At 32.6% G+C, this 72,089-nt stretch overlaps 6 protein-coding genes across 6 annotated transcripts; 1 reads left to right on the top strand and 5 right to left on the bottom strand.

Annotated features, from left to right (window-relative positions):
- Window positions 1–6,026: 6,026 nt before the first annotated feature.
- LOC114760452 (sucrose synthase 7-like) lies at window positions 6,027–11,706 on the bottom strand. Its single transcript, XM_028949708.1, has 15 exons — window positions 11,540–11,706; window positions 10,662–10,794; window positions 10,392–10,546; window positions 10,067–10,256; window positions 9,861–9,979; window positions 9,207–9,423; window positions 8,994–9,089; window positions 8,729–8,902; window positions 8,530–8,646; window positions 8,270–8,436; window positions 7,946–8,170; window positions 7,132–7,698; window positions 6,736–6,874; window positions 6,489–6,658; window positions 6,027–6,324 (listed from the first exon to the last, which is right to left on the bottom strand). The coding sequence occupies exons 1-15, from the start codon at window positions 11,644–11,646 to the stop codon at window positions 6,153–6,155; spliced, it is 2,748 nt and encodes a 915-aa protein (XP_028805541.1). The 5' UTR covers window positions 11,647–11,706; the 3' UTR covers window positions 6,027–6,152.
- Window positions 11,707–14,075: 2,369 nt separating this feature from the next.
- Window positions 14,076–21,247, bottom strand: LOC114760458 (protein argonaute 1-like). The gene is given in 24 exon segments (XM_028949712.1): window positions 14,076–14,584; window positions 14,706–14,737; window positions 14,875–14,969; window positions 15,054–15,127; window positions 15,215–15,350; window positions 15,446–15,509; window positions 15,599–15,661; window positions 15,794–15,936; window positions 16,017–16,276; window positions 16,362–16,521; window positions 16,601–16,723; window positions 16,964–17,035; window positions 17,125–17,232; window positions 17,695–17,811; window positions 17,881–18,019; window positions 18,118–18,224; window positions 18,417–18,526; window positions 18,816–18,949; window positions 19,054–19,203; window positions 19,303–19,523; window positions 19,608–20,094; window positions 20,096–20,270; window positions 21,087–21,151; window positions 21,224–21,247. Coding segments are annotated over 22 exon segments (3,174 nt in total). The 5' UTR covers window positions 20,263–20,270; window positions 21,087–21,151; window positions 21,224–21,247; the 3' UTR covers window positions 14,076–14,372.
- Window positions 21,248–33,743: 12,496 nt separating this feature from the next.
- Window positions 33,744–37,070, bottom strand: LOC114760459 (pentatricopeptide repeat-containing protein At3g16610-like). Its single transcript, XM_028949713.1, has one exon. It carries the CDS (start codon window positions 36,780–36,782, stop codon window positions 34,275–34,277), a length of 2,508 nt encoding a protein of 835 aa, XP_028805546.1. The 5' UTR covers window positions 36,783–37,070; the 3' UTR covers window positions 33,744–34,274.
- Window positions 37,071–40,776: 3,706 nt separating this feature from the next.
- On the top strand, window positions 40,777–44,396 carry LOC114760466 (NAC domain-containing protein 86-like). Its single transcript, XM_028949722.1, has 3 exons — window positions 40,777–40,966; window positions 41,382–41,659; window positions 43,677–44,396. The coding sequence occupies exons 1-3, from the start codon at window positions 40,810–40,812 to the stop codon at window positions 43,956–43,958; spliced, it is 717 nt and encodes a 238-aa protein (XP_028805555.1). The 5' UTR covers window positions 40,777–40,809; the 3' UTR covers window positions 43,959–44,396.
- A 247-nt stretch (window positions 44,397–44,643) lies between these two features.
- Window positions 44,644–48,030, bottom strand: LOC114760456 (uncharacterized). The gene is made up of 7 exons (XM_028949710.1): window positions 47,819–48,030; window positions 47,620–47,718; window positions 47,175–47,505; window positions 46,422–46,556; window positions 45,999–46,084; window positions 45,194–45,299; window positions 44,644–45,097 (listed from the first exon to the last, which is right to left on the bottom strand). The coding sequence occupies exons 1-7, from the start codon at window positions 48,028–48,030 to the stop codon at window positions 45,020–45,022; spliced, it is 1,047 nt and encodes a 348-aa protein (XP_028805543.1). The 3' UTR covers window positions 44,644–45,019.
- A 20,078-nt stretch (window positions 48,031–68,108) lies between these two features.
- On the bottom strand, window positions 68,109–69,407 carry LOC114760455 (ABC transporter E family member 2-like). The gene is made up of 5 exons (XM_028949709.1): window positions 69,210–69,407; window positions 69,042–69,131; window positions 68,607–68,648; window positions 68,373–68,519; window positions 68,109–68,222 (listed from the first exon to the last, which is right to left on the bottom strand). The coding sequence occupies exons 1-5, from the start codon at window positions 69,405–69,407 to the stop codon at window positions 68,109–68,111; spliced, it is 591 nt and encodes a 196-aa protein (XP_028805542.1).
- Between the last annotated feature and the right edge of the window lie 2,682 nt (window positions 69,408–72,089).

Here is a 72,089-nt window from a genome sequence, read left to right as displayed (position 1 = left end):
GCCACTGTCAACAGGCCCACAACCTGTTTAGTTAACAATGGGTCAACTTACTGGTAGATATTTAAACATTCCTAGTGGCTGTTTGGGATATTTTTTAAAAAGATAATATTTACATCAATTTTTCATATTTATTATGTTAAGAAGTTTTCCAATCATGTGTCCTATTTTTTTTAAAATAATACTCCTCCGGTCCTTAATATAAGACTTATTTAACTAATTTGACTAGATTAAGGAAGTTAGGTAAGTGAAAATTCTTTATATCCATTATGTTAAGAGTAACATTTAATTATAAATCTATGTGAAACAAAAAGAAGCACTTAGCCATGTGTAAGTGAAAGTTTTAACATAATGGATATAAAGAATTTGATCTAAGTTTTTTTCTTTTAAATTTGTTTTAATGTTTTGAGTCAATTTTTCTTATTTATCTCATACAATATAAAGTTACGTAAAACAAGGCTTTCATACTGGCATTGGAATTTAAACTCACAAATTTGTATTATGAGCCAACATCTTATCAGTTGAACTAATTTTTATTGCCTATAATTTATTTTATCATTAATCTATAAATAATGATTATAATATTTTACAATTATAAAATAGTATAGTTTTATGTTTTTAAGGGATAATACAGTTATTAATTCAGTTCCTATAAAAATGGGAAATGCCCTACCTTTGAGTGCAGTTTGAACTATTGATTTACGTAATTGGAACTAACCAATTAGGTTTACGGTGAAACCTAAAAATCGATCACTGATCCAATTTGAGTACCTCTACAGGATAGACCTCAACAGAAAACTAGCCTCCCCTCCAAAAGTGGGGTTTTTTGGAGGGGAGATGAGAGATGATATTTTAATTCCTTATATGCCCTTTTGATTTGTTAACTTCTAATTAGTCATAAACATTTCTACATAAGAGAGTTCTTTTGAGCATCTAATAAGAGGTTATTAAGATAATTATCTCCAAAATTAGTAAGCATTTGTAAACTTTTTTTCTCTTCTTCTAATTCTAAGAGTCCGTTGGTATTTTCTTTCACCTTCAAGGTCTTTTCTCTGATTGAAATCTATCACTTGTGAGTTTTTGTCTTGATATTCTATAAGTGTGTGACTGTATCTTGTAAATCAAAATTAGTGAATTGTATTATATATATATAGTTATATCTTAACAAAATAAAAAGTGAGAAAATTCATTTAAATTTTATGAGGCTAAAATAGTCAATTTTTTATTAGAACAAAATAAGGTATTATTAAAATTACTCCCTCCCCTCCCCTCCAATCAATCCAAACAGGAGATCATTAAAATCCCTCCCCTCCCTTCCCCCTCCCTCCCCTCCCCTTTGTAGCTACCCTCCCCTTTCCTCCCCTCCCCTTCCCTTGATTAAAATCCCTCCCCTCCCCTTCCCTCCGTCGAGCCAAACATTTTCTAAACAAAGGATAGAGGATATAATTATAGAGATGTTGGGTAGTTTTATTTAAATTTTTTTAAGAAGAATTATAAATAAGGGGATTCAGTTAAATTTTATCCCCAAAAAAAAGGGATTCAGCTAAAGGCAATTTAATATTTTTAAATTTATATTTTGATACTTATTTTTCTAAATAATTATAATTTTTAGGATCTTCTTTCATAAATATCATTTCATCCATCTTTTTCTTAAATAATAAACATTATACACTCACATTACACTCACAAAACCTGCTTAAATATTAATTTCTTAATATAATATTTTTATATTATTTTATTTTATATTAAATTGTTATATTTTTTATATTATATTTTTACATATATAAAATTATTTTGCTATATTTTTTATTTTAAAAGATAAAAATATTATATTAAGGGATTGAAATTTAAACATAGTTAATTGCACAGTTACTATGTAAATTCATTGAGTCAGTATTTTTCATTAATGAAATCAAATATGTTGAGATTATGGGATAAAAAATACATTTTATAAATTTTAATGACAAAGAAGAAAAACTAATACTCAAATTTATTTAATTTATTATAATACATACAAAATGAGATGGGTTGAAATGCTATTTATAACTTGAATTCTCTAACCCTACTAATTAAATACATAATATTTTAGAAATCATGAAATTAAATGAAAAGATACAAGGAAAATAAAAATCTAAAAAACTAATCATAAAAAAAAAAGTCAAAAGAAATATTGCAGAATCATCTCACTAATCATCAAATATTCCTGATGGTCTTCAAATCCTTCAGAATCTCCCATTACTAAGGGTCCATTGGACAGCATTAATAGAAGACATACTGAGATACTAATTATTTTGCCCAATGCCTCTTGGTTTAATTTTTTTGTTTCATTAAACATAAAAAAATTCCATTGAAAAGAATAAATACTCCTTCCATATTAAAATATAAACTAAACTTTATCCATTTACGTTTATCAAGAAGCTAGTTAAAATCAATTTGAAATAATAAATATGTAAGCCATATATATTTTTTTAGATATGCCCTTATTAATGAAGAAAATAAGTAAAAGATGTAATAAATGAATAAAAAAGAAAAGAAAATATATGAGGATAAAATTTTAAAAAAACTCATTAAATACTTAGACAAAAGTGAATGTTATCTTATAAGAAAGCCAAGCTTCTATAACAAAGTTTAGCTTATATTTTGAATTAGATGGAGTATTATTTTGTTTCAGAATCATTTTAACGAAATACTATCATGTAAAGGGGCCCAATAGTTTTTATGTATTATTTTATTTTTTTAAAAAAACTGTCCTTTTATTAAAAAAAACAAAAAGACAAGCAGCTTGACTTTAATTAAAAAAATTCCAACATAAAAAATATTCAACAGATTAAAGTATTAAACTTAATTTAGCTGCCTAATCTAGTACTAACGCTTGGATCAAAGGATGCTGCAATACATTCTGAAGCAGTTAGGCGCTAACAGATTTTTTGTTGATGTCTTCTGTTTGTTTAATTTTCCCATGCTATAATTTTTCAAGAGCCGTTTGACAAACTCAGAGCCAAACCACGGTATGCTTCATTCAGCAAGGCGAATTCTCAGTTGTTTGATGTTTTTCTTAGGCCGATAAAGCCATCTTATTTAATAATTTAAACTAAATTTACATGTTTTTTTGTCTTGTCAAGAACATATGTCGGTGTATCCGCCTGATGCTTCGTATCATCTCAGATATGCGTAAATTTTTCACAGGTTTACTTGCCAAACCTGCATAAGTAGAATCGTGATTCGGTTTGAGTTCCAAATCAACTCGTAAAAAGGAAGAAATCGTGCAAAACTATAAATGTTTTTATGGGAAATATTAGGTTATTTATTGTCAAGTAGCTTGTAATGCAAGGACAACTTATGTATAGTTAGTGAGCATGTCAAATATTCCTCCGATCCTTAATATAGGTTCTTGAGTTAGTTTTAGTTCTAAATATAAGATTCATTTCTCATATTTATCAGTTTTCTCTAAATTACACCTATGGATATTTCCTCAACCATAATCAGATAGAAGAGGAGGATGGGTATTAAGAAAGATGATTATGGTGTTTTAAGAAAAACGCATCACTTTTCTTATGATTAACTAACTTACCTAACTTTCTTAATCTAATCAAATTAGTTAAATAGATCTTATATTAAGGATCAGAGGAGTAGTGTGTCAACAAATTGCTGAGCAGTAAAACGGCAAATATATAAATAAAGATCGTCTTCATTTGTAAGATAAGATTTGAGGTTCATTATTTTGTAACTTTGAGCTAGTGTTTTTTATTTGTTAAAGGATTAAGTACAGAATCGACGAGATTATTGTTATACTTAATTTCCCACTACTCTCCGTTATACGAAACATCACAAGAATTTGAGAGCTTTCTAGTAGAGTTCGAATTGTCAATTTTTTCTCTTGCCTTGATTTATTTTTCTCCCACGGTTTTCATTTTTATGTTTGGTACCTAGAACATTCAATTCGATGTGTTTCCTTTCACAAAAAAGAGTTGCGAAGGCTTAGACTCTGCGGATTAAGGGGGAGAATTAGTACTTAAAAGAAACTGTTTTCACGTCAATTTTATATATCGTAAAACTACTTCTAAAAAAAAATAAATTAGTCTTATATAAGTTCGTATCAACACTTGAATGGTTCATATTTGATTTTACAGAATATTTTTTTATTGTAGTTTTACATTATTCATATCAAAATTTAGCCATTTAAATTTAATTAATTATTTTTTAATTTATGATTTAACATTTTGATGATAGTTTTAGGTATAAGGTGCTTAAATACGAGCGCCCAGCATTTGATTTTTTTTTTTGTTTTTATATGTTTTGAAAGTTTATTTTTATAGAATTTCTATTCTAAATTGTTATTCGCAGTTAAGTTTGATTGTTAAAGATATCAGTTAAACTGTATAATTTAACAATCAAATCTAAAAATGGATAACAATCAAGGTATTTTATAGATAAAAACCAAAAAAAAAAACTGAGGTACTTAGTACTCTTTTATAGATACTTTCAAGGTATGTAAATATCTTATCTCATAATTTTATAAAAGATTAAATTTGAAAGAGAAGAAAAGAGGATGGGAAGGGAATATATGAGAGGTTGCTATTGGTGTTACTCAAGCAAAGGAAGGCTTAGGATGCATAAATGTTGGTCCCACCTATTCTGTTAAGCAAAAGGCTAAAATAAGCCATATGTGCAAATTATATCCTACTTTTTCTTCATTTTTAATACACCTCCGGTCCTAAATGTAAGACCCTTATACTAGAGTGTGTATAAGGGTCTTACATTTAGGACCGGAAGAGTACCTGAAAATAAGGAAATGCTTGCTGGGCTACTCTTTGAAAGATCATGTATCAATTTATTCTAGCTTGAGGGGTTTAACACATCCATTGGAGTTAGTAACAAAAATAAATCAAAAGGAAATTTTTCTGCAAAAATGAAAAGAAACTTAGCTGTTGAGGACTTAAATGTTCAAAACAAAAGTCAAGACATTGGACATCAGTCATCACTTGCTGACTTTCGGTGGCGAAAAGAAGAGTAACTGATTTAATTCACCAAAAAAAAGAAAAGAAAAAGAAATAACCGATTTCCTGTAAATTGAAGAACTCGCTTTTCGTTTAAAATTATAGAGTATTTTTTTAAACTATGCCTTGTATGTTTTTTTTTATTATAAAGAGACAACGTATTAAACAATGCGTTATATAAAGGTTTTTTTAAAATTTAATTACTAATGTTTTTTAAAAATATCCTTAATAAATATTAAAATTAAAAATAAATCATTCTCATATTTCTCACATGAGATATTATATTCATATTTGGACGTAACGTAATGTATATATGTGTTGGTTTGCGAGCATTTCTATAATTTAATTTCAATAATATGAGTTTGATGTACTAGATATACACACACTCGATCCATTTTTTCTTCTTAGTTTTTTTTTTAAAAACTTTTTTTAAAAGAAGAATCTGGACCATAAGCTTGCAATTTAAAATAAAAATGTTATTAAATTTTTATTTTAAATCATCTAGGGTTTGAAATACAAATCCCCTTTATATCTCACTCTTGATAACCAAGCCGAGATATACCTCACCCTTGATTTATTGCTAATGATACTTTACCCTACCACCCTTACAAAGATAATTAATGTAAAATTCACACAATAAATCTCTCTCTAAGAGCAAGACAGAGTATATTAAAGATAGGAGAATCCTTACATTAAGTTTTTCAATTACACACAGACATGTGTCTTATTTTTTTCATATAAATTTAATAATAATATTTTAAAGATAGGATATGCTTTGCATGTGAGTAGAGAACTTAACATAATAAATATAAGAAATTTGACCTTAAGTATTATCATTAAAGGTCTTATCATTTGATAGCACAATGAATAGTGATTCTCGAAGATAAGAGTAGAAAATAGTTAAAACTCACTGCAGCAGTTTAGATAGTTCAAGCTTTGTAAAACAAGTTTAGATAGTGGGATTATGCTTTGAAGTGTCTTAGTTTTTTTTTTTTTTTTTTTTAAAGGAGGGTGCATCTACTTTTAATGATGTGTTCAACCTAGACAGTGAATTTCTTATTTACCACTGAAATAATATACAATATGACTATCTTTCAGGATAACAAATAATTATTCTTTTTTTCTATATGATAAATAAAAGTATATATACAGCAATGTTCATTCCCTCTGGCTCTCTGATCTCTCTTTCCATATGAATAAGATGTCCATGTTCTTAAGGAAGTAAGCAATGGTGAGCAAGACAGCAAGTAGAAACACCCACCAACGATATCCATAGCCTGCACCTCCACTTTCCTCAGACTCAACCAATCTCTGATCTAAACCAGCATCCCTGCGAAAATAAACCAATCTTAAATTTCCTACAATCTTCATATTCACTTTAACCTTTGCATCAAAAGATTTGGTATTAAGTTTTAAAATATCCAAAAGTTATGTTCTTGTTGAACAAACTTGCAGCAAACACTTTGAAAGGAAAAGGCTAAAGAGAATACTTGCCTTGGAGCAAGCTGAGATGCAACAGTTGGAGGTAATGCTGGTGTTTGTTTTTGAGGCGGTTCAAATGGTGTTCTGGGTCGTGATACCGGTTTTGTTGGCTTTTGGATTGAAGTTTTCCCCGTTAGTATAGCTTCTACAGGCTCTTCAACAGGGACAGGAATATTTCTTGCCTGCAATGAAACAATTATTAAATTTGATGTGAAGAAAAGAATCAAAAGAGGGGCCTTCCAATTTCCGAATAACTCACCAAGTTCCTGAATTGGAGACTATGCAGCATGTGGATGTATCTTTCCTTCGCTAACTTCTGTTTCTTGTTCAACCCTCTCCAAAACCCATAAACTGATCCCATGTCCAACACTTTCTTAGCATAAATCTTCCATGTGTAGCTGCAAGTCATATAGAATAAATGAAGTTTGAGAATTTAACCCATCAAGTTTATTGAACTTATCTAGATCTTTTGTTTTCAACAAATTCATGAAATTAAAGTTTCTAATCAGGGCTTCTTATCTGATGCAAAATGAATCTGTGTCATGTGATAGTTAATGAGTCATCATTGAAAGTTTTTTAATGAATGAAAGATTAGATTGAAAAAAAAGAAAGTAAAAGTGCACATATGAAATTAAAGACAAACGTGAAGTTTTACCATTCATTGATACGTTGAAGACCAGCCATTGACATGTTGTCCCAATAATTAGAATCATTCTGGCATCTCTCAAAGAAGTCAGCAATCTTGTTGCTTGATTCATCTCCATCGAATGGGTTAATATGAAAACCAGAGATTCCATCAACAATAATTTCTGCAGGGCCTCCTTGATTTGTTGCAAAAGTGGGCAATCCACAGTTCATTGCTTCAATAACTGTGAGTCCAAAGGCTTCATACAATGCTGGTTGCACAAAAGCTCCCTTTGTATCTGCAATGCATCGGTAGAGCTCTCCATTGCGATGGCGATCGGTTTGTGCCGCTATCCACCTGAACTGACCTTTGAGTTGGTATTTCTCCATCAAGGAATGCATCTTCCTGATCTCTGCCATTTCTTCTCTGTCTTTGGATTTGGATGGGTTGAAGAATCCTCCAACAACCACAAGATTTACCAAATTCCTGAGCTTCTTGTTCTTCCCATACCACTCAACTAAGCCAGTGAGGTTTTTCACTGTATCTAGCCTGGCCATTGAGAAAATGATTGGCTTCTTCCTGTCTTCCAAAAACCCTCTGTTGCAGACACGTTCAAGTTTGAAAGAGGTCATTATGATAACATATGTATATATATAGTGATAAATTCTTATGTAAATCTGATGTTTAAACCAAATTAATCACCAAAAAACAAAAACATGCCAAAGGGGAAACTATTAAAACAGTCAATGACATGCGTGTGGGTGTTGTTACTGTTAGCTTTGTCTACCTAAAAATTATTCTGCAGTGATAAAAAGTGCGAGCACAAAACATGTAGGAGACTCACGTGTGTTCTTCATTGTTTTGCTTGCTGTAAAGTAGCTCCTCAATGGCAGGATACAATGAGGTTAATCGCTTTTGTTTTTCAGTGTAAGGGAAGTAGACAGATTGATCAGCTCCTGGTGCAGCAATATTGAACTTTGGATCGAAAACACTGATGCCAGAGACTACTCGAGAAAGGCCAGGCATGGTAAATGCAGTGTGGCTTTCATACTGTCCAGGCTTATCCTTACTGATGGTATAACAAAAAAAGAAATAATTAAGTTCATTTCCCAGTAATTTCATGTTTTTAACCATAGTCCATAGACAAAATTCAAAAATAAAGACCTACCTTCCAGCAATTTCTTGATAAGTGCTTGTTATGATGAAATCAGCAGCATTCATAGAGATCATATCAGCGGTGAACTGACATGAGAAATGATACTTTGCATCAAACTGCTTCCATTTGGCATCTGAATCCTCATATTTCGTCTTCTCCAAAGCATGAGCTATAGTTGCCTTCATTCATTGTAAAATCAAAAGCTTCAGTTCAGAGTGATGCTTAGACCTATTATTATCTCGCCAAAAATCAGGCAAGGTGATTATTACAACCTGAGTGACTCCAAGTTTAGTAGCCATTAAAGATGAAACCAAGTTTCCATCAGTATAATTTCCAATGATGAGATCAGGCTTCCCTTCCAAAATATCTATAACCTTTTCAGTAGCATCCTGTTAAAGGAAAAAAGACGAAGTAAATAACATGCTTTATTGTTTCCTTTTATTATGAAAAAGGAATGAAAACCATGCATGCCTGAGCAAATCTCTCTAGGTAAGGGTAGATATCAAAACGAGAAACCCATTGACGAAGAATCCCTTTCTCTGTCCAAAAAGGAACCCTAAGAATCTGAGAATACTTGGTGTTGGCAATAGGTTCCAATTCTTGGTTGCACTTAGTCCCTCGTGCATCCGGTATAAGGCGTGTAACCTGTGAATAGAACACAAAAAACTCTTGAAAAAGGAGGAATCTATAGGTAGCAATGAGAGAAGAAACAGAAGAACAAAATGATTTAGCCTACCACAAGAATCTGAGGCTTCACACTAAGGCCTTGCAGCTTTATTTTATTGAGTAACTCTTCCTCAAAGGCCTTTACTTGATCAAGTATATAAACCACCTATCAGAAATTGCAGCACCAACAAAAAGAAAAGATCATTCAGTTAGAAAGTGCATTGAATCTCTCAAATATACTTCAGATTGTGTAATGAAAAAGAGAGGGAAGAGAGTTTCATACTTGGCCTCCTGTGTCTGGAAGTCCAAGGACATCAGCTTGGCCAAAATATCCGTGAACTGAGAAAATGACTATGTTGAACATGTTTGGCAGTCTGCTGAAAAATGATTGCAGTTTCTCGTAGTCCGGAGCTTCCAGTACCTCGGAAAGCATTTTCATTGTCTCATTAACCCTTTTTGCAGTATCTCCCCATCCTCTTACGAATCCCCATTCCTTCAACCTGTTGACAGCAATCGAGATCGCAAGGATGGGATTAGTTCATTCATCTGCATTTGGTTTCTAAGAGTATTACTTTTGGGGAAAAAAGATCTGAAAGAATATTACTTTTGGGATCAAAATCAATTATATTTATAGTTCATAAATCCTTCATTCATGCGAGATTTTTCAAAGCTGGTTTTCCATTTTATCATGCTGAAGCTTACTTTTCTTTTCCTATGAGAAGAAAAAAACAGAGATGTGCTAAAATTTAGAAGCGTTGGTTTTAATGTGATGGTGAAGAGTTAACAGCAAAGGGTCACAATTCATAAATTCTAAGGTGTAAACACACATCATCTACAATATATATTGCTTTCTTTTATCTCAAGTCAATTTTTCCCCAGATAGCTAGGTTTCTATTGCATCAAAATGGAGGTAGGAAAGAGGAAGATGGGTATTGACCTGGCCTCAAAATTCTGGTATGGAGTGTCTTTGGGGAGTGCAGACAGATAAACACCAGCAACCTTCAATGCAATCTGAAGCTTGTCTACGGTATTCAAAGTGTCATTGATCATAAGATTCTGTAGAACCATATTTAAAAAATAAAATCAGCCACTGTTTATCTCTGATATCCATATCTACAAAAACTTGTTCTTGCCTGCATTTACCTCTCCATGATGGTTTAGGGCTAACAAGTAATCAAGCAATTTTGAACTTTCTGTGCTCTCACTCAGCTTTGAGCTCAAGAACTTTGTAGTGAAATCCAAACCTTTTCCAATGGAAGAAGAAAGAGCCATGCGAGGAGTAGAGAAGTCAATAGCCTCAAAATCTATTTCCAAGGAATTCTCATCGGTTGCCCTGAAAATGTATTCCATTTTCAATATTTTTTGAAGACAACTATTTCAACTCAAAAGACTATTCCTTCAAATTAACATCTATGAATAATTTCTATCTTTTAACCCAAAAGAGGGAATAACTATTTCATAACATTACCATTTCTCATCAAACACCATTTCCTTGAACTTCAAGTATTCTGAAATTTGAAGGGCATCTACTTGCAAGTCATCTCCATTCACTTTGACGAATTCCCAGTAGCCAGGATTAGGTCTAACAGCAAAAGCAACATAGGGTGGAACAACAGCTGCCTCCTGCAAATGTTTTCAATTTCATGTCGTCAAACTAGGTTTACTTCATTTGATGTATTAATTTGGCCGAGTGCCTTAAAAGAGACAGGGAAAAAAAAATGTTGCCATGAAACTGAACCTGAGTGGTACTGAGGATGAAACCAAATAAGCCATGTAAGAGCTTGTTCCTCTCAGTTACATCTTCAATTGATATCTCCATGTCCTCCATTATGTGTTTCCTTTTCATCATCCTTTTCCCACTTCCAAGAAACCTGTTTCATAGAAAGAAATTATGAGCCAAAAATTTTTTTGCCAACAAATTAAGAGCCAAAATGGTATAAAGAAAGGTCACCAAAACTTTTATCTTTTGGTCTCAGTAAGTGTATTTTCAATTCAGTACTCTTCACGAAACAACTAAATTCTTTGTACAAGGGGTTTGCTTGTTTATTTAATGAACATATGAGAATTTTTTCATACAAGTCATGTAATTAAATCCAATCTCAGCCTAATTTTACATGTAAAAACCCAACTTAACAGATGTTTAGATGTATATAATTTGTGGAGGGGAAGTATTGTGTTACATGAATTTAATTGTTTCCACAGTACAAGGAAAATCATGATGAGGTTCCAAAAAAATTATAATCACGGAAAAATTCCACTGACAAGTGATCAGCATGGAGTTTTTTTTTTTTTTTTTGGGTAATAGCTTTTTATTATTTTTGCACTAAAAGCTGTCATTGCATGCTGCTTTCTCAATTTTTATGAAATATTTCGGTAATTACATTTTTTTCCCTAGGATCTGATAGTGATTTTCCCCGAAAAGAATCAACTCTTTTGGAATTTGGAGGCGCAAAGCAAGCAGGTAGAAAGTCAATTTCTAGTATATTATAAATAACTGTTTTTTTATTGGGAGTATAAAAAAATTTGTAAAGAATGAAAGGAAAAGTAAACCTATTTGTCCGAGGTCAAGTTACAATAAAAAAAAAAAAAAAAAGGAAAGAAAGTTAAAGGAGATACCTGGCAAAGCAGGTCTTCATGTGGTATCGACTCTGCCTCAAAGCATCAGGCATGCTATCTGCAATTGAATCAGATCTCTTCAACGCAGAGTTGGCTGTTGAGGCCATTTTCAGAGGAAGAAGAAGAAGCAATGAGGTATAATAAGGAGAAAGACAAGATGAAGAGAAGTGATTGGAGAAAGTAGTTTATGGATTGTGTTATTTATAGTGATTGGTTTGAATGAGCAGAAGGAAAGAAAGAAAAAAAGAAAGAAAAGGTCAAAGCAAAGAAAAGAATATAACGTAGGAGAAAGAAAGTCCCTTGTGGGTTCAGTCTTTGAAAGTGGAGGGAAAGAATGTTAAGGAAGATGGAGTTTTGGTTTTGGGGTTATATTATTGTTCTTTTCTTTATTCCTCTATCTCCCATGCATCTTCTTTCATATTATTTAGGTTGTGGCAATTACAGAAAATATATTTTGGATTTAGCTTTACACTCTATCTTTATGGCTCTCTTCTTCTTCTTCTTCTTTTTGTAAAAAGTCTCTTTTTGGCAAATTTAACCTGTAATGGATTTTGATCAATTGTAGTGACGTAATGTATATGCTTCATATATCTGCTTGTCACCTTATTACTTGTACAAAAAGCGTAACATTGTATCAGGCAACTGAGACAAAACTTCGGGGGATAAAAGCTAAACATTTCCTGTGTAAGTTTATATCATGTTTTGATTTGATGACTTAACTTTAAAAAGTAAATATTTTTTCATTTAATCCTAAAATCATTAGGCTTAAATGATTTTTTTTGTAACAATCATGATTATTGTTAAAATTAAATTTAATATGTTAGTATCTGAAAATATTTTATCAACATTTAAGACCTCAATGTTATCATCTTTTGTTAACATGTTAAATGATAAAAAATATACTTTTTTAAAGTTAATAGATCAAATTAATACCTTTCATAAAATTGAAGGGTTAAATATATACTTTAGTCTAAAGTTTTTAAAAGGCTTATTGTAGCTTATAAAATCGCAAGTAAAACAGAATCATCAAATCCAATTAGTCTCCACTCATTAGTCGATCCAGCAAGTTATGAATTAAGCAAACTATTTTATTTTAAGCAGAGAAATAAAGATTAAAATATTATAATAATGATGAAATAGAAACTTGAACTCTTAAACCCGGGGGTGTGGTTGAGCGGTGAGGCTCATCCTTTTTTAACCAAGTGTTAAGAGTTCGATCCTCATTTTGGGTATAAAAAAGCTTTAAAACCCCGGGCCAGCTGTCTCACCCATCGAGGTGCCTACAAGTTAGCGAAGGGATTAGTCACTGGATCCGCTGATAGATATCCTAATGTTTCATTAAAAAAGAAAAAAACTTCAAATCTTAAAAAGTAAACCTGAGGAATTCACTTTGTCCCTTTTGGGCTCAACCAAATTGCAAATAGGTTATTCTTTCAACTCAAAATTTCACACTACCTCCATTTTTTAATACAAGAACTTGTTTAATTTTAAAATGATTAATATGCAAGTCTTTATCGTTTCAATTGGTCTAGGCTCCTATAATTTTTTTTATTTTTATCAAGTTCTTATAAATTTTTTTTTATCAAATCCTTTTTACCTTATTTTTAATTAGATGCTTGTAGTTTTTATTATTTATTCTATAAATAATAATATTCTATAAATCATAAATTATTACAATAATCTTATGTTAATATTCTTTTAAATTTTTAGTTAAGCATATAGATTATTTATTTTTCAATTCTAATTTTTATAATTCTAAAATTCAAATTATAATAATAAAATTTTCTAAAATTAGAATATAATTATAAATAATTTATATTTAATTATAATTGATTATTATAATTAATTATTAATTACTAAAATGATTCTATTAATTATTTTGTCCAATTATATAATTATTAATTTAAAAATAAAATTAATTTTAAAGAATAAAGTTAATAAATAAATTTTTTAAAATTATAAAGAACCTAATTAAAAAATAAGTGAAACTATCAAGATTTGATAGAGACAAAAAAATAAAAAGACCTAATTAAAAACAAATGAAAGTTTAAACACCTGATAAAAGGAAAAAATTTTATAAGACCTGATTAAAAATCAAATAAAACTATAAAGACTATAAGATTAATTATCTTTTTAATTTTTATTTTGATCCTAAATATAAAATTTCAATCTACTTTGATTAATATAAATATTTTTTAAAAAAACCATATATTTATCACAAATAACTAATTTAACTAATTTTATTAATCTATTTAGATTAGCCTACTAACTTTTTATATTAAGAACCACAAATAACATATTCTAATGTTTTAAACGTACAATACAGGCCGTACAATTTTTTAGCATCTAATATTAACAAAGATGACAAGTGATATTATCCATAAAATTACTTTATCCAATTTACGCGTTTTGTTGCGTATACAACGCGTGTAAATTTAGCACCTATTGATTCAATTTATTACCATAACAATTGATGTATGATTAAAGCGAAACTTAATTTAGCCCTATATATATATATCCCACAGCAACAAGCCAATTAATTAAAACAACTGAAACTACTAAATGGAGCTGAAATGTGAGCAGAAATAGAAACTTTCAATAAGATTCATAAAAACACGACAATTTCAATTGTATGACCGAGATACCTAGAACCCAATAAGAAGGGCCTGCAATATCAACGGATGCTACTTCAAGCGAACCGTGTCCCCACTACCATCGTCTGAAACAGTGACAAACTTGACCATTTCCAGGGTTAAGAGGGATTCGCACCATCGAAGTCTTTCATGAACTCCAAATTATGGCCATACAAACTTGAAAACAAGCATCACATGGCTTAACAATAAAACATAACCCTCTTCACATTCTCTTTAAGAGCAGGAAGAGGCCTGACCACAGCACTTGCACCAGGTGCACGAGTGCTACGTCCTGGACCAAAACCCCCTCCACGTCCAGCAGCAGCACTCATTGACTCGCTATCCGATGTAGCTGGTTCCATATAAAATCGAGCTCGGAATGCGGCCAAGTGTGCATAGTATGCAGGAGGCACTGCAATGTGTATTTAACCGGGGGGGAAAAAAATTAGAACAAGCAACTTATAATGAGCACTATACATGGAACCATCAACTATTTCCATTTATATGTTTCATGTTAAGAAAGACCCACTCACCGATTGAAACGGATCGCGTGCATCTTGCATAGCTGCAGAGTTTTAGATTAAATTAAAAAAAAAAAAATCACAATCAGCAACTAAATAGCTTTAAAGTTGCAAGTAAAATTGAAGATCATAATGATAGCGAGGTGAAGCAAAGCTGCAAATCAACAAGATCACAGCTTACGTGTAGCAGAGGTTGTTAGTCAGTGTCTGAAGTGCATCGGCAGTAAAATTGTTTTCATCCCATAATACATGGTAATGGGCAGGTCGGCTTGTACCCTGTGACAATTAGAAGTTAGAACATTTGAAAATTCTACCACAGGCTACAAAATAACATATCAAAGGGTAAGACAAAAGATTCACCTGTATCCCAGCATGGCTGCAGAGATAGAAGTCAAACTCAGTGGGATGACAAATTTTGGAGTCTACAACCGTACCTGCCAGATTTCCAGTGTCAGTTCAGCATCAGATAAAGGAAACCAGACAACACAGTGATGCATATTATTCCAAAATATAAAACCCACCAGGCAATATATTCCCACTACGGTCAATTGAATGCCGATCATGATGGTTGTTAGCAAACAGCCTCGTGTGATGGCGCTTTTGAACCACCACAAAAGTGACAGGAGGCTGATAGTTAGGTTCTAATGATGCACATGCCTAAGGTAAGAATCAGATAAGATGAATTAATAAGAATCAGAAATTATGCACATGCCTGGGGGAGAATTTTCATGACAAAAGAAAATAAATAATACCTTGCGGATAGCATCAAGCTCAAAAAGCAAGACTTGGTAAAATTGTCCTTCACTCACACCATCCCTGTAAATAAAACACTCATCAGAGCAAAAATAAAACAAAAGAAGCACCATGACTTGTGGCTAGTCTTTTAAAACATAAAAGCAACGTGCCTGTAAAATATGATGCGTTGTGGCTTCTGCCCTGTGGCTCTCCGAAAAGATATGAGAAGATCCCTTTAAAAAATTAAACAAACAACAACTTATTGAACATTAAACAATATGCACTAAAATTAACAAAATTTCATACAAATGAACAAAGAATGGAGAGGCAACACATGCATAAATGCATAGGGTCAGAGACATTACTTGATCATTCCACCAGTTACTGTCCCCCTCGCTGGATCTTGCCACTGCTTGAAAAGGTCTTGGATGAGCTCCTGCCTGTGTGCTTGAGCACAAACCAAACCAGAATACTTGGTAATTTCAGGCCAATCTTGAGAAGCCACAACCTAACATTCAACCAAGGTGATATTAGTTAAAATGCATAATCAGATAAAGACTAGGCTGATCAAGCTTAATTTCAACATACAGCTGCTATAGATGGACTAGAATCCTCCCCAGGGTGTGGGTGAGTAACATCAGCTCCAAATATAATTGTGGGTCGGTCACTAACTAAAGGAATGCGTCTTGAAAGTGCATCGACAAGCACTGTGTTCCTTCCACCAACCTTCACGTTGATTTTTAAAGCAACATTTGCAAGGTACTGCTTGTTCATTTTAAAGACATGTTTTGTTAAACAGCACTGGGAAACAACCCCAAGCTCCGTCTCACAAATACGTTTCAGATCACCTGAATAGCATGTCATGAATCCACGAATATGCTTAATATATAACAATAAAATATGAGATGCAAAACACAGTGCAAATGTCAATACCATAAAGAGAGCCATTGTTATCAGGCAGAATAACAATAAGCAGATCAAGCTCCTTATCCTTCAATTTTGCCTTGGCGTCATGATAGCGGGATTTCAGAACCTTCTCAACCTGGTCATGGCGGCCACTGATCACAGGAACTACTGGCTCTGGATTAAATGCCTAGATACATTCAATAAGAGAGAACATTTTAAGCAAAGGTGAAAGAAAGATTAAAAATAAACATAACAATCGCCCTTACCATGCCAGATATATAACACATCTGTGCCAGTTCATAACAAAAGCCACCGGCCACACTCTCTTGAACATTCCTTGAAAAATTTATGCAGATCCAGTTGTTAACAGTCCCCCCATTGACCATTTTCTGAAATAGTTAGAAAGTCATATACATGGGTGCATAGAGAAAAGTTACTTTACATCTATAAGCATATGCCACCATAGAATGATAGAAAAAACGTACATTCAGCCCCTTCCCTCCTGACCCCCACCCATATGCTACCCCACAACAAATCCGCCAAAATCAGAAAAACCTTTAAAAAGACAAATCCAAAGAGGATAACTGAAGAGATGTCTAGAACATGGTATAGTAAACTGATTAAACTACCTTATTCATCATATTCCATTGGCCAACTTGAGGGAGACAATCTTTTTCTCTTCCTGTATCATGATACTTCAGCTGCAGAAAGTGAAAGAATGTTTTCATTAAAAGGAACAAAAATCATCATTGCATAGACGATGATAATTACTAATATCAAAAAGAAATACCCAAGGTGCAGGAAGAATGCGAGCTTCAACTTGTGCAAGTTTCTCACTGATTTTGATCCCAAACTCTCTAGCATAAGGATCTTCACGGTATGCATTGTGATGAACCGTCTGAACACAGGCAACACAGAATATATTGTAAAGGGCATAAATAAAAAAACAATTATCTTCACACCAACCGTATGCATTTACCAGTGCAATGTGGACTATAAATGTACTGCCAATGTACTCTGGATTCTGAAGACCCATACCATGAAATAAAGCTTAATGGAAGAAGCAATCAATATGCACCTCAGCATTAAGACTTTGGCAGATCAAAGGGATGCAATGCAGGCATCAAAGTTCACATAATGAATTGAGCCAACAGCCACATAAGACGAGCAGCCAAACTGGCTTCAACAACTACAATATAAACTAAGGACCAAATGGTGGACAAAAAAAATATAAAGAAAAACACAAATAAACAAAATATCCAATTTGAACTTCACAGCGACCAACATTCTCCTGAATGATTTGCATCACCAAACAAAAGACACATCCACCTACACAATAATTAAGCAATAGAAGGCATACCTGCATGATATCACGCTCCCTATCAAGAGGTCGCTGACAGGTGACTTTAAGCAGAGCAGTAATCTGCCTCTCATTCAACCTCTTTGAGTACCGTTGACCTTCCACAATCTTGCAAACCTATATCCAGGGCAAACAATTAGCATGCGCTCTGCAATTTACACAAATTCATAATTCACAAATGTTTACCTCCATTGGCAAATAGTTTGGTCTATTTGTATTTCCCACTTGCAAGCAAGGCCACTGAGTATGTTGAATGACAAATCCGTACGTCTCATAAAAGTACTCCACAACAGATTTCACAGTCCCCCTCTCATCAACAGGGAATCTACAATCATTGACAACCAAAAACAAAAAGAACATCAACAGAAGTTTCTCTAAGATGGGAGCAAACACGAGCGCACATAAAATAGTATTATTACTTACGTCAGCTCTCTAGTTGCCTGTGATGTCAGGCCAGAAATGCGATATTTTCTTCTCATGTTTCCACGGTGTGTTACTTCAACTTTGACACCACGAAGTGCTTTTTTGATCTATAATTCAGAAAATTTAAAAACAAATGCCAATTTCTTATCATGCATACTAGAAGACTGTTTGCAAGTTGAATAAACCAAAAAATTGCCAGGATGAAGTCACAGAAGAGGACTGATTTGGAGATTCACTAGTCCCACCATACTATACAATTGTATAAAATGAGTGGATGAAGGATATGTCTGAAGCCAAACCTTTACACGGTCAGCATCGGATAATGGACGGGTGGTGACATCCCTGTTCAGCAGCTGAGTTACAAAATCAATTACTGGCAAGGGTTCAATAAACGCTGTTGACGACATATCTGCAAACCCACAAATGAACATGAAATTTTTACTTTTCCTTGCAAATGACTTGCCAGAAAACTTCGAAGTATTTCCTTTGAACTAGTATTGAATGCCTTATACTTGTAATCTACCAAGTCAAACCACTTAATGATAAAATCAACAAATTTTGTAATGTTCCAATCAACTGAATAATTTTCATGCGATAAAAAAAATTCAAAAATACAGAGGGAATAATGGGTTAACTGAAAAGTAATATAAATATGACATAAAACATTAACACTAGGATACTAGCATTACGTAACATACCAATGTTGAGAGATAACCCCATCTGAGTTGGACGAATACTTTGGTAAAACCCACGCCAGCTCTCCAAACCCTCACCTAATGGTTGCCTCCTACCTATATCAGGTGAATAGAAAGATCTTCCGACAGGACAATACCTACACTACCAAAATCCAGTTAACAATACAAAAAACCAAATACACAACAGGACAATCAAGAGATCAAAATATACAGAAACCAGGAAAAAACCCATATCCAGTACCTAGTGGTTGGTAGTTCACGAAGAACAATGTCAAGAACCTGAAGAGCTTCCTGAGGTGCATCTGTTTGTCTTCCTTGCAAAAACATTCCCAAGTGATGAAGGTCAGCTCGGGCAGCTAATTTTATCACAACTTTGAAATCCCTCACTCTCCTGCATTGAAATACAAAGCAGCCCCAAAAAAAAATTATAATATGAACAGTGAATTAGAAAAAAAAATTAATAAAACCTGAGTAATAAACATGAGTAAACCTTTGAGCTCCTGCTCCTGCTCCTGCTCCATCCTCTTCATCAATGAGAGTGATTCTAAACTCATTTGAAACAAAAGGAAGAGGACCAGCAGTGTACAGGCTCTTGCGACCATCATATGCAGGTAGTCTCATGCCTAGATGAGACTCACGATACAGCCTAACCAGCTCCTCCATAACAGCACGGTTTACACCTCTGGATGGCACTTCTGGAGTTATGGTTACCTACTCCCAAGAAGAGCAGCATATCAGAAACTGCAAATACAAAGCATATGAAATTTATGCCAATCAAAAGAAATCAGAACTTACATCATACTGGTGAAGATCTTTGTTTGGTAACTCAGCAAAGAAATGGTTAGCTTTGACTATACATCTTGTGCCAAAGCTACCCTTTCCAGGCCGAAGGGGAAACCTCACTGATTTACTTGAGGCTGGTGGGGCAGAAGAAGCTTCTGGTTGAATGGTTAACTGCTTCATTTGCTGTTGCAACTGTGTTGTCTCAGAAAGCTGTGAAACAGAACTGGCCTCAGATGTAACAGCCTGAGGAGTCACCCCAGCTTGATATGAAGCTGAGGTTGCTTGGTGCAGCTCGGGAACTTCTGGTCGGGATGGGACACCATATGAAGGCCCTCCAGCACGTCCGCTTCCGCCCGCACCACCCCGACCACCACTAAATCCACCACGACCCCCCTGTTGAAAAGATCCTCCCCTCCCTCTGCCTTGATAATCAGGGGGGCCACCATACTGCTGTTGGGGTAACCCACGACCACGTCCTCCACCATAACCCCCCCCCTCCTTGAGGATACCAGCCTCTACCTCCTTGGGGTCCACCAGCTGACTGCTGTGAGCCGCTGTGAGCACTCCTTTCTGGAGGGCGCTGAGAACCTCTTCCGCTTCCCCCACTTTCGTGAGTCTCAGAGCTTTCACCTCCGCTAGGACCTTCAGTTCTCTTCTTTCTCACCATGATGAAGACTGGCTGTAGAAAAAAGAATCAAGAACTTGTTGGAACCATCAGGAGACACAGTACACAACTGAAGTTCAAATACACTAAAAAAAAAAAAAAAAATCAGTTCTCAGGTCCGAATACTTTAAAACTTAAATAATAAGATACCAATTTCATTTGAAGGAACACAGAAAAGAAAAGGAATCAGTAAAGACTAAAGAAAAAACTTGTAGTTTATTAATATTAAATTAATCCAAAAACTAAATAACTGATTCTCAAGACACGTTGCAGAGGTAGCAACAGGCATTATATGAAAAACTCCCGAACAGAAACACCTGTCACTAAAACTGAAATCTGCAGAAAAAATTACTCAACCATCTAAAAAGTAAACAGCATACATACATGTTCTATACCAGCATTTACCTAAATGATAAAAATTCAAAATAGATAAAATACAAAAACATCTATAATTCTATGGAGAGAGGAAACCTCTCTACGAACAAAACTCCAGAATAAAACAAAATGAAAGTCACTGAAAACACGTACATCCACGAAGTCCTACTATCTTAATCCAGGAGCAGAAATGGTAAAAGACTAAGTAAAACCTCAATAACCCAAAACCTAACATAGATCGGATGCCCAAACACTCAAAACCACATCAAGTAGAGTCCAGAGTAGTAGATCTGCACTGAGAACATCGACAGGCACAACAATAACTCAAGCCCACTCAGAAAGGTGAAAAGACGGACATCCCACCTTCAAACGGTACAAACATTACCACAATGAAGTCCTAAATCATCAGAAGCTAACCAACAACAGAACCCTAAAAATCCAGTGTGCTTTACCTGCAAAATCCGCTTCTTCTGAAGAGCAACCGGTGATCGTTCGGTGTCTCAAAGCCCTGGAAAACCTATCAGTGTATTAGATTAGAGTATTAGAGTATAATACAAAGAACGACGAAACCGCACTACAAACCGCGCACCTCTCACTCCGCTTCGCTTTCCAGCTAAACAGAGAAACCGTAGGAGGAAGCAATTGAGAACCTTGCTGAGTTATCCTTCTTATAAAAACTCCAAGGGTAGGTCTTCGAAAATGACCAGTCTGTCCCTACATGCTTGCCGTCGGAGACGTGGGACCCACCAAAGTTGAGCCCCGGCACTACCACGTGGATGATGACGTGGTCACTTGGAGGGTTTTGAATGGCTTACATTCCCACGTGGACCATGACGTGGATTGCCGGGACACATTGTGTTGGTGGGCCCACTAACTTTGTCGGGTACAACGAGGGGTCGAGCCACATGATTGGCCCACGACGGGTCATGAATTCTCGATTGTGCCACAAAAGCCGACTGGGTTGGCGTTCACAACACGCGCTTCGACGGAACAATATATTGTACTCGCTTTGTCTATGGGGCACGTGTCCATTTGCCTAACCGTAACCGCGAGTTCCACGCTTCGCGTGTCCTGCTGGGTTGTTTTCCAGCGTTTCTTACAAAAGAGGTCAAATGAATTAATCATTGTTAAGCAATATTTAATGGAAATCATTAACGTTATTGATAAAAAAATAATTACTCCCTCTAATGATATTATTATAAGACTTCTTCTGTAAAATTGTGCCAATCAACAAAATCTATTAAATAGAGTACAGTTTAAAATTTTAATTTCTCTCAAAATACATATAAATTTTTAATAGTGTCCTTCAATGAATATAATAGCCTCAACCCAAACTCACACTTAATATAACATCATTGTGGACAAATTTGAAATATTTTTTTTTTGGTAAAAGAAATAAGTTTATTAATGAGACTTTGTTTTTTGCAGAACATTTTACATTTTGAAACATCTGAAAACTCTAAAAAGTGTCTTATAATTTGAAAGTGCCAAATTTCTCTACATATGACTTTTTATTAATTTTACAAGTTAGCTAAGATGACCTTATATTTAGGTTTAAAGGGAGTATTAACCTCAACTGATTATATTTATTAGTTGTATTTTTTATTTGAATCAAAGAAGTTTTGGAATTTAAGTTTGTTGATAAAACTTCACGTGCATGTTGTTTTTTTAAATTTTTATTATTTTTAATTCAATAATGCTGTTCGTGAAAGTATTTTTGTGGATGCCCGATACCTTTGTTTTTTCATATTTCTTACTTGTTACTCCTCTGGTTCTTAGTATAGGACCTAATTGTTGAGTTGGTTTTTGTCCTAAATATAAGATTTATTTCTTATATTTATCAGTTTTCTCTAAATTACCCTTATCGATACTCTCTCAACGATAGTCAAGTAGAATGGGAAGAGGGGGTATTAAGAAATATGGTTATGGTGTTTTAGGAAAAACTTGTCATATTTCTTATAATTAACTAACTTACCTAACTTTTTTAATTTAATCAAATTAGTTAAATGAGTCATATATTAAGAATCAAAGGAGTATAATTTTTTAAGACTTGTGATTCATCTTCCCCACAATGATTCATAGGATTCATATCTCTTTAATAATTCATTATTTCTTTTTCTTTTTAAGCTATGTAGATGTTATAATCCTAGTCGATACACCGTCAAGTACTAAATGTAAAGAAATAGTCCATTTCAACATACCCAATCCTGCTGATGAAGTAAACCCTTTTTGAATGATAAGAGAATGGCATAACGCAGGAAAATAGGACAGCTTTACTTGGAGTCTCATGCTTGTTACAAATATTAGAATTGTAGAGATTTTCACATCACAATGACAGTACATATGCATAACTAATAACTAATGTTTAGTAAGTGGTTAGAAATGCGATTATTATTATTTTTGGATGGAGTAAAATTAGCTGTAAGGGTGTGTTTATTCTTTGATTTTTCCACGCTCCATATTCAATTGGAGACTAGTCTCTACTATCAATGATGAATACTCAAAATCTCACCGAAAACAAATCTTATTTCATCTAATCTAATAGTTATTAGATAGGCTAATCAACTTATTAAAAAAAAAAAAAGATGAATTGGGTGATATAAACTTTTTACTCCGGAGCATGCACGCAAATCAAGCATGAACAAGGGAGAGAAAGATTGAGATAACGAGGAGCAGTGCAAAAAAATTAATCCTAATTTACATCATCTACATCTAGCCTCAAAAAAACATCTCAGAATTTATGCCATTTTGACAAGTTTTACTTCCAATACAAATAAACTATATTTTACCGCATTTATTAAATGAAGGGTCACATATTTATTATATTTCAATTTTATAATAAGAGAGAGAGGCGATCAGGTTACAACAACAAATTTTCAAGGTTTTATTTGTAATTGTAATATATATGTTTTGTTCTTTTGGAGTCAAATATTTAATGAGACTTTTTGCATTATTAAATAATATAAACTAAATTAGAATATATTTAAATTTGTTATTTAATATAGAAATATATATGATAAAATCCAATGTGTTTAAATCTAAATCATACTTTTTTATTAATTAATTGATATTGGAGAGATTATGATATTTCTATTACAATTAATTAATGAGTATTATGAAATATTTAATATATATTATTTCTTAAAATGATCAAAGAGTGCCTCCTCCAATTATTTTACATCCTAGTCACTGAGTTTTAGGTTTTCAATCCGTCCTTTAATCTATTCTCTCTCTTCCCCTTTAGGCTTTAACCCGACCTAGGGCTTGTACTTTTGGTTTAATATTAAATTAAAATAACTTGATCCGATAATTTGGTTTTTTTTTAAAGAGTGGATATTTTCTCATAATATAGTGCCTCAAAGACAATAATAACAAAAATCTTTGTTCAGGAAAAAAAAAATTCATGGTTCTTTGTAAATTGTGAATTGCGAATGAGGCCGAACTTAAATGTTTCATTTGGAATTAATACAATCAATTATTGAATTATTTTTTGGTTTTCTTTTTTTTTTTGCCAACAATTATTTTTTGGATTTCTTACGCGTCGTACTTGACACCGTGATATGATGTTGATCAAAATTGAAGAAAAACAAAGGAGCAACGGATAAAATTAGGGGGAAATGGTAGAGTTTTTAATCATTATTTGTTTTTATATGATCATATATTAAGTTAGATTTGAGCATTCAAAAGTATCTCCCCTACATTCTATACTGTTTAATTTATATGTAATAAGAATATTATATGTCAAAAAACATACAATAGGAAATTGTATAATATGTTAAAAAAAACTCTAATAAATACAAAATTAATCTGCAACGATTGTAACAATCAAGTAATCAACGTGCTAGGGTTAATCCAAATGAAATAGGAAACAACACTATATGGCAAATAGAAAATATTTTTTAATTACAGGGTAAGATTATGAGAAGGCAACATGCAAAAGATCCCTAAACCATCGAGGCAGGGGTACATATTTTATTTATTACTATATTAAATTTTGAATATTTGTACTCGTCCGGTTTTAAATATAATACCTCTTTTGAGTATTATATCTAGATTTTCCAGATATTTAGTTATTTTAATTTAAATAAAATATTTTAACCCTATGTTTAGTATGAACAAAATAGAGGGAAATGTGGAGGGAAGGAAAAAATTTTAATAAACTTGATTTAAAATTTTTTTAAAAATAGGATTAAAAGCTTTGAATTAAGACTCTTTTATCTTACAACTTTTTCTTTATTATAATTTTAAAACCTTACTTTTTTAATTTTCTAAATCTAGCTTATTAAAATTTTTCTTTTCCCTTCTTTTCTATTTTCCTCATACCAAAAAGACCCCAGATGTGACTTGCTGGTTAGTTCTGCTTAACCCTTGTCTGGTTATTTATCTACTTGATATTATTCATGGTGTATTGAATTGTGCAAGAGAGAGAACATATGGTGAGGAGAAATAATTATTTAAAAAATGAGATAATAAACATATTAAGTATTAAAATAAGTAATTGATAAGAGCAAAATAGACAACTAGCCAAGAAATTTTGAAACATCATGCAAATATTTCTTATATGTAGGGACGGTAAAAGTAATAATTATTTCTTATAAAAAAAAAAGGGAAATTATAGGATTGTTATATGCTGGTTATTGATTTTTTTTTTTGTCATTGAAAATCCTAATATTCAAAATCCAACGGTTCACTTAAAATCCATTTGAAATAACTTATAAATAATTTTTTAATAATAATTTATAAAATACGAGATAAGTATGTGAGATAAATTTTATCTTGATTTATATAAAAACTCCAAAGGGAGCTTTTATAGGTAAGCTAATAAAATCCTAATTATTATAAATCAATAATAACATTAATCAAATCAAATCACATTAATTGCATTCACACATCAAAATAAAACTTTCACAGGTCTCGTGTTTTCAGGTTTCATTTAGAACCCTAATATCCCAAGTCAACTATATGTTCCATGTCAAGTAATTCTATACAACTGCACGTATAAATGAGAATATTCTATTTCCTCTGAATACATACAAGTACACACATAAGAAATCACGCATAGCTTGAATTCAAATTAAAAAGTATTGAATTATTTTTTACTTGATTGTAACACAAATTTATTAAAATGGTGAAATATTGCAGTTTATGATGCAAATAAATGACGTGTCCAATCCACCTTACTGAAAAAATTAACAAGGAAAAACAGTGCGGTGTCTTCAATGACTTCTCACATTCTAAACTTTGGGCCTTTCATCATCTTCTTGTTTTTTACTTGTTATTATTGGTTGTGGTATTAATTATATTACCTCCGATCATTAATATAAGATATTATTTGATTTTTATTTTGATCATAAATATAAGATCCCAATTCATTTTGTCTTTCATATTTATTTGATTTTTTCCAAGATAGTCCTTCTAATAATTTTAGTTTTAGCCAACATACTTGATTAGTAAGGATATTTTAAGAAATATAACACTTATTTATTACAAATAACTAACTTAACTTCTTTCTTTAATCCCCTCAAATTAGTCAACTAGCTCTTATAATTAGAACCGGAGGTAGTACGTAGAATCTTCTATTGCATGTTTTCATATACTCCCTCCATTTCTTATTATAAGAGACGGATAGCCGAATTACGTTGATAAAAAAAAAGTTAAAATTAATTAAGAACAATCAATGCGTAAAAAGTATAATTTTTTTCTTACAAAAATGCCCTCATTAATAAGGGGAGAGAGTATGAGAGAGAACAATTAAATTATTAAAAGAAAGAGAAGTGCAAGGAAGAGAGAGTGTGAGTTGGAGACAATAAATATGGGTAAAATAAGAAATCAACACAAAAAAGTAAAGACAACTTATAAGTGTCTCTTATATATAGAAACATGCTATAAACATCAAATCTCTCTTATAATAAGGAACAGAGGAAGTATATTGGTAATGTTTGCCTTTTCCGCTTAGTATGAATAAAATTGTCTTGGTAAAAAAAAATATTTAGAACAACAAATTTTGCAAATCTTAAAGATAGGGCAATATTCCTTGATTTTTCAGCGGACACCGTTGAGGGCAAGCTGTTCTGGTAACAGTGCGATCTGCCAAACTTGAGCCTAGCTTGACATGTTTCTGTATGTGCGCATTTAAATTGTATAAAATGAAAAAAAAAAAAATCAAAGATATTTTGGAACTTTTGGATGTTCAACCGAGGAACAAATAAAAAATACGTTGATTGTTCATACCTCTTGAACATGTCAAAGATAAGTTGAAAATATTTGGAAATTCGGTTGGAAGGAGAATTTAAAAAGAAAGCTAATTTTTTCAGTACTAACCCATGTGAAGGATGGCTATAAAAATAATTAATATAATCTTCAGTTCTTCAAATTTATTTCCATTCTTGTTTGGGTTTTTCAAAGAGTAAAATAGTACAGATTTTTATTAAATTATAAAAATTAATATTTTGGATAAAAAAATCTGAGGGACCAAAAATTGTTGAAAATAAATTATTTTCAATCAAATATCTTATTTTTCTCTAAAAGAAGTTCTTACAATCAACCGTCCTTAAATGTAATTAGAAGTTCTAAAAGATACTCGAATGTCATTTTCTAACACCCTCCTGTGCCTAGCATAATCAATAACACAATGCCGCAAAATCCCACCAACCAAGTTGCAACTGAATTTAATGTCAATAAATATAATAACAAGCCTTCGGATTATGTGTAAAATATAAATAATACTCGTATCACTCATTTTTCATGCTTTTAGTAATATACGAGGCATATGCTGGTAAAAAAAAAAAATACACACACACACGAGACATATATTTAGTTAACTCCCTCCAGATTACTATTTAAATTAATTAAGTTATTTATTTATAATATATATTGATTTTTAAAATAATTTTTTAATAATTTGTATTGAAACTGTTTTTTGATAAAAACTCTCTCAATAAGAATAACTTTTTAAAAAATATTATGAATTTAAAAAAGCCCTATATTTGAGATCAGAAGAATATCAAATAATAAACTATTACATTAATGTCAAGTTTATAAAATAGATACTGCTGAAGAAACTCATAGTATGAATCAACCAAGTTGTAAGAATAAGAATATATTTATCTGATTCTAAACATAATTTATTACAAAATGATTCTTATATTTAAGACTGAATGAGTAATTATAAATAAAAAAATCATTAAAAAAAGTCTTATATCACATCAACGCAGTTTTTTATGACCATTATCAAAATGTTTTTGTTTTCTGCCAAGATTCATCAAAAACTTTAAGGGGGTGTTTGGCAAAACCAAAACCATGGTTTCAGAAGCACTTTTCTGTAAAACGAGATAATCTCCTCCACATATTTACTTCGTAATCCGTAAAAGCACTTCTGAAACCATGGTTTGGTTTCTATCCAAACACCCCCTAAATGGGATTGAAATTTCATCAATTTAACATGTGAAGGATAAAGATATTGAAATTATCTTGCTCACACTTATTTGAGTTTATAATATGCATAATAGTCCATTTATAGGGTGTTTGGTAACAATTAAAAGCATTTTAAAAAGTATTTTTATATAAATCCAAACAAAACTCCTATTATATACTTCCTTCAAAATCTGCAAAATCATTTTTTTAAAAAAAAAAAACTGCTTATAAGCATTTTTATAAAAATTGAGACAGAACATTTTTAATATACTTACTTTATAATCTGTAAATTACTATGCTTATATACCATCCCAAACTAGATATGAAGATTTTGTTTGGATAATTTTAAGAATATTCGAAGTGACTTTGGTGGATGACAACATAATCTTATCTATACAGCTTCAGATTTACAAACATTCCACTGTACATTTCTTAGTTGTAATCGATCTCCATCGGTAACTTGTTATGTTCTGTGAGAGGTTTATTCAATGATAGACTGTGCATTTGAATAATATTTATATCTTTTATACAATATATATTTTGTCCTTAATTATTTAAAATAATTTTAAAAATTAATATATTTGATTATTAAAAAAATTTATACTCGTATAATGTTGCCGTATAGGTATAGCGGTTCTAAAAAGACAGATAAAGAAGGGCTATGCCTAAAAACATGGATAAGGGAAGGAATGGTGATAGTGACAAGTAACGGTAACAAAATTCAGAGGCTGCTGGACCCCCACCTGGTCCTTTCACACGTGGCAAGTGGTAGGCCCCGCTTTTTCCTTTCTCTGATCTCCCTTGCGCTCCTTTGAGTCTCTTTTTATATTATTCCTGCTGTTCTTAATATAAGATCCATTTAATTAATTTAATTAGATTAAGAAAATTAAGTAAGTTAGATAAGTTAGTTAATTATAAAAAAATATGACATGTTTTTCCTAAAATATCATAATCATCTTTCTTAATACCTCTTATTCCTCTTTTATTTGATTATGGTTAAAGAAGTATCCATAAGAGTAATTTAGAAAAATTGATAAATATGAGAAATAGGTCTTATATTTAGAACCAAAACCAACTCAAGAATTGAGTCCTATATTAAGGATCGAAGGAGTAATTTTTAAAAATTAAAAAAATTTATGAAATTATTTATTTATAACAAATAAGTGTTAATTTTTATAAAATACGTAATATAATTATATGTATTGGAGCTCTTTTTTATGTAAATCTCCTTAATATGATGAGGATATTGTGGCGAACAATTATAAATTTTAAAGAGAAAATATATCAATGTTTTATATTTAAAATTAAAGCACATCCCCTGTCTATCTGTCATATTTAGCACTGTAGGGAGTTATTTTTTTAAAATCATCTCTATTGATTGCTCATATTTTATTAAGAGATTAATTTTAGTGCAAACAATTAAATAATTATTTTAATAAAATCAATATACATTTTTTAAAATAACTAATTTAATTAATTTTGTTAATCTTTTAAAATTAATTACATTTAGCAAAAAATTTTAATTTTGGTACCTGTGTTTTTTTTCTCTCTCTGTTAAATACTTTAATTTTGCTCCATCAGCACGGTTAGATCCTATAATTTTGCTTTGTTCCCACTATTAGCTTCTCTACCAGAATTAACGGTGTTAACAGTACAAAATTAAAGCATTTAATTAAGATAAAAACACACAGATATCAAATTAAAAATTGAGAGAAAGCACATCTACCTACAAAATAATTTTATCCACAAATAATATCATCTTCAAAAACATTTTAACCATTATTTCACTTTTTAAGAGAGCCATGCATGTCATATAATTATAAAAATCATAATCTATACTTTTTTTCTCTTTAAAAAATAGTCTTAAAAACTGATTTGTTAACTTATAAGATAAGCCTATAGTTGGGTTCTCAAGTGACCTCAATGGAGAAAGTCCTACCAGTGAAATAGATGCTAAGTGGCTTGTGACTTGGGAATATACCTTATATCATCATATAATGCTCTCACAATTGGGGCGCAACAGATGTACCATAATCCACTGTCCTTTTCATATTATTTATATTATATTTTTCATGCGTTTGATTTTTTCCTCTTTAAAAAATATTTTATTTAAAGCTAATGGGTTTTTTAAATGATAGTTAAGATTTTAATAATATAAAAATCCTATATAATATGCAAGATTTGGTAACGGATTAGGTGATTATTGTATTTGGTAGCTGGGTAAGTCCACTAGAAGGGCCATGAAGGTTACACCAATTTGGCCCGCCGTGGTTTCTGTCTATTTTAAAAATATGGACCAAAACCTACTCTTAATTTATGCAAACAAATAATATTTTCGAATTTGAATTTGACATATTTCTTAATTTTTGTGAGATGCATTTGAGAGAATCGAATGAGAAAAATTGCTGAAAAATCCTCCATTGTAAAACTTCTTTCCCAAAAATACTTAAAGACTCGAGTCCTTAAATGGATGCAACTCATTTTTTGCGAAATCAATTATCCTTTATATATGTGCAGTCTATTTTAACTATACACAAAACATTTAGATATGTTATGCACAGTTAAAAAAGTTTCCCACTTTATTTTAGTTTTAAAACTGCAAAATAATTACAATTATAAAATCATAAAAAAGTTCTTGCTCATGAAGCTGAGTCAAACATGTTATCAACATGATCACTAAAATATATAATATAGACCTAAACTTAAATATTTAAATCAATCCGTATATTTTTAATTGATTTTTTTTTTGACCAGGCATATATATTTAATTGATTTGAAGCAAAGGCTATCTCGTAGAGCACATATTGCCTAAAAAGTACGAGCACTTCTCAGCACAGGACCATATGAGACTGAGAATAGCCACATGAAAGTGACAGGGATGAGATGAATCATCAGATCCCTCAGAACACTTCTTCGCGGGACCACAGGAAAATACAGCAGCTACAATGGCATTACACAAAATTAGACCACCCTTCCCGCTAAGGCACCTTTAGCAGAAAGCTCAAAGCTGCCTTCTTTTTACTACTTCTGATATTTTTGACCTGTATATAAATCAATGAATTTCAATAATACATATGAAATTCTATCAATTCAGTTTAGTAAAAAGAATTAATTCCTCATAACTTGACAAATCAAAATTCGAATCCCTACTAGTAGAGATACTCATTTTTAACGCTTGACAGTATTTCGAATAGAGATAGAAAAATATCAAAGAGAATACCTCATAATGTTATTGAACACGGCCTTTTCATTAATCAATTATTTAATTATTTGGTTATTAATAGAGAATAATGATGATTTGATCGTCTGCATCCAACTGCAATTAAGACTTGTTATTATTGTTGTATGTATCCTTTAAATCCCATATAACAGAGATTATTTCATTCCAGCACAACCTTATAAAGCTTCATATAAATTTTTTTTTGGTCCATTTTCTTAATGGGTAGACATATGCAGAAACTTTGTTAGGCTTTAGGAAAAGCACAAAAGAAGGAGGGCAGCTAATAAAGTTATGGCGCTTGATTCAGAAAATGGTAGTCACTAGTAGTAACTTTTCTTATCCACTCCCACACAATTCTTTTAATAGATAGTGACCTGAACAGTGGATAAAAATAATGCACCACATTCTTCAGGCTTCCAATCATGCACAATGAGAATCAACTTAAAAAGTCTATTATGGAAAAACCAATAAGCATTCTTTGCTTGATTGATTTGTTCATCAATTTCCTCCACAAATAGGATTCCCCTCACCCTTCATTTGTGGCCTTTTTTGTGCACCTGTGATAAGGGAAAATCCCAAATCAGTCCAATTTCTGGTAGCAAAAAATTTAGAATTAGTTTTCTGAAAGGAAATATCTACTACCATTTTTTCTTTTTTTGTAATATAAGATGTGAACTCTTTGATTTTTGTAACTCTGGTATCATACGGTTGATTTGATTCTTTTAATATAATTTCCCATGTATCATAGTTCTATAAAAGAATGGGAAAATTGCAAAAAAAAGACTTTAGAAGTAGAAAAATTACAAAATAGGAACCCATTACAATATTAATATGGATTTGATAATAACTGATAAGGAAATGATAACAATTTTTATGAACGAATTCCTGTATGTGATTTTTCAATTTTTAAGGTCTTTTTTTGTGATTTTTTCTAAAAAAATTCTATAAGAAACGAATAAAGAATGAATCAATAAATCGCTTCATATATAATTGACTTCTTTTAGGAAAGTTCCTTCACATGTCTCATTGAAGAATTCTGCCACAACCTACTACGGAAATAAGTTATGCTGCCTTGTCAAATAATACTAAAAAGGTACACAAGAAAGCTAGCCAATAGCTGTTTAGCTACTTTGGTCTTTATTTAAAGAGAAAATTAATAATTTGGTTTCCTATATTTTACTCTCTAATTTAGTCTTAGAGTTTAAAGATTTTCAGTTCACTCGCAATAAATTCATTTTTTTGACATTAATCCCTTTAATTTAGAATGTTTGTGATTGAATCCCTTTTTCGGCCAACGGGCTCTGACGTCATTAATCAACATTGCGAAGGTATAAAAACCGTATCATCGCATGGATTTTGAATGCCTAATGCAACTTTTGGTACATCCCCTCTACGTCCTCTCACTATGTCAGAATCATTGAACCCCTCTTTAACTTTTACAGGTTGGTTCATTTGAAACGTCCCGCTAAGGTCTTATACATTATACAAAAGAATTTTGGGCTGTTTAGAAATTATAAAGCTCTCAGTAGTACTGATACATGGACATTCAATATTGTTTTCAGTTTTTTATCAAGTATTTCCTGCAATATATCATGTGATAAGCATGAAGTCTCATCTCAATGATCATACTATATCTTTCTTTTTTTTAAAAAAAAAATACAGACTTCATGTTAAAGGCATTTGTAATTTTTATAATGTAGATCACCAAGAGCATTATAATGGTAAGGAAGTTGAGTGATAACTGGGTGCTCCCATACAAAGGTCCAGCAACAGCACACATTATATGCAAATTATTTATTATTTTATTTTTATTCACTAAAACTCATCCAAAACTTCTTACCAAGAGTTATCCCATAACAGTTGTGGTTGCAGTCAACTCTTGATTTGTCCTCTTGGATAACAACAAGGCTCACAATTATTCACACAATGACAAGAGGCAAAGTGGAAGAGGGGAATCATCTGCCTGCTTCCTGGCCATGGCCCTTGATTACAGGCATAACATAAAATTTACAGATAATAAACTGTCCCATTAATTTGTGCTGAGAAAAAAACATGCTTACTTAAATCTCTAAGGTCCCCGGGACAATTTTAGACAAGCAAATGAATCATACATTATACAACAATTCAGTTATTGTTGATATCATCAGGTTTAGAAACCCGTGCTGGTCATAAAGAGATTCTTGTATGATGAATGATATAAATCAAGTATCTGCACAAAGTCTATAAGTGAGTTCAAACACATCCGAGAGAAGAGAGAAATAGGTCAATCTAGGAGTTGCAGACAAATTGAAACAAATAGAATGCAGACAGATAGACCCAAGGATAGCCAAAAAATTCATCAGTCCATCACCAGGGCACCAGCTGTTTCTCATCTATATGACATTGGTCAAGTGCAGCAGATTACGTTGGGAAAGAACTGAGAGAAAATAAGCCCCTTTGGTTTGAAAAGATGGGTGTGTACTACAGAGGATTTTGCGTTAAGAGTGGATGTTGACAGAAATTTTTTTGTAAAGATTTGATTCTACCAATTGTAGGAGCGCTGAAAGCAGCCTGCTGCTGCAGGTGTCGTTTCTATATCTTTGCCAGAGGCCACTGGTGTTCCCACAATGCTTTCTCTAATATTGAGTTCCTCTCTACTTCTAGGGTGCTAGAGGTAAATCAAGCCTACTTGACAAAATTGCTAACACTGGCGCATCTTTTATCCCCCTTGGAGTTGACACACATGCCTCTATATGCATGTAGATAGAGAGTTGCGTTTCGTGCACAAATGAGAACTAGAAACCCATTGGTTTCAAAATGCTTCTCACATTTACATCTTATATGCTTCTTCTGTAAGGTAAGACAAATATTTTCACATTTTTTACTGTGGGGATAGCTGCAATAAATAGAACATACCACACAAATGTTGAAGGAAAGAACATTATCTCGTTTCAAGCAGCAAGGGGATCAAACAAAAGGATAGGTGCGTGGCAAGGTGTGGTTCTATGACTTCTACTTTTCCCGTTTCTTACCAGAAATCTTGACAGTTGCAGATTCCACTCTTAAAATGATGAAATCTACTTGTGTCTCTAACTATTATTTCCCTCTCTGTTATAAGGGTTATAAATTTTATTGCAGTGTGGCAGTCAACACAAATTCGGAGATTCTTTGTAACTACTATAGGCTTCCTTGGGTTAATATTAAGAATTCCAAATGCAATGGCTATTTTTTCGCTGTGAGAAAGGAGATTCTGCTCCTTTTCCTCTTCTTCAACATCATGAAGGGAAGAACTATAATCTGCGCGGTATCCCAATTTTTTCATCTGCACCAGAAGTTCCTCTAACTTTCTATTAATGGATACTGATTGTGGATGGGATTGATCTCCACCAATAAATCCATGGATTACTCCAGAGACCTCAACCCAACTGCATCCTGGACTTTTCTTGTAACCTTGATCCCTTTGTATGATTCTAATGTGTGCTGCATCATCCCATCTCCCTACAGATGAATATATGTTTGACATAAGGACAAAATTTCCAGTACATTCAGGTCCCAGCAACTGGATCTTCTTTGATATTTCTTCACCCATTTCAATATTTTTGTGGATCCTACATGCTGCAAGCAATGCACCCCATACACGAACATCAGGTTCAAATGGCATCCTTTGAATGAAAGTGTATGCCTCATCCAAATATCCTGCTCGAGCCAGAAGGTCAACCATGCATATATAATGCGCCAACCTTGGCTTGATGTTGAAGTCTTGGATCATAGCGTTAAACCAATATTTTCCTTCCATGACACGTCCTGAATGACTGCACGCAGATAATACAGCAAGGAGGGTCACATCATCTGGCTTTAATCCTGACGCCTTTAATTCATGGAATAGTGAAAGTGCTTCTGTGCCTAGCCCATGAATGCCATAACCAATTATCATTGTATTCCATGATACAATATCCCGCCTTGGCATCCTGTCAAATACTTCCCTACTAGTATAAATATTTCCACACTTCGAGTACATGTCAATAATGGCATTACAAATGGAGATATCTACTGTGAATCCGCAGACAATTGAGTAGCCATGGCAGCAGGTCCCATGTTGTAGCGCAGCTAAATGTGAACAAGCTGGAAGTAGGCATACCATAGTTGCCACATCGGGGGCAATGCCAGATAACTGCATCTGGCGAAAAATAAGTAAAGCCTTCTCTGCAGAACCATTTTGCACACACCCAGATATAATAGCACTGTAAGAAACCTTATCCTTTGAGGTCATTTCATTAAAAAACCTAATTGCATCATCCAAAATCCCACATTTTCCATACATAGAAAGCAGTGAGTTCCCAACAGTTGTATCTATATCAAACCCTGATTTGATTGTATAACAATGCAAATGTCCTCCCTTAACCAAATCAGTGAGATTTGCGCAAGCTCGTACTATGCTTGCAAGCGTAACAGGTGTAGGGTTCATCCTAGGTTTTAATACCATCTCATCATAAAGTGCCATTGCCTCCTTCATGGAATCACATATAACATATCCTCCAATCATAGCACTCCAGCATATCTCATTCTTTTCACTTGTCATGTCGAAGATTTTCCTTGCATAGGATATGTTATGACACTTAGAATACATATCCAGAAGTCCAGTTGCAACAACCACATTACCACTGAAGATCTTCCTAACAGAGTAACCATGGATAGCCTTCCCTTGGCGTAATGCATTAACTTGTCCAACTGTCGGTAGAGCTGCAACAATAGTCGAAGAGTTTGGACTTATTCCCCTTTGCTGCATTTGGACAACTATTTGTATCATTTCATCATAAAGTCCATGAAGTGAGAACCCCGCAACTAGAGCATTCCATGCAACAATATCCCTGTGGGACATGCTATTAAACAATCTTTGCGCTTCAAACAAATCCCCACACTTGGCATATAGGTCAACCAAAGCGGTTGATATATAAATGTCCGATTCAAGACCATGTTTCTCTGCATGCTCATGTATTTCTCTCCCAATCTCTAGTGCTTGTAGGCTTGAACAGGCTTTGATAACGAAAGGGAACGTGAATTTGGATGGTCTAACTCCCCGTTTCAGCATCTCATAGTACAAATCAATAGCCTTTTCAAATGGTCCATTCCAGGCGTAAGCTCTGATTATCATGTTCCATAAAATGACACTTGGCTTTGGAATTTTGTCAAACACTTGACGAGCAAGTTCAATCTCATTACATCTAACATACAGATGGGTTAATTTTCCCAGGATCGTGAAATCCTTGATAAAGCCATTGTGTTTAAGGATGCGTTCATGTATTTTCTTCCCTTCGGACAAAGACTTGGATTGAATACAGGCTTCAAGTTGCGCCACATAATTAGAAGAACAAAGCTCCTCTGAGACAAAGTTCGATCCTTGGATGGCTGTTAGGCCACTCCATTGGTCAGGCAACGAATTGGATCTCTTGGGCTGAATAGAAAAACTACTTAATCCTCGACTAGCAGCGACTGGAAGCAAAGCCTGGTACCGTTTGGAACATGTTCGCCAAGGCATTGTTACCCAAGTTGAGACTTTTATGGATTTCCAGTTCTTATTACTATTTATTGCTTCAAAGAGTTAAACTTAGAATTATCAATTACGAAAGACCAGAGCGAAACAAATCCAGAGAGAGCTGCACAGAAAGCAAAGGAGAAATACTCAGACCAACTCGCACAGTCGTGTGCAAACGCACTACACTTGAAAGAAGACTTCCTATAAGCACAAAGTGGGAAGGAAGCAAAGGTTGCTTGTAGTTGCAGGGCTTGACATAGATGGCTTGCCATTGCTTGTGGTAATCAGAAACGTTCAAGTGGTCGCCGGCGACGCCACTGGGAATTTCGCCGAGGGCATGAACCCGAGCTGGTCTCTTTCCAGGCTCGCGCCATTTTCAGAAGAAATGTTTTGGGCTTTTGACCCAAATAAAACCCACAGGAACATTTGCATAAAAAAAAAAAAAACTCTTTTTGCCAACCATAAAAAAATAAAACTACTTGTGAGTTGAAATTTTGTATATAAAAAAATTAAATTCAAAGAATAACATAATAATCCCATTTAGAAACCGATAATATTTTAGTTTGGATTAGGGGAGGCTATTGAATAGCATATGGTTATCTACAAAATATTTCTAAATCTATTAAAATAAAATTAAAGAAGAGTCTAACTTAATTGCAAACTAATAACCCATGCATATATAGAGTGTCCATAAACTAAAAATAATTATGACTAATTAAAAATCGTGACAAGCATCGATTTAATCTTACTCAACCTATTTTCATTTTCATATGGCAGCTAAGATTGATAAATTTAAATTGAGTCCAGCACTTCCCTCCATAAAGTAGTCAATCATAGTAAGGAATTTAAATTTGAAATTATTTTTATATATTATTTTATTCAATTAAAATTTTTACCCTTAATCATGAACTGATACAGTCTTTGGAATTATTTTATTTTATCGAGGGCATAATGGGCACAGTGATAAGTTTTCAGAATCAATTTATTTTTTCAGAGGAATCTTATGGATTATAAAAATCTTCATACATGTCACAAAATGGTGTAAAAGAGCAAATAAGGACATAAGGCATACCAATCAAAGTACTTGTTTAGATTCTCTCACCTTCATTCTTTTAGCACAAATCAAAATAAATCCAAATGCAAAATCGCCAGACTAAAATAGAAGTGCTATGTGGTATGATGAGTCTGATCACCCTTAAATGCCTTGCCACAACAATTAAAATTAAGTTGATAAACTCTCCAAACCAGGTACTATCTCTGAGAGTTACTAAATCAATTTGAGTAAATTAAAAAAAATAGTTAAGTCAGATTTGTAATAAATATAAGTTAATTTTTTTAAAAAATATCCTTTTTAATTATGACCAGACGGCAATCCCTTGATATGTATAATTAACAAGGATATTTTAGATAATAGATTACCAATTTGAAAGATAAAATGGATTGAGGTCAAATTCAATCTCCAAACAACTATTCTAATAAGAACGGATGAAGTTAGTATTAAGTTAGAACAATACAAGATCTGCAAATACTCCTAAAGGAATGGCCATTGAAAAGTGTATAAACGAGGCACTCTTCTTTTGAAACACAAGTGTGATGAGAAATAGTACAATGGAGGGGAAAATGAGATCTTGAAAGACAAGGTTAAAGGAAGAAGGAACTATATGGTTCAGAAAAAGAGGAGGTTGTAAGAATAATCCAAATAGGAAAGCGAAACAAGAGTAGTGATAAAAGTGAAGCGATGCAGCATATTTAGGGATTATTGCTGAGTAATGATTGCGTAGAAAGTTCATCTCATAAAAGCAAAAGTCACCACTCATCTCATCACAAAATTTAAAAAGAAAAAGAAGAGTGAGAGAGAGAAACCAAAAGAAAAGTTACTCCAATTCAATGTGTATTTCCAAGGTTTCACTTCACCTTCACGGTTTTCCCTTTGCATTTCTTCAACATATAATTTTCTTTTCTTCATTGAAGTTTTATATGCATCTCCATCATACTAATCCAGAAAATAATCTTTTCTAACTGTTGTTGGGTTTAGTTTATTTTCAAGTAATTTTGCGCTATATAAGATGAATAAGTTGTCTTATAAAGTGCAAAAATATTCTTTTTAGGACGTTTTCAAACCAAAATTGTGTTTTATATAAATTCTTATTTGAGAATATTACATCTTATTTTAAATATAAGGTGTAGTTTGTAGTCAACTGTACTCCCCCGTCCTAAGTATAAGAATCTTATATTTAGGACAGGAGGAGTATTACAAACTAGAGGCAGTATATATTTTTTAATCAATAGATATTAGTTCTAATATGAAAAGTTATAGTCGCCGGAACATGAAGTTTTGAGTTTGAGTTCGTATAAACTCGGGAAGAAAAAAAAAGTCTTTGAGAGTTAATTTTAGTCAATTCACCCTAGAACAAATGACATAGTATCATATATGAGTTGATTTTATTTTATTACTTTCTTGAGTATATAAACGTTAATGTAATATTACGCAATGCTAACAAAATGTAATAGTAAATTGTAAAATTTTAGCCGTTTAATTAAAAAAAATGATAAACCATAAGGCTGACATTAAATGAAAAAGAATTAGCCTTCTAAAAATATTGATGTTATGTTGGTCAAAAAAATATTGATAGGAAAAGTAACAGGGGTCAAGGAGAAGTTGGACTAATTGGGAACTTTCTTTCTTTCGCTGTTTGGGTTGGTTATTTAGCTTTGGAGTGAATTAGGACTTTGATACTTACTCATGTGCTGTCATTTCCCAATTTGGTAACTTGATTCCAACATCTATGATCCCACACCGAATCTTGAAAGCTCATTTTTGGATTAGTGTTTTGTCCATTCTGATTATCCCAATCTTGTTTTTGCTTTAATAAAATTTTGGAGCAGCAGCAACAAATGATATTAGTAAAACTAATGCCAGCTCAAAAGAAGCCTGGGTTTTGTGACATTGTTTGAAAATTAGTAGTTAAAAAGAATTCAGTCTAATAAAAATGACTAATATTTTATAACCTGACGAATTAAGGTTTACATTCTCATTAGATGAGATGCTATGATTGTTTTTAATAGAAAGATATTTGCGAGCTAGAAAAAAAAATGGGGACCTACACTAATATTACTAGTACAAAGAAAGAAAAAAAAGAGGAAAAAATAGCAAAAAAAGACTGCTGAAATAGAAAAATTGTACATAGGGACCTGTTCACAAAAATTGCTATCAAAACCCATACTAATGTTGTAATGGGTTTTAATTTGTAATTTTTCTATTTCAATAGTTGTTTTTTGCCATTTTTCCAAAAAAATCTATCCTTAATTAGGACTCATTTTGTAGGATTGGAGAAAGAGCCTATCTCCCTCTAATCTTAACTGCAGTAGAATGTCAACATTAACGAACCAAGCGTTCATTTTCTTCCCTTGGGCGCATACAAGTTCATGTCATTTGTACTTAAAATGTTTTCCATTTCTAATTACTATAAACCATTGTCATATAATTAGCACAGGTTGATTTAAAAAAAAAACAATAATGAAATTATAGTCTCAACATCAAAGTGATAAAAAAACAAAAAGCGCAGAAAATTAAATGAATAATTAACAGGACAATTTCTCAGGATTTCATCTCAATGACCTCCTGCACGGCCTCCCATTTTCTTTTTTCTTTCTTTTTGGGAAAATGTCATCATTAAAGAAATAAAAGGTCTATTACTTAAAATAAATATAAAATGGAAAGCATTGGATTAAAAGGAAAATGCTAGATTTGCATTCATAATTAAAATGGAGATGCATATATATATATATATATATAGAAGTATTATTGACAAAAAAAAAAGTGCATAAAAGGCTTGTATCAAACGTTATGCCAGAATATGTAAGTCTGTAAAAGAAAAAGAAAGAAGATAAAAAACTCAAAGATAAGGAGCTTTGGTTCCTTTTATTTTCGTCTCTTGTAAGTATAAATAATGGTGGTTTGGGATGACTGAAGAGTCTTGCATCTACAACAGCAAGAAGAGAAAATTAAAAGGAGGCAGACAAAGACAACATGGCCAGGGTCGGATTACCACCGGGTTTTCGGTTCCATCCGACCGACGAAGAGCTTGTCAATTATTATCTCAAGAGGAAGATCAATGGCCAAGAAATTGAACTTGACATCATTCCTGAGATTGATCTCTACAAATGTGAGCCTTGGGAACTTGCAGGTTTGTTCTTCCCTCCCAAATGCCATTTACTATTCTCTCATCTTCATCATATTTCTCTGGTACCTGTGTCTATCTATACTAAATCTTAGGAGTGTACTTCCTTGCATTAACTTAACACACTGAAATTTGATTTCTTAAAATAGACTTTAGTTTTCTTTCCTACGTTGGCCTGCACTTGCACATTTTTCAGTCTTACCACGCAAGAGAAGTGCAAGTCATTATCAGAATTGAAAGCAGTGTGTGTGTGTGTATGGTGGATTCAGTGTATGCCATACATGTTGTATTGTGATGTGAAGCATAATGAAGTGAATTTGATGCATAATTTGATAATGTGTACCAAAACATAAGGAAAGATGTTGAGTTGGCTGATTTTGGTGTGACATTTTGTTGGGCATTGTGATTGATGATGAGGCAGACAAGTCATTTCTGCCAAGTAGAGATCCAGAGTGGTACTTCTTTGGACCCAGAGACAGGAAATACCCTAATGGTTTCAGAACTAACAGAGCCACTAGAGCTGGGTACTGGAAGTCCACTGGCAAAGACAGAAGGGTCACTTCCCAAAACAGACCCATTGGCATGAAGAAAACTCTTGTTTACTACAGAGGCAGAGCCCCTCAAGGCATCAGAACTGACTGGGTCATGCATGAGTATCGCCTCGATGATAAAGAATCCGAGGACACCTCCGGAATTCAGGTAAATTACCCATCTTCTCCATATCTTTGTTACCAATCAAGTTCTCTAACAAAAACATAATTAAACTTTTATGAGAAAAGCTAATCCTAGTGCTTTTATAGTAAATGTCCTAAAATGTGTAAGCCAGTTATATGTGTTCATCAATATGATGTTTCATATGGTGAATTAGGATTTAGGATTCAGTTATCTCAGTCTCATGACTTGCATGGAGATTTTTGGTGGATGGGAAAATATGAGCATGAAGGTTTTTAGTGGTGGGAGATTCCAAAAGTTCTACAAAGAGTACATTGCATAAGTCACATCTCAAAAAAGCAAATGCTTTTGTCTTCAAAACTAGTTCTTGTTGGCGTCCCCACAGGCCCCACACCTACCCTTTAACAACTTTCAGAACTTTCTTTTGCCTGTGTATCCACTTGTCGTCACCCACATATTTGACCTGAAAAAAAGGAAAAACACAAAACGCAAAAGCATGAAGTTCCATTCTTAAGACAGTCACAAAAGCATTTTCCCCTCATTATATTCACCTTCCTCTTTCACATCAAAGACAAGAAAGAAATCTATAGTTTCAGTTCCTTAGTATATATCTCCTTCACTAAACCAGGGTCACCCCAGAACAAACAGTCACAGAGAGTAAAACTTGAACTTGCAGAAAGCAATGTGCATAACTAAATGTGTAATGCCTGATGAGAACTGTAGGGAAACGTAGGATCTGCATGACATGCATGAAAAAGCCTGTCTTTTTATATAAGTCTTATTATTTCTTTCCTCTTCCTCTCTCACCTAACTTTGTATTGGAATTTGAAGTTTTAAATAAACTGAACTAGTCTTCAATAATGATGTAAATATGTCAAGAGTATTGTTACGTGAGATCTGCCTCTTAACACGTTTACGTGTATCTTCATGGATAATTTGGTACCATCCGAAAAGTCTCTCCTTTATTATTGTTTATTAGAGAAGTATAAATAAACAAATGGCTGATATATTCGTTGCTTGCTTTCCTCGAATACCTCTAACTGACAGTACCTTGTCCTTTATTGTTATTTAATGAGACAAGTAATTACTACGCATGGTATAATGATAATGCTTTTGATTAGTTTATAAGATACGTTATTTAAACCTTAAATTAGTGTAAATGAGACAAAGCTGCCTTCTTAAACTCCATATAATTTTGTCTTTATTAATTGATATCCATTCGTCTTCATGCTCTAGGATTTTAGATTCTAGCAAGGACCATTTGAAGGCTTGCGCAGCCCATAAATATCGCTGCGTCTCCATCACTTTCATTCTGTGTCGGCCACTTTTTACTTTATTCCCGAACACCAAGACAAACCAATAGACACTGCCAGAAAGGAGAGATGAAAAAGAAAAAGAAAATTCAAAGGATATTAATCAAATTATGCAAAACCTCATGATTAAGCTAGGGAGATTCAACAGCATATCAAATATAATTCTCCTTTAACCCTTTTATTAATCTTGAGAGTGTCTTAAAGCTTCTGCCCACAATCACAAGTCCAACTGCTGCAAAGTACTAAAGACACATTGACCAAGACTTGTAACTCTTTGAACGTTAGTTTCCAGCAAACATGACATATTTTCCTTTATGGGGTAACATTTTTGTATATCTGTTTCGGCCTCAATTTTTGACTACTCTGTTTGGACTTTTTCAGCATAAGCAAACAAAAACCAGCTTCAGGAAAAGATTTGAGATTGGATACACCCACAAATATTTTTCACTCTTACTCTTTCTAAGCCGTGAAGTTTGTCTAATAATACGTACAAGAGAATAACCAATGGGATAACTTATCATTTAGATCCATAAAATATGCTTGTGCCATCAGATTAGCCCCTGAAAGGAAAATGACTATTTGGTGCTTGATTTGAACGGTTAACATTATATGGATGCTTCTCAACTATATATATATGTCTTAGTTTTTAATATGATGAAGTCAGCAACCAAATTGATAAAACAATCAGGTGATCTTAGCACTTAACAACCATCTGTTTTGAAACTTTGCAGGATACTTATGCATTGTGCCGTGTGTTCAAGAAAAATGGAATCTGCTCTGAAATTGAAGAGCAAGGGCAAAGTAGTTTAACACTAATTGAGAGCTCACAAACCATAAACATTAATAATGAAAGTGAAACCATGTCTCCAGATCCAGCTGGGGCATCTTCATGCTTGGAGGAGGAAGACAAAGATGATTCATGGATGCAGTTCATTACAGATGATGCATGGTATCCTTCTAATGCAGCCATGGCAGGCTGTGAAGAAGTTTCTCACTTTACATTCACAAACTGATATGCCAATGACCATTGGCAGGCCAGATAGGTGGTGGGGAATAACACTTGAGAGCTGAATTCATAAAACAAAAGACATATATACATCTGTTTGCAAGATTCCTTCTGCTTCTTCTTTTTGTATATTAGTATATGCTTCATTGATCAAGATGGTTTGATTTTTTTTTTTTTCCTAATATTATTATAACAGTCAAGTATACCTTGGGGTTTTGGGTGACAATCTTCATTAAGGGTGGCTAAACAAAGGTTGATGGTTTGGTGTAAGATCTGGAAAATTTTTATGGATTGGTCAGGGGTGTTATTACTTATGGAATAAAGAAAAATACCAGAATATTTGTTAACCTTCTTATTGTAGTATTCTTGGTTATTTTTAAGGGTAATTTTAGTGCAAGGCAATTGAAAAAGTTTGAACATGACTTTCAAGTTCAAATTTATTTTATTTTGGCCTTCATCACCAGAACCAAATATATAGTTTCAATTAAGTATTTTTCCTTTAGATGAGATAATTAGACTACTGAATGACTGAAGAAACAAGTCAAACCTTGGAAGCTTAAAAATGTGTTTGAACTAAGAAAGAAGGAAGACAAATATGTGAGTGTGCTCACAAATTTTCCCCTCCCATTTTTATCCTTTTTTCCTGTATTCTAAATACATTCCAATAAAAATATAAATAGAATAACAAAAAATATAAGTTAGATTTTCTTTTCCTTCACCTTTTATTCCATTCTTGTTCATCTAAACAAAGTCTAAAAATAAATTTAGTCCACAAAAGAAACTTTTCAGTGAAACTTACCGTTAACACATCAACATGCTTAATTTACAACTGACTCATCAACCTATCTCATAATGCTGGGACTAAATAGGAATATTTGTGTTTTGTTGGTACTAGGACGTAATAAACAACAACAACGAGACTCAATGGAGATTCAAAAATTGCACATGCAGAGAGCCACCTCAACAATCACTTAGCTTTGCAAAGTGAAAGTTCCAGATTGAAGTAGCAAAGAGAAAATGTGGTGTAAACTCTGTTCTCTCCATATGGGAAGCACTTTGGAATTCTAATCACACCTTCCATTGCTCAAATTGCTCAGAGCTTAACATGAAAGAGCTTGCATTTCCGTGTCCCCCACCTCCAAATTCCTTATAAAAGACCAAGAAACGATATAAATTTAGATTCCTTGTTTACAAATTGCACATACAATGAAATGAGCACATAATGATTTATATAGAAGCAACCTGAGAGATGGGAGTTGTATCTTCATTGCCCAAACTCCTTAGACTTATTTTCAGCATATTATGATTTCCAATCTCTGGGACTTTATATACAACAGCTCCAATAGCCCTACAAAGGAAATGGATGCATCACAAATCTGACATCTCAACCAGATTATAAATTTGATGGAATAAGTTTTTGTCCATCAATTGCTGAGGGGAGAGTAAGAACCCTTGAAAACCTAGCAAAACAGCCTCATACTTTGCTAAACTAAGTTTATCTGTTTCTTTATAAATTCTAGGCCTCTATTTCTGGGAATCTGGAAGTTTATTTGCAAAGTGGATTCTAAACCAAGTCAAACTCCAATAAGAAAATCAGTAGTTTAATATCATGTTACCGCTGCAATCATAACATTTGAGGCACTGACTAACATACTTATATTTGAAATTTTTACTGCAAGGTTATTGTGCGCCGTTTCATCGTTTTTCTCATAACCCTTCACAGAAAAAACAGGGGAAAAAAACAACAAATACTTATACTTTACCCCCTTCTGCACAAAAGCTTGATGTATGTTATAAGTTTCAGGCCTTTTACTGTCGTGAACTTTTTTCCCCTTTTATGGAACAAGTAATTTATAAATGACCTTCATGGCAAAATAACCAGATTGACTGAGGCATGTCATAGCCAACATGCTACGACAAAAAGGATTTTCTGAGCAGAAATACAGATAATAGATGCAAAACAAAAATAATTATTGTTGGATGTTGGTTGGAGGTGAGTACCCTAAATGTTAACATTGGAATTTATATTTAATGACATGATACAAACCTCAACTTTAGATTTTGGCTCTTAGAGGCTAACTGATGTCCCAATTCACTTCTCAGCTCTGAAAGAGCAGCATCTGCATTTACAGCCTGCAAATAACACAAGCAACTATACTCTCAATCGAACCATACTTCGTAGCGCATTAAAGAACAAAGGAATATGTAAAAGCATATAACATTGTGCTCAGTAAATTAGATCAGAATCAAAGTTTGAAGCTTACAATGAGCATTGTATGTACTAATGCATCACATCCATGTCAAGTATGATGACTTAAAATGAAACAAATTGCCAATGGGTGGCTACAATCTGTTAGAAATATAACTACAAATAACCCTACTTCTCTGGACTTTTAAATAGAACTCATTAAAATTTTCCCTTAGGGTAAAGAAAAGAAAGAGAGATTCGAAGAGAAAAAATCAACAATACCAAGCACGAGCCATAAGCACCACCACCAAGTGCGATTCTGTATGACTGGCTGAGACAATCATCCATCAACTTTTGCTTGCATGATAAGCTCGCCATGCCTTGACTGATTACCGAGTCAACATTCAATGACAATAACTGTTCAAATCCAGAAAATTATCATTTATTTCAAGTATTCCCAAATTCATGGGATCAGAGTGAAAAAGTAAAAACAAATAAACTATGTCAGTACATCAGATATTGGTGCCGGTGCCAACAAGTCAAAGAGAAGGAAAATACTGGTGCCACTAATTTGTCAGTACATCAGATATTGGTGCCAGCAAGTCGAAGAGAAGGAAAATACTAGTGCCACTAATTTGTCAATAAGAGAGTAATCATATTTAAGAAATTATTACACCTAAGCAATACATCTCTCATAAATATAAAAAAAAAAATAGAAATGGCAGGACAACGGGCTTTATCTCCTTGAAGCTGCAAAAGGTCTACTGCGGAAAGTTAAACGGGTCATTTATCTTATAAAAATCATGGTTTCATTCAAACTAAGACAGTTCTTTAGTGCAACAACAACTTCTAAACATTAATAAAAAGCCAAGGTCAACAGGATTGTGTGCAAAAATATTTGATTTTAACTCTTCTGGAAAGCCAGAAGAGACTCAAGTTCTATACCATGTAGCTGTTATCACAACATTCTAACACACTTTGAAATTTCATAGTGAAAGGCTATAATAACAAGTAAGAAGAAATGTAGAAAATCACCTGGTCAAACAAGGAAGGGTTTAAACGGGCGTCAAACTCTATGTTCATGTCTTTCAAACCACTGTTGAAAGCCTTGCTGTTTTGGAGTTTCCATCTCCAAAGGTCTGCATCTTCAATGTAATCATAAAGTTGCCGGACACCCTCAAATTGCTTTAGCACCGATTGATGTTTAGCATCAGCAACTGAACTAAGAAGCTTCTTTTTAAAGTAATCAAATGCAATGGTTGCCCCACTCCTCTCCCTATCAATCACTTTAATCACATTCTTATCAGCCGAGCTCTCACTACCTAACTTCTCAAGCGCAGTCTTGTGATGGTCCAAAATAATTACTCTACATATGAGAAACCATAATAAATTGATGAAATATAAATATTATCCTCGATAAAGCATATAATGAAAGGATGACAAGAACAAAAGGGGAGGGGGAAAAAGAATTGAAACCTACGTTCCAACTTTGGCGGAGACTTCCTGAACAAATCCCGAAGGCCCCACGAAATCCAGAAGGTAAAGATCACTAATTTCATGCAGGGGAAGATCTTCAGCTCTGGTAAATTAAGCAATGGGATGAACTTTAGCCAACCCAAGATCGAGAATGAGGAGAGAAGATAACAGAAAAGAGAGGCAAGGGTCAAGCGGGGATGAACCTGAGGGGACGATAAACAGTGTTGGGAAAGAAGAGAGCAGGGAGAGAAGTAGCTTTAAAGTACAGATGAGCAGCGAGAGCAGCAAAAGCACCATCAGGGCAAGGATAATGGTACATCACCGCTGAAGATTTGGCTTTCCTAATCACAGCATCCATCTTTTTCATGTTGGCTCCGAATCTATGAGATAGCGCCGCGGTCACTGTACTTGCCATTATTAGAACTTTCAGGTGAAAATTTGCGGCCAACCCCCCCTTTTTTTTGAAAAAAAAATATAGCTCGACCAAACACTGTATAAAAGGAGGATTATAAGAAAAAAATCTGAAAATTAATTAATCTTTTCTGAAAAACAAATCTCATTTGAGATTAATAATTTTTAGGTTCTTCTTTTATCATTGTTTCTTATATAAATTTATGAACCAATTTATCAATACTCTTATTTAAATTACAAAAAATATTTTGGAATCATTATAATCTAATAAAAATTATTATTTATTTTCCTTAAGAATCTTTATAAAATATAATATTATTATCATTACATTTTAAATTATTTTATTGTAAAAAAAAATGTCGTCTCAATGCAATGACGTGGTAGGAGATACATATTAAGATTTTGTTTTTGGGACATGGTATCTTAGCTTATAAGATAACTAATTATAATATAATCAATAATTAATCAATGTAAAGTATAAAATTTATGATGAATTATAATTTTTCAAATTTTATTAGAAATAATTTTCATTGATTAGTTTGATTCTATTTTACATTTTAATTATTTATTTTATTTCTTACCAAGTGTTAAAATTGTAAGGGAAAAAAGCTATTGTAAATGTCGATAATGAAATAACGAAACTTGTTATGTAATTAGCGTTGTTTGTGCTAAAAAAATAAATTTTGGGTCATGGGCAGTAATTTTAAGTGACCTTTGGGAAATTTTGAATTTTAAAAGTCATTTTATTACATTTTCCTAAAAATTTATATACCATGCTAATCTTTCTCTATATTGTTCAGATTTTATTAAATGTTCTCAAAGTGAATCAATCAATCAATCAACAATCATCAATCAACTATATTTTTAAAAATTTGTAATACCCGATTCGTTTAAAAATAGGTTTAGTGTAATATTATTATATCCGAATATATTTAATTAATGAGATTTGAATAACATATTGATTAAAATTTGAATATATTGAATTAAATAGAAAATATTATAAATAAAGAAAATTTTAATTGGAGGCTCAAATGAAGAAATTAATAATTAATTTTGAATTTGAATAATATCCTAATTGGAATTTGGATATATTGCATTAAATGTGGAGCCTTATAGTTAAATAGTATGTCAATGAGAGACTTAAATGGAGAAATAAATAAATAAATTTAAATTTTTATCTATTCCTCCCAAATTTTGCATTCCTAATTCAAATTTTATTTGACTGAATAAAAAAATCATACTACTATAAGAAGTAAATCTTAAGCTACAGTAGATAATGCAATTTATTATAATTTTAAATCTAATCAAATATGTTAAACTGTGCATCGCATGGGGGAGAAATTTCTAGTTCATTTTAAACTACTTTGTTATTTAAAAAATGCCGTCTATTAAAAAAAGATTAATTATGATCTTAAAATTAATTATAATTTTTGGACTTTCTAGACATCAATATAAGCCACGAGGTAGAGAAAGAAAATATCATACTCAGAATTTTTTTTTTGGGGCATTGTAGCTTATAAAATAATTACAATGATGTTTTAATGTAACGTGTTGCTGTTGGCAGACCTTGTCATAGAACTAACCCTAAATGCTTCTCTTAAAGTTTTTTGAGGTATGATATGGAAAGGGATATATATATATATATATATATATATATATATTAAATCAGAGTGGTGATGGGTACAGTGCAGAGCAGAACTTTAGACTCACCCGTTTCGGTGATGCCAGTGAACAATTATTATTCCTTCTAGTATTGAAAAAGTTGTGATTTTAAAAGTTTGAAAGTTTAGGATTGCTTTTTAGTTCATTGTTGAAAGCAAATAAAACACTCTTTGAAAATTACTTGCATTTTGGCCATATAAGTACCGTGAGAGTTTTAAAACTAATTTTCAGACAATTTAATCATGGGTCTGTTTTGCTAAAAAAAAAAAAAATTAATCATGGGTCTAAATCTTTTAATTTTGGAGGTACAGCAGCAGCCATTAATGAATATATTTGCAAAACGGGACATGATGAAGTTTCATTGTCAGACCCAAGTTAAAACTGTGATATAACGACACATGCTATTTGACACTGGTTAATCATTCTACATTTTAAGAAAGCAGCATTTGACGGTCTATGCATATAAGTTATCATTCATGAATAATGTTCCTTTTTTTTGAAAATTTTTATATTATATTGATATATAAATTAAAAAAAGTAAGCCCAAAAAATAAGTTGAATTAAAGTGAGAATGACGACTAATAATCTTGCAGGAGAACTAATCCAAAATGATGACATTCAAATAAATTCAAATAACCAGGCAAACAATCAAATTTTTCATTCTCCCTATAAATCTAGGTATCGTATCAACTATTTGCGACAACATTAGTAAGAATTAACATCGTCTCCCTTTTCTAGTAAATACAAACTCTCCGTGTGGCTGCGAAAGAAAACACCATTTTTCCCAATGGGAGTTGTTGGATTGTATCTGTGAATCATCCCACCTCCTATTTCAAATACGTGATCACCCTTCTTCTTTACTCCAAGCATGTGAGAAGGATCTTTCTCTTCTGTTGACGATGAAACATTACAAATATTTTTCCATGATTCATAGACCCCATATTGTTCCATAATCCACATGGAGAAAATACTCCTCCGGTCTTTAATATAGGACTCAATTGTTGAGTTGGTTTTGGTCCTAAATATAAGACCCATTTCTCATATTTATCAATTTTCTCTAAATTACCCCTATAAATATTCCCACAACCATAATCAAGTAGAAGAGGGAGAGAGGTATTAAGAAAGATGATCATGGTGTTTTAGGAAAAACATGTCACATTTCTTATAATTAACTAACTTACCTAACTTCCTTAATTTAATCAAATTAGTTAAATGGGTCTTATATTAAAGATCGGAGGAGTATAAGGTTCTTCTTGACAAATTTCATTATGACATATCATCTTTTCTTGTACCACAAAAAGCGAGTCACTTGTTGTCACAATAGAATTCAAACAACCAGGAGTTGTACCAAGAGTCCCAGGAAATAATATTTGTCCAAAAACTTCATGTGTCAGATTAAAAGTGAGTATAAATTCATAACCTTCTTGCCTGTGTTTGGCAGTCCAATGAAGTACCCCATTGAATAATACGCGTGGCAAGCAAAAATGAACGAAACAAGGGATTGGTAGGACAAGACGTTTCCATGACCATGTGACATATGAGAAAACCCATGCTGAGTCCATTTGAACGGCCAACACAACCACCGGATCAAAACGATGAACAAGGTTTACAACCTTAAAGTCATTGCTATTATTGTCAAAACCAAAACCTGCTATGCAAAGCCTTTCATTCCAAGCCATTGTGAGAGGAAGCCAAACATATTTTCTAACAGTTGGATTCCAAAGAATGAATCTGAAAGGTAATTTATTAACAAGACATACTAACCCATTGCTTATACCTATCACTTTTGTGCCTTTAAGGCTATCAACGCTGGAACTCTCCATTGTGTGAAACAAATCCCATTGATCGTCATCCCAGTGCAATGAATAGGTTGTTTGGCAAGGGGGTAATGAATGGGTTTTTGTTCTGCAACATTGAGAACAAAGATATTTCCTTTTCTTTTCACAGTGACAAACTCTAAAACAGAGGACTTGACTTTTGGAATCAAAATTTCGGTCCGAGTTTCGAGATATAAAATCAGAATTAGTAATAAGTTCATTCCAATCTCTGCAAACAAAAGAGCAACGGAATAAGGTTCGAGCGTCTACTCGGACCAAAATTTCTTTAACAAGGTGAAGGGGAATAAAAGGAGTGTTGCCATTCGAAGCGGGCAGTTTTGCCTCCATGGAAGGCGTCGTGAGTTCGACAAGGTTGGAAGGAAGAGAAGGGAATATGGGATAATAACACCGAATATCGATAGTTGATGAGATTAATGGGTGTGCGGTGTTAGAATTTAAAAAGGGGTTCGACATAGGTTGGGCCGCTGGGTTATATATAGTTACTACTCCTCCCGTGTTTAATATATAACCCATTTAATTAGTTAGGTAAATTAGTTAATTATAAAAAATATGATATATTTTTTTTAAAACATTATAATTATCTTTTTTTAATATCATCACTTTCTCTTCTACTTGATTATGATTGAGGGAGTATTAATAAAGATAATTTAAAAAAAAATGATAAATAGAAGAATTAAGTCTTATATTTAAAACCAAAATCAACTCAATAATTAAATTCTATATTAAAGACTAGAGGATTTTTTTTTACCAGAATACAGATATTAAAATTCAAAATCAGCTGTATATTTTGAATAAATTTCTTATCAGGCCTTGGCCTACTTGTATATCTCGAAGATATAAATAATAAGAAAAATTCTAACTATTAATCTAACTAAAATATCAAAATTTAAATTTAGACAGATATTTTTAATCAGATCAGGAGATTGAATTAGAGATTTATATGAATTTAGTCAAAAAACCAAAATACTCTTTTATAGATATAATTGGGATTTTTTCTTTTATCTTCAAGTTTTTAATATATTCCTACAAACATAAATATATTTCTTGTGACTGAAAATTGATTCAAAATATTTTTTAGTTAAATATTAAAAATTATTTTTAAAGTCTTGGTTTACTTTTCACTATCCTATCGAATTATATAATCTCAAAAAGATTAAACATGCTTATGAAATTTAAATCAAAAAACGATTTACGCCACCACATGCCCTTTTTTATTTTACTTCTCTTCAATGAATTTTCTTCTTATTTTTTTTTCATCTTTGCACCAAATTTTATAGATGTTTTCATCCAAAAGAAAAAGTTTTCGTCAATGATCACATTTTCAATGTCTCTTCAATGTAACAGAAAAGGTTTTGTTTTTGTTTAAATTGCACAAAATATTTTGATTTGTTGAGATTATATCCTACTAATTGTTTATGAGATTAACGAAAATTTATTAAATATTTTAATTTAATTTTTAATAATAAATATTATGAATCAAATTTTTGGTTAGGAAAAAGTTAATGGAAAATTTATTAAAAATTTAATTAAGGTAATGGGGAAAATCCCAATTAAATCTAGTTAAAATACCTGTCTCCAATTTTCTATAAAGGGCATTTTGGTCTTTTAAAGATATGTTTAAATTCCTAATTAGTTCTTTTGGTCTAATTAAGGATTTGTTGAAAATATAGGTTTGAATTTCAATTTTGATGTTTCAATTAGATTTAATATATTTACTAATATATTTTGCATAAGATTTTGCATAATATATTTTTTATTTATTATTAATATACGAATAAAATCAATAGCAAATCAAGATATGATAAGGAAAAATCTCAATTAAATAAAGTTGAAATAGCAAAATTTAACTTTAAATATGTACTTTTAACAAATTCCTAATTAAGTCAATAGGTCTTATTATGAATTTCTTGGTATTATTAATGGATGAAAATATCCCTTTACAGTTAAAAAAGAAAATTAAAGAAAAATTTAAGCTTAATTTTGATTTTGATCAACTAAATCAAATTGTATTATATAAGATATGGTGGAACAATTTTTTTCGTGAATATAAACTGATCATCGTTGCGAAAATATTTGTAACTTCAAAATATTTTTCTAAAGTCAAATATGATAATTTTTCAAAATGTTTTGAAAAAAAATCAAATAAAATAATCAAATACAATTTTTTTTTGCGCTAAATCAATCAAATAACATATCAAAACTAAAAATAAATATATGTTCATAATTTTTTAATCCGTTGAAATAGCAAAATTTAACTTTAAATATGTACTTTTAACAAATTCCTAATTAAGTCAATAGGTCTTATTATGAATTTCTTGGTATTATTAATGGATGAAAATATCCCTTTACAGTTAAAAAAGAAAATTAAAGAAAAATTTAAGCTTAATTTTGATTTTGATCAACTAAATCAAATTGTATTATATAAGATATGGTGGAACAATTTTTTTCGTGAATATAAACTGATCATCGTTGCGAAAATATTTGTAACTTCAAAATATTTTTCTAAAGTCAAATATGATAATTTTTCAAAATGTTTTGAAAAAAAATCAAATAAAATAATCAAATACAATTTTTTTTTGCGCTAAATCAATCAAATAACATATCAAAACTAAAAATAAATATATGTTCATAATTTTTTAATCCGTATCAACTAAAATTCCTAGAGACTTGATTATGCATTGTGACGAAGCTCACTCGGTACGCATAGTAGGGGGGAAAAAAAACTTATATCAAGTCAGTTGTATTTTATATGTTAAGTTTTTCAGTTATGTATGACCATGTTATTCTTTTTATTTCATATTGATTTATAATTAAATGCTAACATTTCAATAATAGGATGCATGATCATATATGATTGAAGAACTTAACAATATAATAGATATAAAGAGTTAGTGTCTGTGAATGAGTTTTTACTTAGTGTCAGTGTGAATGAGTTTTTTTTTTTTTTTTTTACCTAGTGTCCGTGTGAATAACATTTTTTTTGCTACAAATAAGTGTCCTCTCACTGAAAGTAATCCTATTCGAGACAATATCGAGTATTAAATATTGACACATCTAATAAAATTTTAAATATTGGTTCGTCATGTTATGAGGAACTAATCTCTTTTACTAGATTCAACTGCGGTTGATTTTGTGTATAAGTTTATATGCATGTAAACAGTACAATTTTTAAAAATCATATATTTTATATAATATTAAGTGTGTATAGATAAATAATAATATTTATTTATTTTATAAAAATAACAAAACAAAAACAAATAATCAAAGCCCATATCTATCTAATATATTTTTTTAACTATAAATGGCATTTGGTCTTTTAAAAATATTCAGAAATCTCCAATAAAACTTCTTGGCATACTTAGAAATTTGTTAAAAAGTATAGGTATGAATTTTTTTTTGAGCAAAAGTATAGGAATGAATTTGAATTTTGCTATTTCAACTAGATTTAATTGGAATTTGTCCTATAAATAATATAATTTATTAAAATTTGGAAATACACAAATACAAGCCCTACTTGTATTAAAAATTTGGTAACTCCACGATTATATGTTCATGTCACTGTGAGCTGCAAATAAGATGGTCAATTGTTTAGAAAAAGGCTTTTTTTTTTTAAATCTTTTTGAATGAGTGACAAATACATTGTTTACATGCAACAGTTTTATTTGATAAAATTTGAACATGTGCATATTTCACTAATTTAATCTTGCATCGCACGTATTTTATATAAAATTAGAAAATTTTGAATTGAAATCATTTCATATTTCCATACATTTTAATTATTTCTAATTTAAATTATAATTTTTTTTCACATCCCGTATACAGCCCGGGGGGGCCTATATTACTCATTAAATAAGATGCTATTGATTTCCCACTTATTTTGCTTTAGCTATATATTTAATATTTTCAAACATTGTTTAAGATCTGAATACTCGGTTATAATCTCATTTTATTTATTTGAATGCGTAATTGAAGGGAATTATTCACCGCCGTTGCACAATTCAACATAAACAAATTCGGCGCGGGACCTCTCTTTCCACTGCACATCCCCTCTGTTGCACCTCTATTTAATTGAAACGGCATCGTTTCCCTTTATTTTTTTTTTTTTGGGGAAAAAAATGAACATCCTTCTTTGCCAATCCTGTTCAGCGTCCCTCCCGAATTTGTTTGACCTCTCTTAGTTTTTTTTTTTTTTGGACTGAGACCTCTCTTAGTTTATAGTTGACTGTTTTAATTTTAAATTAATAAATTTTTATCTCCATGACACACTTGTGAAAGTATTGAATAAAATTTAATCACAATACAACTTTAAAAAATAATAAGTACAATTACGCAGTAAATAAGTTTTAGTTTTAAATTAACAATTTTATATTTTCAAAACACAATTGTAATAAGTTTTTGAATAAAATTTAAAATTTTTCCATTTCATAGCTAACACATTTCAATTTTAAATTCACAATTTTTTGTTTTTATAATACACTTGTGATAAATTTTTGAATAAAATTTGATCACAATGCAATCTTAAAAATTAAAATATTCCAATATATTTCATAGTTAACATGTTTTAATTCTAAATTAACAATTTTTTGTCTCTATAACATACTTGTAATAAGTTTTTGAATAAGTTAATTGTTTCACAGAATAATTTTAAAAATTAACATGTCCATTTTGTAGTTAACATGTTTCACTTCTAAATTAAATTTTTTTTGTTAGGATGAAACTATCAAGATTAAGAAAGGAAGATTTATAATAAAAATGAACTCACTGGTGCCTCTTTGATTGTTTTTCAACTTTGTAACGGTAGACATCAAGTTTTTATAATAATATAAATTGATTTAGGTTATATTATATGAAAATTCGTTAAAAAGGCACTTAGAAGAACTTGTTTCCATGAAATTCTTCTCATTCATATAGCCTATTGCTACTTCTTTAAAATTTTGGAATGAGCCTACGCGTATTTTCATCAATTCTTCTCTTGACATGAAATGTATCTTTGTAAACTTTCAATTTGAAGAATATGGACTTATGGTGAAAATTTTAATGTTGTATCAAAAGTGTACTTCATAGCTATATATATTGGTGATTAGCATGTCCATAACTTGTTGTTTAAGAACTCACAATATCGTGTTTTACTTTTGATTAATCTAAAGCTTTGTGATTGCATTTCTAGATTAAGTCTGTGTATTGAAAAACAACAATACAATTAAATAGTGTCCTTAATATTAATAAGTCAATTTATTTTACAAGAGCATCTAGTGAAAAAGAAATTATGTTAAAATCTTAGATTATTAATTTAATCATGATATATTTTTAGAATTTTTTATTATTATTATAAACAAATAATGTATGGCTGACGAAAAAACAAGTTATTGTATTTATATTAATGTAATTGAATCACTTTTTTATAAGATATCATAATTAATAGAATTTTATTATTTTATTGCAAATTTAAATTAAATTTATTTAAATAATTAAATCATATGTAATTTTTATAGCATCAAACCTTGTCTATAGTATAACATCATATCTTAAATAGGCTTGAGGGGTTATATATATGTTTGAAGGTATAAAAACGTACATTTTAAATAGGCCTTTAAAAAGGTTTCATACTTGACTAGGCTATTTAAAGACTCAGGCCTGAGCTTAAAAAAAAAAAAAGCTTGTATATAGGCTCAAGCCTATACTCAGACTTGATGCCTTTGTTTTAAGCTCATGCTTATTTAACTAAAGTCTGACCTGATTTAACTTGTTTCCAGCCTGCTTCTTGCATGTTTCATTATGTTTATCCTAGGTAATTTTTGGATGATCACCCGATTTCAATTTAGAGCTTTTCCATGGATTTGTTTATATGATTAAAGGAGAATAGGGATGAAAATAGGTTATGACAGGCTTAGCTAAATAAGTCCGAGCTTGTAAGAGATATCTAAAACCCGAGCTTATATATATGCTTTCTTCAGCTTAAGTCTAAGCCTTCAAAAGGCTTGACGAGGCTCAAAAGCCTTTTTAAAGGTCCACTTAAAATGTAGGTTTTTAAATAAGTTTAAAAGTTTGCACCTCTAAGTTTATGTATAACCCTTTAAACCTATTGAAAAATCCAAAATCAATTCTCTCTTGCAATATAAAACTTTAGCAAGAAAAAGAAAATAATACATAGTGATGACAATTTTTTGAATCAAGTAGGAATGAGAAAAATATAAGTTCATATATGACTCTTTAAACCTATTTAAAAATCTAAAATCAATTCTCATTTGTAATATAAAAGTTTAGCAAGAAAAAGAAAAGAATGCATAGTAATAACATTTTTCAAATCAAGTAGGAATAAGAAAAATAAATCATCCATTGACTAAATAGATATATTTTTTAAAATTAACCGAACAAAGCAAGTCATGTAAAACTAGATTTTATCTCTTTTGGTTTTTTTTTTCCACAAAAATTGTCGCAAACTCTTCCTATTGGAATTATAATCTTTCATTTAGACCTCACTAAAATAAACTTAGAACAATTATTATGTTTTAGTAAATAACATAAATCAGGGGAGAGGAAGTGAGCTAGCGTTCCTATCTTGAGCAATAGAGGTAAAGGTGAATGACCAGTGAATGAAAGGGAGTTGATCCTGTGTAGGAATATTAAGATGTAAAATTTAGGGTCTAACTAAAATTTTTAATTTTACAAATAATTTATAAAATTGATTTATATTATATTATATATAGTAACACAAATTAAAAAAAAAAAAAAGGCCAAGCCTGTGAACTTGTAGACTAGGTTTTATAAAAATAGGCATAGTCTGTTTGCCTAAAAAGGCCTGGAAATGGGCTTAAATATGAACATGCCCTATTATAAATAATTGTGAAGAGAGGTAGAGCTGGATTACCAATGAATGAAAGTGTGCTGATCTTGTGCAGAAACATTGTGATGTAAAAACTTAGGGCCCAACCAAAATTCCTAATTTTGTAAATAATTTATAAAATTGATTTTATTATATTATATTATATTTAATAACATAATTAAGAAAAAAAACTAAATAGGTCGTGAGTTTGTAGGCTAGGTCTATTTGCCTAAAAAGGCTGGAAATAGATTTGAATATGAACCTGTCATATTTACTAAATAATATAAAAAATTGAATTGGGGAGAGAATCTGATTCTGAGATGAGGAATAATGAAGAAATCATGTCATTGAAGTCCCTGCAATATGGACTTAATTTTTAATGAGCCTCAAAAATTTGTTTTCAATCTTCCTACCTTAAAATAAAATTAGGTTTCAAACTAAAATGGGCATGCTGCCCATCAAATTTTGAATGAGAAGGGAAGGGGTCAATTAAGGGTTTATTTTACATGGCAATTTATAATAAATAATTCGAAAATTACAACTCAAAATATGAAAATTTATAACAAATAATAGAAAACTAACAAATCCACATATGAGAATTTATAACAAACAATGGAAAATTAATAACTCCACATATGAAAATTTACAACAAATAATTGAGAAATAACAACTAGAAATATAAAAATTTAAAACAAATAATGGAAAATTAACAATTCCACATATGGAGATCCACATCAAATAATATAAAATTAACAAGTTCACATATGGAATTCGCAACAAATAATAGAAAACTAACAACTCAACATATGAGAATTCACAACAAATAATACTCCTCCGGTCCTAATTATAAGACCCAATTGACTTATTTGAGGAGATTAAAGAAGTAAGTTAAGTTGGTTATTTATATAAATAATGTTGTCATTCCTAAATATCCTTGCTAATTAAGTATATTGGCTAAAACTATCATTATTAGAAGGATTATCTTGGAAAAAAATGCATAAATATAAGAGACAAATGGATTGGGTCTTATAATTAGGACCAAATAAAAAGTCATTGGGTCTTATAATTAGGACCGAGGATACTATATTAACAATCCACATTTGAAAAAAAAATCACAATTTCTCAAAAAGAATTCACAATAAATATAAAATTAAGAACTTTACTATGAAAATTTATAATAAATAATTAGAAATAACAACTGAAAATAGAGAATTTACTCCTTTTCTTACATAAGGATTTTTTATAACGTAATTGTCATTTTAATTTTCATTTCAGTCCACAAACACTACTTTGCATTTTCAGATTCTTTTGGGATCTAAAGTTTATTAATTTCATTTTGTGAGACTTAGCTGACATTTTTCTGATAATGAATTGGAGGGAGGGCTGCTGGGTGTCATCTGACAATGCATGAGATTACATGGAGAAAGAGACGTAATTTGGTGGAAATTTAAAATTGAAGATTTAATTTATATATAACATCTCAGTTCACTTTATCTCCCATATTTATTCATTTTTTCCTCCAAAGTAGTCCTTATGATAATTGTACATGTTAAGTTTCTATTCTAATACACATTATTAATAAGAGCTTTTTTTTTTCAAGGATACTCAATTATTATAAATAAAAGACTTAACTAATTTTTTTTAATATTTATAAATTAGTCATCTAACTTTTATTAAAAATTAGAGTTAGTACTTTGGAAGTCACATGGGGACAATAGTAATTAGATGATAACATACCTAAAAGTCATCCCATTAACTATTAATTAATTATAGGAAAATTTGATCATTTGATCATTTAACTTTTGACATACACTTATAACTCAATTTCCAGATATAGAACACAGTGTAACTGAGTCTCTGAGTTTTTGACCTACTTAAAACCTACTCATTATCTGTTCTTTTCTTTTTTTTGAGAAAATAATCCGTATTAGTCTAATTTGTAAAAGACATCCTATGCATAAATTAGTAGCGCTAGGTGAGCGCCAGGTCACAATCTCCATCGTCATCAACCCCCTTTTCTCTGCAAGAAGATCGCCGGTGCTCTCGGGAAGGCCCACTACTCTACTCACTTCCCAATGCATCGCCCTTCGCATTCGTTTCACATAGTTGGTAGCATCTGCTTGGACTAAAGCACTGGAATCCAAGTTGTGAGCCGAGAAAATAGTCTCAGTTTTAGGCTTGCAACAGTATTATAATCCACGCTGTAAAATTGGTGAGAAACAACCTCGGGAAAAGATTTAGAGATGTCAAAGGAAATAATTTGGGAGGTGGAATTAGAAGGGGGATGGTTGGACGGAATGATGGGGTCAGTTGTCGTGGGAAGAAATCATGTTTCAATGCCTTGTATGCTTACTAGCTTAGTCATTTCTAACCTTTTTATTAATTTTAACTAATTTTAATTATTTTTTATTCATAAATTAATTATTTAAAACTGATATTTTGATAATGAGGACCGGGTAATTATTAAAAATTTCAGAGTTTTAAATTTCCAATTTTCTCATACATCTTTTAACCTTTTTTAGAAAATTTTAGAAAAAGAATATTGAACTTATTATTTTCTAATTCCGGCATTTAAGAATTGAAAATAATAGAAAATAAAGTTATGCCAAATCTAATATTTTACAAATATAGTTAAATAACTTAAATGCTCTTGTGTTACATTAGAAAAAAAAAGTTATCAAACTTATCATTGTCAATATATTTCTTATGGTTGATTATTCAACACTTGTCATTGTCAGTTCATAACTTATTGATAAATTTTTTTTATATAAAGATATTTTAGTCATTTAACTATATTTATAAAATACCAGATTAGACACAATTTTCTCCTCTAGGATTTTAAAGTGTTAGGTGTCTAATTTGAAGTATTACAATTTTCAATCTTTTTATTTGTCATTTTCCCAACCTTTCCCCCGCTATCCTGCAGATTTGGCCACCCCCGTAACTCTGTTGTCCAAGGAGCCCCTCATATTGGTTAGCAACATTAACAATGTTATATTATGACCAAAACATATTCTTTTGAATAAAATATTCAAACCACCCCTCAGTTTTATTTTAATTATGCAACCCCCTCCAATGTTTTTCATGAAAACTGGAAACCGACATTAAATAAAACAGAATTACAATAAAGACAAACCTTCCTCCTTCGTCAATTTCCACCTTTATATTTAAAGGTGATCGTAGATCAAAGAGGCAGGAGGAATTATCTAGTCTATGAACTAATTTAGGTAACATATCCACTATGCTAATGTCATTAAAATGATAATAAAATACCTTCTGAATTTCAAAATGATAAATAAGATATCCGAATAAACAAAATGACAAAAAAGGCACCAGGTACCAATATGGGATTTTTATTTTGAATTTTACAAAACACATAGTGGGATTTACAGTTTTCATAGTGAGAGTTACTACTTCGTCTATGGGTTTTGCAACTTGTTTTAAAGGACTAGGCAAGTTTTGCTGAATTTTATAAACACATAGTAGGATTTACAAATTTCATAGTGAGATTTACTATTTCGTCAATGGGTTTTGCAACTTGTTTTAAGGGGTTGGGCAACTTTTCTGTAAAAAATAATACAATTCCACACTGAATTTTACAAAACACATAGTGGGATTTATAACTTTCATAGTGAGAGTTACTGCTTTGTCAATAGGTTTTGCAACATGTTTTGAGACTAAAAATCAAAATTCCAGATTGATACCTAATGCCTTATTTGTCATTTTGTTTATTCGGATACCTTATTTGTCATTTTGAAATTCAGAAGGTATTTTATTGTCATTTTCCCTTCATATTATTATAGTATGAACGTATGAGAGGAGTGTTTCCACTTCCTTTTCCTTCCATTTCCCTCCACTTTTTATCTCAACTATAAAATTACAATATGAACAGGTTTCATATTTTATAAAATTATGAATAAAATGTTAATTTTTTAAAAAATAAATAAAATTAAAGTACTAAATTTTAGTCATGATAGTTTAAAATAATAATAAAAAATATTTTTTAAAATTATTTTATATAATATGAAATCTGAATAATTTAAATTGTAATATTAATGGTTGAAGTAGAAAGTGGATGGAAATAGAGAGAAAGGGAAGGGGAGAGACCCTCTTTCTCCAAACGGACCTGGACCTGCCAATTTCTATGCATAAGAAGTCTAACTTTATCAATAATACTACATTTGATCTTTAACATAAGAGTTAGTTGACTAACTTGAATAAATTAAGAAAATTAATTAAATTAGTTATTTGTAATAAATAGGTGTTGTCTTTCTTAAAATACTTTTACTAATCAAGTATCATTTGATGAAATATTTGATATAGACAACTATTACATGTACTATCTTAAAAAAATAGATAAATATGAGATACAAACCTGTTCCCCAACTTGAAACTGAATGTCTCTTCTGTGCTTGTTAGCTTTTTGTTTCATTATTTGTTGCGCCTTAGTTAGGTTCTCCTTAAGTGCAGCAATGATCATGTTCCGGGCTTGAATCTGCTCATTAACTTCTTCAATCGCCGATGGTTCACCTTGTAGTGTAAGGAAGGTGGGGGGTTCTCTTCCATAGACAGCTTTGAAAGGGGTCATGTTGGCAGCGCTATGATGTGAAGTGTTATACCAATATTCAGCCCAAGGAAGCCATCGTGCCCATTGTGTAGGGGTTTCGCTGGTAAAACAGCGTAAATATGTTTTGAGCCCCCTGTTTAAGACTTCTGTTTGTCTGTCCGACTCCGGATGGTAGCAAGAGCTCAAACCCAACTGAGTACTGGCCTGTTTGAACAGTTCTTTCCAGAATTGGCTAATAAAAATCCGGTCCCTATCCGACACAATTGTCTTTGGAAAACCATGTAACTTGACAATCTCCCTTATAAATATTTCAGCTATATCCTTAGCCGTAAAGGGGTGAGAGAGGGGTATGAAATGGGAGTATTTAGTGAATCGATCAACAATCACCTAGATGGTGTCATACCTCTTGGATTTGGGAAGTCCTGTGATGAAATCCATGCTGATATCTTCCCAAATATGATGGGGAATAGGTAGGGGCTGTAGTAGGCCAGCTGGTGACAGTGCTTGATGTTTGTTTCTCTGACACACATCACATTATGCAACATACTTCTGGATCACACCACGCATCCCTTCCCAATAAACCATACTTGCCAATCGTTTGTATGTGTGCAAGTAGCCAGCATGCCCTCTTATTGGTGAGTCTTGATACTCCTTAAGTAGCATCGGAATTTGGGTCGATTTCTTTAACAAGACTAGCTTACCTTTGTAATGTAAGCAGCCTTTCACTAAACTGTAGCCTTCCACACTATCCGGTTTAATAATTAGCTGCTGTACAATGTGATTAAGTTTGGGGTTGGCTAGAACTTCCTGTTCCCAATCTTCAATCCCATCATGCTGCCATAGAGAAAAACCTCTCAGCTCCATCTGATCTTCTTGCCTTGATAGTGCATTTGCAGCCCGGTTCTCCCTTCCGGGCTTGTAAACAATCTCAAACTTGAAGCCTAGTAATTTAGAAACCATTTTTGCTGATTTTCATCCACTATGCGCTGCTCCAACAGATATTTCAGAGCCTTTTGGTCTGTCCTGATGATGAATTTCTGTCCCCACAAGTAGTGTCGCTACTTCTTGACTGCCATCACTATCGCCATAAGTTCCCTCTCATATACCGAGCTTTGTTGTGCTCGATTAGAGAGTTTTTGGCTGAAATATGCCACTGGTCTACCACTTTGCATTAGTACTGCTCCTACTCCTGTTCCTAAGGCGTCTGTTTCCAGTTCAAAAGGCTGGGAAAAGTCAGGCATAGCAAGTACAGGGAGGCTGGTCATTGCTGCCTTGAGACGTTCAAAGGCATCTTCAGCTTCCAGGGACCATTGGAAAGTATCCTTCTTTAGCAAATTAGTGAGTGGGCTTACTATTTTGCTATAATTCTTTACAAATCGACGATAATACCTAGTCAGCCCTAGGAAACCCCTAAGAGATTTTACATTCTTGGGCTTAGGCCATTTTACCATGCTTTCCACTTTCGCCAGGTCTGCTTGAACTCCTTCTTTAGAGATAATGTGACCAAGGTACTCAATTTTGGCTTGGGCAAAATTGCACTTTTTCAGATTCATCACTAACTGGTTCTCTTTTAAACACGTTAGTACAGTATGTAAATGCTCCAAATGAGAGGTTAGATCACTGCTGTAAATAAGTATATCATCAAAGAATACTAATACAAATTTACGTAAGTATTGGCGGAATACCTCGTTCATCAATGACTGAAATGTGGATGGTGCATTTGTGAGCCCAAAGGGCATTACCTTGAATTCGTAGTGTCCCTCATGTGTCCGAAAGGCAGTCTTATGCTCATCTCCAATTTTGATCCTAATTTGATGATATCCGGATTTCAGGTCAAGTTTGGAGAACATTGTGGCTCCCTTCAATTCGTCCAACAACTCGTCAATGGCGGGTATAGGTAGGGGTGGAAACAGGCCAGACGGCTTGTCAGGGGCCTATGGCCTGGCCTGTTTCCTAAAAAAGACAGGCTCAGGCCTGTTTGAAGGCCTGTTTAGTTCAATAGGCTAGGCTTAGGCTTTTTAAAAAGCCTGTTAAGCCTGTTAGGCCGGCCTGGGCCTGTTAGGAATTTATAATTATAATATATGAAAAAAATTAATTAATGCTATTATTGTTAATGTGCTATTTTAATTTATTTTTTAATTTTAATATATAGTTAATAGCTTAATCTTTTCTTAGATTTTGAAGTTTAGATGACAAGTGAAGATAAAATATAATTTAAAATAATAATATCAATAAATAATGTGATTTTTAAATCTTAAAAGTATAAAGAAAATAGGAATAAAATTTTTTTCCAAGAATGATAAATTAACTAACTTACGTATTATGTTAATTTAAGTATGATACCCTCTTTATTCATTATAAAATTAGTATTTTTTTTCCTCTTTATTTATTTGTCTTAATTTTAATTTTTTGTGTCAAGATATAGAATATGGGCAACCAGAGACAAAAATTTGATTCATGTCTTTGCAGCTGTATCTAGTGTGTCACGCTGGGAATTGATAAGCCACAGCATGGAGGAGCAGCTCCTTAATCCGCATTACAACAAAATTTTTTTTCCTCCAGATCGATATATGATGCTAAACCGAGACCGAGATAACGTAGTCTTATTCCAAATTTTAACATATAATTACAATTAGTTTTCAATAATATTCTTATAAATTATAATTAAGATTTAAAATAGTACTTATGATACTAAAATTTAAATAAAAGACAAGACTAAAAATTTAATTATTATGTACTTTTTTTTAATCTTAGCTTTTTAAAAATAATTATAATTATAATTTGAATTTTTTAAAAATACAGGCCTTTTAACAGGCTTCAGGCCAGGCTCAGGCTGAAAAATAAGCCTATAACAGGCCACAGGCCAGGCTCAGGCCAATAGGCTCCAAAACAGGCATGGCCTGTTAAAAGCAAGGCCTGGCCTGGCCTGGCTTGTTTCCACCCTTAGGTATAGGGAACTTATCCGGAACTGTAATCTTGTTCAAAGCTCGATAATCCACGCTAAACCTCCAACTTCCATCTTTCTTTTTTACTAGCAGAACCGGACTGGAATAAGGACTATTGCTCAGCTGAATAATCCCACTTCTCAGCATTTCTCTCACCATATTCTCAATTTCATTCTTCTGTAGGTGGGGATATCAGTAGGGCTTGATGTTGGGTGGTTGCTCCCCAGACTTAATAACTATGGCGTGATTATGAGAGCGGGGTGGTGGTAAGCCTTCAAGCTCCTTGCAAACTTCTGGGTACTGACCCAGTAGTTTCTTGATTTCAGGGTCACATACCTCTGTATTTTCCTCCTCGATAGTCATCCATCCCACGGTATTCAATCAAGTACCCTTCCCCTTTCTTCCGTAGTGATCTAACCAGTGACTTGAGTGTGGTTTGGGTTCTGGTCAGCGTTGGGTCCCCTTGCAAGCAGATTCGTGCCCCCTTCTTACCAATCTTCATCAAAGTCATCTGACTCCAGTTAACCTTTACTTCACCCAATGACTTTAACCATTCCATCCCCAAGACGACATCAACTCCCCGTAGTGGAAAGGGTAGAAAGTTTGTTTAGCACTATACCCTTGGATCTGAAATGGCAATTCCCTGCAACATTGGTTGCGTCGTAACGTGTAACCATTGCCCCATAGTGATACTGTATTTGATGATTCATCTGTTGGGATTTTTCTACTACCTGCAGTTCCTTAGCTACAAAATTATGGTTGCACCGCTATCTATCAGGAACACTGTTTCTCGGTCCTGAATTTTTCCTCGGACCTTCATAGTATGTGTATCTCCAATCCCATAATGGAATTTAGAGATAACTCCATCCGTGCGGCTCCTCGTGCTATCTGGACCTTCATCTTTCTCCCCAACTGCTTCTGTCTCCTCTGTACCTCCGTCCTCTGCCATATCAAGAACCATAACTTGCAGGCTCTTGTTTCTACACACATGATTAGGGCTGAATTTATCTTCACATTTGAAGCACAAACTGAGTTCCCTTCTGCGAGCAATCTCTGTGTCTAAAAGCCGGTAGGATCTCCTGCCATTTTTGGTCGTTGCAGAGTTTGTTGAAGATGCCCCTGCTCTTGTGTCCGAAGCTCAGGTTTCGGCCTTCTTGGGATGACTTGAACTAGGTGAATGGACCGAATAGGTTCGGTTGGGTTCAAATACATGGGTTACTCGGGTTTGGGGTGTTTGGGCCGAATCCAGTTTGAACCCGTAAGCTGAGCGCTGCATTTTAAGTGTCCTGCCTTCCCGTGTTCGGTCCAGTGTTAAGTTCTTCTCCTCTATGCAAATCGCGGTGATCATTACCTCCTGTAATGATGTCACCGTTGTCAACTTCAGCTCGGCCCTGATCTCTGGTTTCAGTGCATTTCGAAATGCCCCCACCAAACATTCTTCCGGTGCGTCTTGAAGGGGGACGAACAGTCGTTTGAACTCTTCGACCAATTATGCCACTGAACCTTCTTGTTTAATCGCAAATATCATCTCATACTCATCTCCAATCTGTGCAGGATGAAACTGCCGAAGGAGCTCACACTTGAACTCAGACCAGCTCCTAATCAGAGCCCGTGCTTCCAGCCACTAGTACCAGTTTAGCGCCCTCCCTTCCAAACATACTACTGCCGCTTCCAATCTTTCCAATTCAGCTACTGAGTTGATGCGAAAATATCTTTCTACCCTGAAAAACCATCCGAGTGGGTCCTCTCTGTTGAACAATGGTAATTCTAATTTTCGGTATCTTCCATAGTCTGTCCCAGTAACTCCGTGACCTTCAGGGTGCTCCCTGCGACTTGGTTCTCGCGATTCTTCCATATGAGATTCTGCTGGTTGTCTCTGGTTCTCTAATATGAGAGCCATTGCATCTTGCAACTCCTTGATCATCTCTTTGACTCCCCCTATTTCCCTGGTCAACCTCTCATCAATCCCTTTGACCTTCCTATTCAACCCTCCGATGACTTCCTTCAGTTCGTGCATGCCTTCCTCCAAGCCTGCCATGTCCCTTCAAGTATCTTAAAAAGAAAAAAGGAACAACCCGCTCTGATACCAAATGATACGAACCAAATAGAAATGGACTGAAGAAACATTGCTGAACTGTGATTAAATCAAAATGTACTCCTTTGTTATGATAAGAGAAGTGATACAACTCAAAATATGGCCCCTGATACACTCCTAGTTTTTGAGAGGCCAGATCCCTCCTAACTCTCTCAACACTCAAAAACAATCCATACCTCCTCCCTTCCCTCAGCGTTCCAAAATACCCTAAAGAAAAGGTAACGGCTAGCAACAGCCTGCAGCCACCTCGATTGTGGTCCCTTACTCTAAAATGGTAAGAATACCAAGTCAAATCTCTGAACCAGCAAAAGGTATGTTACCCTTTTTAAGCATTCCTCTATATTTCCTTTTATAAGTATGGTCAGCAAAGTTGAACGTATCAAATACCTATCTAGCCTTAGCAAAGATCGAATAACTTTGGCAACCTTCAGCCTCTGTTTTACATCAAGGTAACTTGATGGTTCATCAAACAAGTATATTTCAGCATTCCTGTTGGCAGCCATTGCAATGGCAAGCCTTTGGAGCTCCCCACCTGAAAGTACACCAACTTCACGATCTATAACCTATTTTAAGTCAAGATCATCACAAAGTTCTTGCTCCATATGTCTCTCATTGTACTGGTCCAGTGTCTCCCTCACAGTTCCTTGTACGGATTTAAGGTGGCGATCAACATATTGAGGCTTTAAAATGGCCTATACAGATTAAAAGAGTTCAGAACAATATTCATGGAGGATCAGAAAACAAGGTTAACTCTCTATTAATGATTTCTCTCCTAAATTTGACTCTTCAATTTCAATTTGAGATTATGATAAATGCTTGGGGTACTTGTCAAACTGCAGAAAAATGCTTGCGCAAATGTCTGTTAAGATTTGATATATGAGTCAATCCTGAGTTTTTTTTAAAATAAGAGTAAAGAGGTGCAATGCCAAACAGATAGTCAGATCAGATATAAATATTAACATTTGTGTGCACAAGTGGAATATGGAGAGAACCCATCCAAAAATTACCTCAAAATAAGGAGATTACATAAAAATAGACCAGATATCTTCATATTAAACAGCAACATGAACAGACATATACATCACCTTTAAATCAGCATTGTGGAGATGAGTAAAATATTTTTTAAGTCCGGGTTTTCGAAATTCCTCTGGGATCTCTTGCCAGTTAGGTGGGTTCTGGAAAAAAAAGGGGGGGATAAGAGTAAGAATCTCAATCTCATAAGTTAGGAATGATGCTTGAGGACTGATACTTACAGGACGACCCAAATTAGGTTTAAGTGTTCCGACAAGAACACTGAGAGCAGTAGACTTTCTAATGCCATTGCGTCCGAGCAGACTAAAGACTTTACCTGCTCTAGGTATCAGCAAACCATGGAGTTCAAAACTGCCATGTTTATGAGTACATATACTGGACAATAAATCTTCGATATCTGTGGATGTATGTTGGGCCATTAAAACTGCATGTTAGGCAAAACAGATTTATTAGTGAAAAGAATCAATGAACATAAGAAGTTCACCTAGTCGTATAGGCAATCAACAGATTAGAGTTCTTTTCTTCAGTTTATATAGTTCAGTGGAAGCAACTCTAGTGTCGATCTCTTGGTCTCTAGCTAATTCAAATCAATGAAGATAATGATCAATTTAGACAGAAGACTTTGAATGAGATGTGTTTATCTGATTAACTTTTTCTCTTTTTCTTAGACCGTGATTAGCAGAGGAACTGGATGAATAAGAAGATAATGAAACTAAGACTAGAAACAATGAAAATATCACAATCAAATGCAATCCTTCCAAGAGTTTTTTTACCTTTCCATTATTACTTCCCTGAAATCTTGAGTTTAAATGCAATCAGAAAATTAGAAGAGCTAAACATTCGAGAACAAATAGAACTCCTATTTGGTTGAATCAGTCAATCGAATCACAACTACCTAACTCACTGAATCAAGATAGTGCGAAAGGATTTGCAAAGAATCAGAATGAAATACTCAGCCTCCTATAAGTTCCAATCACATAATGTTCATTTATAAAAATGAAACACAGCACGACTGAAACAATTCTCAATCGCCTTACAACTAGTTCAGAAATTGAGAACAGAAAAGATGAAATGAACACAAACTTCCTGTCAATTCAATAGTTCAGGATTGGTGTCCACTCTTGGAAGAACAATAGAATCAGCCGCTCATGGTACCTTGCTCTGCTCCACGAAGCTTCTTCACTGATGATGGCGTCCTCTTGAGAGATAAAAGATGAACTCAGGATCGGTGAAGGACGGAAGAATCGAAAGAATATCTGAAAGTGAGAATGAAGGAGAGAATTTTGTTGCCTCTAATCCAATCTCTCGTTTTCTTCTGTAGAAATGCATATAAATATCCCCGTTTCCCTTTGGACTATCGTCCTCTTCCTTCTGCTTACTTCAGCTTCAACTACACAGGTGATGTGGAATCCTCCTCAACTGATTTGGTTATGTTCTGTTAAAGTTTCCAGCAAGGTTTACGTTTCCCGCTCATCAGGTTTTCCAAATTTCGCTTTGGAGCTCAAGCAACCGATGGAATCCTCTTTCCTTTAGTGATGGAAACTGTTTTCAGAAAGTAATGGAATCCCTTTTCCTCTGGACTCCACTTTCCCTTAGAAGGGAATTGTGCTCCAGCTACTATAGGATTACCATTCTGCCCCTGTAATTAAGGAAAATTCCAGAAATATTTCCTTCTTTGAAAAATTCATTAAAAACTCCAATAAAATATCATAATTGCCCAGATTTTCTTCCCAAGTGCATTATCACAATATATAATCAATAATGAAAATATTGACCAATTAACTCCCTAAAATAACCCCAAAATGCACTATCTAAGCATAATGAAAATGTGGTTTATCAAATTCCCCCACACTTGAACTTTTTGCACTATGGGCAAAACAATGGAATAAGATTGACTCTCAAGCGCATTTACTGATGAAGAATGCAAAATCATGCTCAAGAATGAATTACTTGTGTTTATCAATCATACCTTCAAATACCATCAATCCAAAACAGTCCCTTGCTAAAAGATCAATCGTAATCATGCAATTCGACCAAGGGAAGCAAAAAGAAGATGAGATTCCTTGCAAGGTTAAGTGTTTCTCTCGCCCTCATAGCTGAAGGTTATTTCTCTCAAAACCATCTAGTTTAGGCTTCACCATAGGTTTGTAACCATTCTACATCTTCACCACTTATATGCTATAAGGTCTTGTGAACCAAAAGGTCTTTGCAAGGGTTGTAATGTGGGAAAAGAGAAATGATGGAAATGAAAATGTATGCTAATAATCAATAGAACACTGCATACGCATCATGGTTCTGTCTAAGGCTCAGAAGCTTATGCTCAAATCAGATTTTTGTTGTTCAATATAGTTGAATGAATATAAGAATTAATATGAATGGACTCCTTCACTCTTGCCACTCGATCAACATTTTTTTTATGCAATTCTTTTCTTCATGCCCTTTTTTTTTACATCAGGCTTTTTCTTCCCCCCCTCTTTTTTTTAATTTCCTTTTTCAGTGTTTTTTTAATAATATCACTACTACAAAAAAAGCTAATTGTAGCGCTTATTTTTTTTTTTACTTTTATAGTATTTTCAAAACGCTATATTTAAACCTGCTACAAAAGATATTGGAAATAAGTTGTAGCATTTTTGAAGCGCTACAAAATATTTTTTTTATTTTTTTAATATGGTAACTTCCTATGACGCTTTTCCGAGAAAGTGCTACAAGAAGTTCATCTACTGTAGCGCTTTCTCAGGAAAGCGCTACAGGAAGTGGATCTCCTATAACGCTTTCTCAAAAAAGCACTACAGAATATAACTATAATTTCTGTAGCCTTTTCTTAAAAAAGTGCTGCAGAAGTGTTTTTTGTTTTAAAAAATTAATTGATATTATGCAGCATTTTTTTAATAAAATACTATAGAATATATAATTTTTTTAAAAAATATTTTCTATATAATTTCTAAAACCACATTTACAGAAATTTTATATATAAATTTCTCAATTGTAGTAAAATTTAGAGATCAAATATATACAATAAAATTCTCAAAACAACATAGCTAATTAATTAGCAAATTTAGATTACTACTGTGTATATTAACAACATTTGTGAACAAGATCAA

Source organism: Neltuma alba, unplaced genomic scaffold (genome assembly GCF_004799145.2).
Source record: "Neltuma alba isolate B1F8T4 unplaced genomic scaffold, ASM479914v2 tig00010980_pilon, whole genome shotgun sequence".
NCBI classification, from domain to species: domain Eukaryota; kingdom Viridiplantae; phylum Streptophyta; class Magnoliopsida; order Fabales; family Fabaceae; genus Neltuma; species Neltuma alba.
This window is presented reverse-complemented; position numbering and strand designations above follow the sequence as displayed.

Excerpts from the sequence above, each read along its gene's own strand:
- LOC114760452 (XM_028949708.1), bottom strand. The coding sequence starts at position 11,646 with ATGGCCTCAACAGCCAACTCTGCGTTGAAGAGATCTGATTCAATTGCA. Across the intron at positions 9,980-10,066 it reads CCCTAAACCATCATGGAGAG|AATCTTATGATCAATGACAC; the intron begins GTAAATGCAGGC and ends ATGGTTCTACAG. Across the intron at positions 6,659-6,735 it reads GTCTCCAATTCAGGAACTTG|GCAAGAAATATTCCTGTCCC; the intron begins GTGAGTTATTCG and ends GTTTCATTGCAG.
- LOC114760459 (XM_028949713.1), bottom strand. The coding sequence starts at position 36,782 with ATGCCTTGGCGAACATGTTCCAAACGGTACCAGGCTTTGCTTCCAGTC.
- LOC114760466 (XM_028949722.1), top strand. The coding sequence starts at position 40,810 with ATGGCCAGGGTCGGATTACCACCGGGTTTTCGGTTCCATCCGACCGAC. Across the intron at positions 40,967-41,381 it reads TGAGCCTTGGGAACTTGCAG|ACAAGTCATTTCTGCCAAGT; the intron begins GTTTGTTCTTCC and ends ATGATGAGGCAG. Across the intron at positions 41,660-43,676 it reads AGGACACCTCCGGAATTCAG|GATACTTATGCATTGTGCCG; the intron begins GTAAATTACCCA and ends GAAACTTTGCAG.
- LOC114760456 (XM_028949710.1), bottom strand. The coding sequence starts at position 48,030 with ATGGCAAGTACAGTGACCGCGGCGCTATCTCATAGATTCGGAGCCAAC. Across the intron at positions 47,506-47,619 it reads GTCTCCGCCAAAGTTGGAAC|AGTAATTATTTTGGACCATC; the intron begins GTAGGTTTCAAT and ends TCTCATATGTAG. Across the intron at positions 45,300-45,998 it reads AGCCAAAATCTAAAGTTGAG|GGCTATTGGAGCTGTTGTAT; the intron begins GTTTGTATCATG and ends TTTCCTTTGTAG.
- LOC114760455 (XM_028949709.1), bottom strand. The coding sequence starts at position 69,407 with ATGGCCCAACATACATCCACAGATATCGAAGATTTATTGTCCAGTATA. Across the intron at positions 69,132-69,209 it reads AACCTAATTTGGGTCGTCCT|AACCCACCTAACTGGCAAGA; the intron begins GTAAGTATCAGT and ends TTTTTTTTCCAG. Across the intron at positions 68,520-68,606 it reads TTGATCGCCACCTTAAATCC|GTTATAGATCGTGAAGTTGG; the intron begins GTACAAGGAACT and ends GACTTAAAATAG.